General features: G+C 47.7%; 1 long non-coding RNA gene and 8 other non-coding genes across 9 annotated transcripts; 4 read left to right on the plus strand and 5 right to left on the minus strand.

Moving 5' to 3' along the window:
* Positions 1 to 10,781: 10,781 nt before the first annotated feature.
* On the plus strand, positions 10,782 to 10,853 carry TRNAC-GCA (transfer RNA cysteine (anticodon GCA)). The gene has a single exon. It is a non-coding gene; the product is annotated as a tRNA-Cys (tRNA).
* Positions 10,854 to 22,182: 11,329 nt separating this feature from the next.
* On the plus strand, positions 22,183 to 22,254 carry TRNAC-GCA (transfer RNA cysteine (anticodon GCA)). Its single transcript has one exon. It is a non-coding gene; the product is annotated as a tRNA-Cys (tRNA).
* A 1,229-nt stretch (positions 22,255 to 23,483) lies between these two features.
* On the plus strand, positions 23,484 to 23,555 carry TRNAC-GCA (transfer RNA cysteine (anticodon GCA)). Its single transcript has one exon. It is a non-coding gene; the product is annotated as a tRNA-Cys (tRNA).
* A 4,910-nt stretch (positions 23,556 to 28,465) lies between these two features.
* On the minus strand, positions 28,466 to 28,537 carry TRNAC-GCA (transfer RNA cysteine (anticodon GCA)). The gene has a single exon. It is a non-coding gene; the product is annotated as a tRNA-Cys (tRNA).
* A 1,603-nt stretch (positions 28,538 to 30,140) lies between these two features.
* On the minus strand, positions 30,141 to 30,212 carry TRNAC-GCA (transfer RNA cysteine (anticodon GCA)). The gene has a single exon. It is a non-coding gene; the product is annotated as a tRNA-Cys (tRNA).
* Positions 30,213 to 43,473: 13,261 nt separating this feature from the next.
* Positions 43,474 to 43,545, minus strand: TRNAC-GCA (transfer RNA cysteine (anticodon GCA)). The gene has a single exon. It is a non-coding gene; the product is annotated as a tRNA-Cys (tRNA).
* A 6,032-nt stretch (positions 43,546 to 49,577) lies between these two features.
* TRNAC-GCA (transfer RNA cysteine (anticodon GCA)) lies at positions 49,578 to 49,649 on the minus strand. Its single transcript has one exon. It is a non-coding gene; the product is annotated as a tRNA-Cys (tRNA).
* A 6,072-nt stretch (positions 49,650 to 55,721) lies between these two features.
* On the minus strand, positions 55,722 to 55,793 carry TRNAC-GCA (transfer RNA cysteine (anticodon GCA)). Its single transcript has one exon. It is a non-coding gene; the product is annotated as a tRNA-Cys (tRNA).
* Positions 55,794 to 62,998: 7,205 nt separating this feature from the next.
* LOC138987518 (uncharacterized) lies at positions 62,999 to 66,199 on the plus strand. The gene is made up of 3 exons (XR_011463879.1): positions 62,999 to 63,420; positions 64,324 to 64,484; positions 65,037 to 66,199. It is a non-coding gene; the product is annotated as an uncharacterized lncRNA (long non-coding RNA).
* The last annotated feature ends 3,425 nt before the right edge of the window (positions 66,200 to 69,624 follow it).

Consider the following 69,624-nt stretch of genomic DNA (forward strand, 5'->3'; position numbering starts at 1 on the left):
TTTGTAAGTATTATGTGTGGTTGTAAAGGGGACCAAGATCTCCTGAGGGATAGGAATTACCCTGCCGCCTCCTTGAGAGGGGATGGCAGAGGCACTGTCCAGACCAGCCTGGGGGTGCCTGTTGATAGTGGTGCCTTGGCTGCTTCCCTGGAAACCAGGTGTCTTCCTAGATGTGTATGCTTGGCCCAGAGTGATTCCCAGTATTTCCCGTTCTTTCCTCAGTGGGTGTTTGCATCCGTGATTAACTCTGGTAATCAGCTGAGACGGGGGAACTAAAGCCTGGAGTGGATGACATTTCCCCCAGGGTCTCAGTGTTCATGCATGCTCCATGGACCCCACCTGATACCTGGGGGGTTGTGTGGGGGGTCAGGTGCACCATGGGCCCAAGAAGCCCTTCCCCTAGGGAAAGGTCCTACTCAGAGTGAGGCTGGTGAGCCAGCGTGGACTGTGGGGTTGCCAGGTCTGACTTGTCATGTTAAAGGACAGAGTGTCTTCTAGAACTTGGGGCTCATGGCAGAGTTAGGCCAGGGGATCTAGGTGAATCTTTTAGCCACCACGAGCCTCACGTTCCTTATCGGTCGAAGGTGACCCACCTGCATCCTCCACCTTAGATTTGTCACGGTCATAATAGATTTGGAGTCAGCGGAACCATAGGAAGCCTAGTTTTTGACCTTTCTTTCACCTTCAGGGCCCCCTTCATCTCCACCCTTTTTCCACTCAGAATCACTCAAGAAGGACCTTTATTTTCTGGAGTGAGTGGAAGGTCCTTCGGGTGCAGAGTGAGATGAGACTTTCCCTTTGGGCTATATCCCACAGGTGCCCTCAGTACCTCAGTGGAACAAAACTCTTACCAAAGCAGAGGTTCAGACGGGTGGTTTGGACAATAGCATCAGGCCTCAAGGAGACGTCCTGATGGCAGCTAGCTTCTTGTGCCTCTTGAATCACACCACTTTGGGTGCTACCTAGAGACCAGCCCTTGGTTTGGCTGATTTTGAAGCTGCAGTCATGGGTCCTCAGCTGTTCTGATTGTTATCTTGTTTGTCTGGCACTGTGTGGAGTGTCCTGTGTTCAAGCCTGTTTCCAGATGCCTGGGTCCCTAGCTGTGCCACTTCCTGTTGCCCCCCTCTGACCTTTCCTACCTCTCCTAAAGTCCTGAGCAGAGTTGGGGGCGGGTGGAAACACTGCTTTCATTTCTGGGACAGAGTATACACGTCAATGACAGCTCAGCCAGGCCTGCCATAGATTCTGTTTGCATCCTCCAGCCCTTCCCAGAGGCCCCACAGTCCGGACTGGGCTGTCAGCAACTGTGCAGACAGGATGTGGTGCTAGTGTAGCTGATGAGAGCTTAACCCTCAGCTACAGAGTTAGTCTCAGGTGTTTCCTTGGGGATGCTTCAGGGCTCAGAGCTTCTAGGCCTTTCTAATGCTTAATGCCCTATGTAAATACAGAGACTCAGACCGAAGGAGTGATCGCTATGCACTGGTGCTCCCCCTTCTTCCAAAGCACTCAGTGTGCCAGGCTCCAGGCTAGGCCCTGCGAGTTTGCATGGCACTCAATAGGTGTTCAAAGGACCTTTCTTTACACTAAAATGAATCAATGGAGACTGCGTGACCTGGAAGGATGGAACCTGGTTTGACTCCAGCTCTGGGTCTCGGGTGCCTTGTTCGTAAAGGAGAAGTTGGGGTTCTGGTGTTAAAGGCCCTTAAGAACTGTGACGGTGGCGGAACCTTGGCTGCATCCTTGCTCAGTAAATATGCTGAACTCAAATGAGTGCACGTGATCTGGTTCCTGCTCTCTGGGAGTCAGCGGCGGTGTGGGGAAATCTCCGCCCCGCCACGAGAGTGGACCGCTCAGCAGGACCCTGGGAGCCGCGTTAGGGCTCACACCGCAGGGGCGGGGACTCCGGGCCGGCCAATTGGGGGGTGGGGGGGGCTCTGGGATTGCACGGGGGGCGGGATTTCCTGGTCCGGCCAATGGGGAGCTGCCTCTGGCCGGGGGGGCGGGACCCTGCACGCAGACCTGGGGCAGCCTTCGCGGCGCTCAGTTGATTGACTTGCTGTGTCCTTCCAGGAGGTTCTTGTGTTCCCACGTGCCTCGAGCAGCGCGCCAACCGGGGAGCCCAAGGGCTGGCCTGCGTGGGGCGTCCGCAGTGGTGGCGGCGACTCCTTGGCCTGGCCTCACAGTGTTGGGCCATGGTGGGTGGCCCAGCTCCCGTGAGGGCGGCCCTCACAGAGGATAACCCTGCCCTCCTGGAATTGGAGAGGTTCAGTCTGGGTAGTGTCAGTCGCTCAGTTGTGTCTGACTCTTCAGGACACCCATGGACTGTAGCCCACCAGGGTCCCCCGTCCATGGGATTCTCTAGGCAAGAATACTGGAGTGGGTTGCCATTTCCTTCTGCAGGGGATCTTCTCAACCCAGGGATCGAACCTGGGTCCCCCGCATTGCGTGCGGATTGTTTACCATCTGAGCCATAGCCTGGGTAGAGGAAGGGGAGGTAAACAGTACTTGAGGCTGAAGGGTGTCTCAGCTCACAGGATAAAAATCCCTTTTTTCTCGGCCCCAGTTTGCTCACCTGTAGACAACCACATTTCCGAGGTTCCCGCCAGCCTTGACATTCTGGGATCCTGCTCGGGATCGGGGTGTGGGGCGGATGAACTGACTGTCCTCACTCCAGAGATGCTCCAGGGCCCACTTCCTGGATCTTTTAGCTGTCACCCCTCTGAGGGCTTACCTGTGGCTCAGGCGGTAAAGAATCTGCTTGCCATGCGGGGAAACCCAGGTTTGACCCCTGGGTCTGGGAGATCCCCTGGAGAAGGAAATGGCAATCCACTCCAGTATTCTCGCCTAGAGAATCCCATGGACAGAGGATCCTAGTGGGCTACAGTTGGTGGGGTTGTGAAGAGTCCGACATGACTGACACTTTCACTTTTCCTCTGATGAGCTCAGGGAGATCATGACCCCATTCGCATCCCCTTCCTAAGCTAAGGTCAGTGACGTCGTCTGGGGAGGTGATTTCCACTCCAGTCCGGGCCCTTGGCTGCCTTCTGTCAGCAGTTTTGCCTCTAGCTGTGTGAGGGTCCCGTAAAGCTCTTCTAGGTCTCAGCTCTGATTCCTGTCAGGATGTATTTGGGTGCCTGCTCACGCTTTTATGCAAGTCACCAGGGTGTTCCTACTATTGCTGCAAGAGGGGGTCTGTGTCATAGAGGATTTGGGGCTAGTGTCTCAGCCTCTGGTTTTTTTTACCGAACTTGCAAGCCCATGTGCTGGACACACAGTGAGGCCCATCAATACCAAACATTAGAGTTTGGAACAGAGAAAGGCTTATTACAGATTTGTACAAGGAGATGGGTGGCTCCTGCCCTGAGAACCCCAAAGTTACTGAAAGCTTTCAGCAAGTCTCTTTAAAAGCAAAAAGTGAGGGATGGGTGTGGTTAGTTGCAGACTTAGTGTCAGATCTTTTGTTCTTGAGAGCTGGTCATGGTCAGGTAACATTCCTATAAATCTCTACCAGATGAATGCTATTCTCTGTTCTGACAAGAAAGGGCAAAACTCCAAGGTACAATTTTCACCCTCCCAGGTCCCAGACCTGACTAAGAGAAGGCAGATCTCAGTTGGCAGCTCCTTCAGGGCCAGGTTCCACACCCTGCCCAGCTGTCTGAGGGAGCCAGGCATTCAACCCAACTGGCCCCCAGTCTCCTCAGGCGGCCCAAAGGGGGAGACCAGGTCTCAAAGACTATGACCAGACAGGTGGTCACTGCTATTAGGTCACAGAGGGGAGAGGTTCACCGCTGCCTCAAGGCCTGGAACGAGGCTGATGGAGGGCCTTGGTAAGGGCTCTGGAGCCCCTCAGGACACAGCCCCCAGTCTGTTCCCTGAGCCCTCCTGCTCACCCTCTGGCCCAACAAGGATGGGTAAGCTGAAGGGCCTCCGGGAGAAGGCCTGAATCGCCCTCTTAGCTCACTCCCCACCTGATGGGCACCACAGCACTGACCCTTGACTGAATCACTTCCCCAGTGGTCCCTCACCGACAGTTACCAGTGGGCAGGTAACCAATAGCTGAGCAGGACAACTAATGGTGTGGCTCACTGCCGGTTGGATGCTTGTGGGCGGGGCCCACTGAGGCACCACGCAATGGCTGAGCAAGACCTGTTGCCTAGTAACAGGGTGCAGAGTAATGAGGCCCAGCAAGGGCTGCCTGCCAAGGGCCGTGCTCATCCTGCTCTGTTAGTTTGACTGAGCCCATCCCTGGCCAGTGCGACAAGGGCTATCAAGATTTTTGTAACAGAGCTTAGCCATTATTGTGTGTGCCCTTAACCTGTGCCCCGTTGCCAGGCAACGGTTATGGTGGGCGGGGCCATTAGTGGTCCTGCTCAGCCATTGGTGGGGAGTCCTGCTCCCCCATTGCTACAGTGGGCCCCTCCCACAAGCAACCAACAGCAAATGAACCACCGACCGTTAGTGGGCCGTTCAGCCAACTGTTGGTAGAGTGGTGGTGGTCAGGTAAAGAGTGAGGCGAGCGGGGGGCACCCCGGGAACAGGCTGGGGGCTGTGTCCAGCAGGGCTCCAGAGCCTTCACCAAGGCCACTGACAGGACCCAGGCCTTGAGGCAGTGCTGAACCTCACCCCCTTCCCCGCCTCTGTGATCTAAAGGCAGCAGCAGTCTTTATAGGATGCCCCCGCCATCTGGGCAGCCTGAGGACCAGCTGAGCCATGGGCACAGTCTCCCTCAGCGATAATGGCAGGCATGGTCTGGATACCCGGCCCTGAGGGAGCCAACTGGGATCGGCCTGTTCAGCCAGGACCTCGGACCTGAGAGGGTGAAAGCTGCCTCTGGGGACCGTGCCCTTTCTTGTCAGAACAGAGGATAACATTTGTTAGAGGTTTACAGAAATACGTTTACCTGAGTGTGACCTGACTTCGGAGCACAAAGGATCTGACACCAAGACGTTTGTAACAACTCACCTGGCCCCTCCCTCACCTTTCCTAGAAAAGGGCTTTGCTGAGGGCTTTCGGGGAGTTTGGGCTTTTTAAGGCATGAGCCACTTGTCTCCTTGTGGGACCCTCAATAAAATCTTTCTCTGTTCCAAACTCTAACATCTTGGTATTGTTTGGCTTCACTGCGTTGAACACATCAACTTGTGTTTCGGTAACAATTTTTCTGTTTCTGAAGGTAAAGGAGTCACCTCCTGGTAGACACAACTTCAAAGTGGTTTAGATCCATGCCTGGAGGCCAGACTTGTGAGGAGATCAGCTGTTGTTCCCTACCCTGTGAAGACAGAACCTGCCTCCTCCAGGCTACACCTTACACTGGGCAGAGACCAGACTCCGAGATGGAGCAGTTGTGCTGTGGGAGAACTCGGGAATGGACAAGGGTGTGGTGGCTGACCACATGGGCCTGCAGAGCTGACCGCACCTCCTCTCTTTCCTCCCTCATAGAGGGTGCCACCACCAACCCTTGCTGCCCACCCTTGCGGAGATGGTGTGGGAAGGCCCTGGAGCCTGGGTCTCAGGATGAGGGCGGGCCTGGCTCCCACCTTTGCCTGCAGAGGGCAGCCTGGCGTCAGGCGTCCATGTTTCTGGAGAAACAGAGACAGAGGAGGGTGGAATAAGCCGCTTGCAGTCACATAGCCAATTGTTAGGGCAAGATCCAGGGAGCGGCGTGCCAGTTACCACACAAACGTCACCGTGGCCTGAGATGGTCCTGGGAGCATGGGGGAGGGCAGACCAGACACCCCGTCCTGAGGTCTAGAAGGGTGTCACACAGCAGAGTCCTGATGGCAAGGCGATCGTGGGCTGGAGGGTGGCCTGCCTCTAAGACCTTCTCCGACCTGTGTCTGCCCCCACGTCTCTCCGCACCTGCTCTCAAGTCCTCACTCTGAGCTCCAGTTTCTGCTTTCTTCTGTCTTCTCCTCGGCTTCAGTCTCCTTGTGAGACGGCGCTGAGTTTTCCTGGAATGTCCCCAGCACTTAACACAGTGCCTGACATATGTGAGTAACAAATAACGAGTGCTTATTAAATGAAAGAAAGAAAGAAAGTGAAGTCGCTCAGTCATACCTGACTCTGCGACCCCATGGATAGTCTGACATTTTCTTTGGGGAGAAAAGTTTGCCTTTAAGCTGGTCCTTTGAATAGGTAAACTAAATCACCATGAGCTCAGACGTGGAAAGAAAGTGGTGTACTCAACCAGGGTATTGAGTAGGTCGCATATAAGTCTGATGGTAAAAGTAGCATTTCAGACTCCTCCTGGGGCAGGGTGGCCCCTGTGGTTTCTGACCTGTCTTTGAGTGCTGTTACTGCAGGAACCGGGGTGTCACTTCCTCCACAGCAGGGCGTGGAGTGAGCTGGGCCCCGCACTGCGGTCAGCCTGTAACCACCAAGGCTGGGTTCCTACAGCAATTGTGGAAGAACTGGGCTGTTTGGTGGTTCCCATGGAGATGCCAAGCAGCCAACGCCTGGTTGAGGTGCCCTGGGAGCAGAAGCCCCCAGCCCCGGCTCAGCTCTGCTGAGCTGTGGAGCCTGGGGGTTTGCTCCTGAGTGGGGGCTCAAGTGAGCACTGGGAGGTGGAGGCATGAGGTCCAAGGGGGACCTGGGGTCCACCATGGGATCTGGGAGGCCCCTGGGGTTTCAGCAATTACTTTCTTGCATTCCACCCACTCTGGAAGCTTTTCCAGATTCATCAGGAGATAACTCTGCTTTCTGCCTGCCCCTCCACCCCCTGACCCCCAGAACAGGCCCTGCTCTTGGGAGCTGCTTCCACACCCCCGGCTCAAATCTTGGGCTGACAGTGCGTGTGCAGATTGCTTTATTTACTCATGTTTCCAGGGGCCAGCTTCTCCTACTGGGACTCTAGGCAAGGTGCAGACTGCATTCTCCTTCAGGAGATCTGGATTTGCAAAGTTCCAGCATGTTCCTCAGGGGATTCAGAGGCAGGTCCACATTGGAGAACCAAGGCTGGAGAACCCTCTGAGCAGACACTAACCAGCCTCTAACCTTTGAAAGTGTGTTTTTTTTTTTTTGATTCTGCAAATGTGTTTTCACAAGAGTACATTCTCACCAAGAAAATGTGTGCAGATGAAGCTGAAGGGCTCTCTGTGCCTGCCACCCTCCATCCCCCACCCTCTCCCCCAGGCCCCCACTATTTTCCTTCTGGTGTGTAGCCTTTCAGGCTTCTTCCTCATGCATTGTCATACAGGTAGGTAGTGCAGAAAAACACAGGGTTTAAAAACCACACATACCATACTCTGTGTATCATTCTGCAGCTTACTGTCTTCACTGAGGAATATGTCTTAGGGACCTTTTCCTGTTGGCACCTTGTGATCAGCTGCACCCTTGGAGCTCCTGGATTTGGCTGCTTGGTAGGAACTTGGTTGTTAGAGTCCTGATCTAAGTGTGGCAGCCAGTAACAGTAAACGACTAGAATTCAATGAATTCAGTAAAGTTGCAGGATATAAAATTAATACACAGAAATCTGATGATATCTATACACTAGCAAAGATCAAAAGGAAATTAAGGAAACAATCCTATTTACCTTCACATCAAAAATAAAATATCTAGGAATATACTGACATAAGAAGACAAAGGACCTATATTCTGAAAACTTTAGGACACTGATAAAGGAAATTGAAGACAACACAAACAGATGGAAAGATATAGCCTGTTCTTAGATTGGAACAATCAAATTCTTAAAATGCCTGTACTAACCAAGGCAATCTACAGATTCAATGCAATCCCTATCAAATTGCCAATGGCATTTTTCACAGAACTAGAACAAAATGGCAACCCACTCCAGTGTTCTTGCCTGGAGAATCCCAGGGACGGGGGAGCCTGGTGGGCTGCCGTCTATGGGGTCGCACAGAGTTGGACGTGACTGAAGCAACTTAGCAGCAGCAGCAGCAGAACAAAATAGTTTAAAATTTGTATGGAAATGAAAAAGACCCTGAATAGCCAAAGCTATCTTGAGAAAGAAAAAGAAACTGGAAGAATCAGACCTCCTGATTTCAGACTATCCTACAAAGCTACAGTAATTGGAACAGTATAGTACCAGCACAGAAACAGACGTCTAGGTCAAAGGAGCAGGATAGGAAGCTCAGAAATAAACCCACGCACCTATGGTCAATTAATTTTTGACAAAGGAGGAAAGAAAATACAGCGGAGAAAAGACAGTCTCTTTAATAAGTGGTGCTTGGAAAACTGGACAGCTATATCTAAAAGAATGAAACTAGAACATTCTCTAACACCATATTAAAAAATAAACTCAAAATGGGTTAAGCACCTAAATGTAAGACCAGACACTATAAGACTCCCAGAGGAAAACATAGGCGGAACACTCTTTGACATAAATTGCAGCATATCTTCTGAATCTGTCTCCCAGAGTAATAGAAATAAGAACAAAAAATAAACGGGACCTAATTAAACTTAAAAGCTTTTTCACAGCAAAGAAATGATAAACAAAACAAAAACACAACCTACAGAAAAGGAGAAAATAGTTACAAATGATGTGACCAATGAAGGATTAATTTCCAAAATATACAAACAGCTCATGCAACTCAGCAGCAAAAAAAAAGAAAGAAAGAAAATAACTCAATCAAAAAATGGGCAGATGACCTACATAGCCCTTTCTCCAAATGCTCAAAACAGATCAAAACAACAATGAGGTATCACCACACAGAGACCAGAATGACCATCAAAAAAGTCTACAAACAATAAATGCTGGAGAGGGCATGGAGAAAATGGAATCCTCCTATACTGTTGGTGGGGATATAAATTGGTACAGTCACTATGGAAAAATGGTATGGAGGTTCCTTAGAAAGCTAAAAATAAAATTGTCATATGATCTTATAATCTCAGTCCTGAGCACTTATCCTGAGAAAATTATAATTCAAAAAACACACCAATGTTCATTGCAGCACTGTTTACAATAGGCAAGACATGGAAGCAACCTAAATGACCATTGACAGATGAGTGATGTGTGTGTGTGTGTATATATATTTAAAAAGAATGAAACAATGCCATCTGTGGCAACACAGATGGACCTAGCAGTTATACTAAATGAAGTAACCCAGACAAAGACAAATATCATAGTATCACATGATATTGCTTACATATAGAATCTAAAAAGATGCAAATAAACTTATTTACAAAACAGACATAGACCCACAGACACAGGAAAGAAGCTTACTGTTACCAAAGTGGAAAGGGGTGGGGGAGGGGTAAATCAGGAGTTTGGGATTAACATATACACACTCCTATATATAAAATAGATAACCAACAAGGACCTACTGTATAGTGCAGGGAACTATACCCATTATTTTGTAATAACCTATCAGTTGTGTTCGACTCTGCCACTCTATGGACTGTAGCCCGCCAGACTCCTCTGTCCAAGGGATTCTCCAGGCAAGAATACTGGAGTGGGTTGCCATGCCCTGCTCCAGGGGATCTTCCCAACCCAGGGATCAAACATGGGTCTCCTGCATTGGCAGGTGGGTTCTTTACCACAAATGCCATCTGGGAAGCCCATAAGGGAAAGAATCTGTAAAAGAAAATATATGTGTCTATACTGAATCAGATTGTTATACACCTGAAACTAACTCCACATTGTAAGTCAACTACAATTTTTTTTTTGAAGTGTGGCAGCCAGGAGCAAGTGGCTGGGCTAGCTGTGTCAAAATTTCCTCCATGAGCTACAGAAAGGGAAGAGCTGTACCCTGTAGTCCTGGGGACACGATCTGGCATAGTGTTTCAAGATCTGGGTGGCCATTAGATACTGGTGATCTGGAATGATCTCCATTCATTCATTTATTTAATAACAACAACAAAAAATGCCTACCCTGGGCAGGAAAAAGGAACAGTAATTAATCCCTGCTCTTAAGATGGGCCTTAGAAGTTGGCACAGGGCTTCCCTGATGGTCCAGTGGTTAAGAACCTGTCTGTCATTGCGGGAGACATGGGTTCAATCCCTGATCCAGAATGATCCCATATGCCCGCAGAGCAACTAATCTGGGTAGGGCGTCTGCTGACTGCTCTCCTCTTTCACGCGGTAGACTTGACCGGTGAGCCCAGAGCTGCAGAGTTGGCCCCCTGGGCTGTGTCTTGGCTCCCCTTGACTTCTTTCAGGGGAGTCACCCTCCCTCCCTGTACTGTAGACATGGATTCTGAGTGGGAACAGATACATTCTTACATGACATCACTCCTGAAATGGTTGTGTCACTCAACTCCCCTTGGTTGCGCTAGAACCCCAGCCAGGCCAATAAGGGTCCGGCTCTAGGATTTTTCAGAATTAAACACTTTTCTCCCTGGCATCCCAAGTGTGGAGACGTACACCTAGGAGTCTCAGCTGCCTGGAGAAGATTGTTTGAGAGATTAAAGCTGATTTGAGAAGGAAGCAAAGAAAAAAAGCTGAGAGTCCTGATAACTTTTGAATTTCTGGAAGTCAGTTTCTTCTCTGATCTAAATTTCTTAAAGATTTGTTTTCGTGTTCATCCTCAGTCCTGTCCAACTCTTTGTGACTCCATGGACTGTAGTCCACCAGTCCATGGGATTGTTTCATCCCTCTGTCCATGGGATTCTCCAGGCAAGAGTCCTGGGGTGGGTTGCCATTTCCTCCTCTAGGGGATCTTCCTGACCCAGGGATTGAACCTGAGTCTCCTGTGATCTCCTGCATTGCAGGCTGACTCTTTACCCACTGAGTTTCTTTAATCAGTTGATATTTAACTCTGCCACTGATTGTCAGTATTAGCATGATATGATTCTGGACATGAAATATTAGCTAGGCAGTTGTGACTGGGGGTATAGCTCAGTGGTAGAGCATTTGACTGCAGATCAAGAGGTCCCTGGTTCAAGTCCGGGTGCCCCCTTGTTTTCTTCACTCACAGAACCCACCTTAGGGCTCATCTTTCAGGAGAGAGTATTTGGGGGGAAAAGGTGAGAAACGGGAGATTAATAAAGAGTTGGAGAGATGGATGCTGGGTAAACAGACTCAACAGACGTCCACTAGAGGGAGTGAACAGATTGAGACTTGAGACAACAAAACCACGTCTGGCCCTGCACGCTCTGGGCTGGAGGAGACAAGACAGGAAGGAGAGACGCTAGACTGCTGCCTGATGGCAAGATGAGCTGACCCTAGCCCTGCTCCCTCTCCTGGGCCAAGGCTCTCTCGCTGCCTTCTCTTTCCCCTTCCTCTTGCTGTGCACAAGGGTATTTGCAAGAAAATCATTTCTCATCAGTCTGCACATCTCGGCTCAGTTCACAAAGGACTCTGGGCTTTAGGGGCAAAGGCTAACCCTGACGGCCTGAAATCACAATGATCACGCTGTCCCTTGGCAGTTATATCTGCAATGGGCACAGTTCTCTGAACCATGAACCTCCTTAATCAGCCAGGGGTCCTCAGCACCTGGCACAGAGGGGAACACGGTAGGGGCTCAAAGGATGTCTGTTGAGGGACTTCCCTGGTGATCCAGTGGTTAAGACTCCACTCTCCCAATGCAGGGGGCACGGGTTTGATCCCTGGTGGGGGAGCGAAGATCCCAAATGGCACAGCCCAAGATAAAAAGAAATATCTGTTGAAGACATGAACTGGCTACAGGCCCCTCCCCACTCTCCCCTTCTCCATGTTTGACCTCCAGAGTCCCTTCAGCATCCTTTCCCTTCTCACTACAGCCTTGCCCCCAGCCTTTCCCGGGTGCAAATCTGGAAAGGAAGTCCTTGCTGAAAAGGCTCAGAGAGAGGGTGGGCACCTGGAGAAGGTCCTGCAGGTCAGCACCAGGCTCTGGGGAATCCAAGCTGGTAGAAAAACATTGAGCTTGTACAGAGGTACCTGGAATTTTTCATGTGCGGTTCAGCCACCTGGCCCAAGTCCTGTCCTTCGTTCAGCCCTAAACTCAGAGGAGATCATTTCCCACCTTGAGGAGGTAGGGGCACTTTGCACAGCTGCTCATGTAGGATTTATTTCCCTACATTTATTTCTTTCATTCAACAAATATAAATTAAAATACTTACTATGTTCTAGATTTGGAGCTTCCCAGATGGTGCTGGTGGTAAAGAACCTGCCTGCCAAAGTAGGAGACACAAGAGATGTAGGTTTGATCCCTGTGTCAGGAAGATCCGGGAGGAGGGCATGGCAACCCACTCTAGTATTCTCATCTGGAGAATCCCATGGACAGAGGAGCCTGGCGGGCTACAGTCCATAGGGCCGAAAAGTTGGACACGACTGAAGTGACTTAGCACGCACGCATGACGTACCAGGGAGAAGGCGATGGCACCCCACTCCAGCACTCTTGCCTGGAAAATCCCATGGATGGAGGAGCCTGGTAGGCTTCAGTCCATGGGGTCGCAAAGAGTCGGTCACAACTGAGCGACTTCACTTTCACTTTTCACTTCCATGCATTGGAGAAGGAAATGGCAACCCACTCCAGTGTTCTTGCCCAGAGAATCCCAGGGACAGGGAAGCCTGGTAGGCTGCCGTCTATGGGTTGCACAGAGTTGGACACGACTAAAACGACTTAGCAGCAGCAGCATGATGTACCAGATTCAGGCTCAGGGTTGAGCATCCTTAAGAAAAGTGAGGCGGGATCCCTGTTCTCAAGGGGCTCATGGAGCAGCGGGCGGGTCCACTGTGGTACAGAAAGTAGGCACCTGAGATGTGTATCTTGTGCTCATCAGTGAGGCTGCTGCCTTCGAGGTCTTGATTTCAAACACAGTATTGGACCATCACCGCTGTCTGCTGACCTTGCCAGGTCTTCTTTCAAGGCACCATATGGCTTTTCATCACCTGCCTCCCCGCCCTGTGTTCTTTCCTCTTGCCCACACAGCTTGGATCCGGTGACCCAGAGAATCAACAGCTCTCTTTCAAATCTCTTACGTATCTGGCCCTCTCTCCCTGTATGGAATCTGCCTGGCAAAATCACAGTGCAGGTATTCGCTTATTCCATGCCCACATCCAAGCAGCCGGACGTTGCTGGGGACAATCACACAGCCATCTTGACAAACTTCACCTGTAACCAAAATCTCGTCTGTATTGGATGTAGCTCGGGTGGCAGTAGTGATAAAGAATCCGCCTGCCAATGCAGGAGACACGAGAGAGGCAGCTTCAGTCCCTGGGTCGGGAAGATCCCCTGGAGGAGAAAATGGCAACCCATTCTCGCCTGGGAAATCCCGCAGACAGAGCCTGGTGGGCTACAGTCCATGGGGTCACAGCGTCAGACGTGAGTGAGCACACAGCACGCGCGCGCACACACACATACACACACACACACACGGAGGAGTCTTGTATATGCTTGCTTTCTCACTTTCTGAGACGGCTTCTTCACCTCTTCTATGCTCTTTTCAAATTCTCAACACTCCCTCCCTCTCCCCTACTGTAGCTGAATATCTTAACTGTTCAGACAATGGATGCAATTAGATGAAAACTATTTCCACCTTTCTCCATTAATTCCAAGCAACCAGTCTGTCTGCATTCATAGCAGCTGCCTTCGCCTCTGTTAAGAAGAAATGTTTTCATTCTCATCTGTCAAGGTCAATCTATCACTTGTGAATTAAACTCGCTTCTTGCCTCCTCAAGGACCCCACTGCGTTTTCTCTCTCCTGCATCAACGTTTAATTCCTCTCTACAGGATTGTTGTCTTAGGCACACCACGTGCCTTAATATCACCCGCGTTTTTAACCACTGGACCACCAGGGAAGTCCCTGATTGAGGCTTTGGGTTGTTTTTTCTTTTTAATATTTATTTTTGGCAGTGCTGGGTCATTGCTGCCCTCGGGCTTTCCCTAGTTGTGTCGAGCAGGGGCTACTCTCTCGTCGTGGTGCTCAGGCTTCTCACTGCGGTGGCCTCTCTCGTTGCAGAGCACAGTCTCTAGGGTGCGTGGGCTGCAGCAGTTGCCGCGTGTGGGCTCAGCATAGCCAGCCCCCAGGCTCTAGAGTTCAGGTGCAGTAGTTGTGGCGCATGTACCTAGTTGCTCCGTGGCAAGTGGGTCCTTCCCGGGCCAGGGATCGAACCCGTGTCTCTTGTATTGGCAGATGGACTCTCTACCACTGAGCCACCGGGGAAGCCCTAGCACTTACTTTTGGAAAAACCTCTCTTGATCCATGACCCCTCTAGTTCCTGCCCAGTTTCTCTGCTCCCATTTCCCAGAAAACGACTCAGAAGAATTGTCTGTACCTGCCGACTCCACTTTCTTATATCCCAGTCCAGTCCAGTTTTCATTTTATTAATACCTGGTCCATTGAAATGGCCTTCATCAAGGTCATCAGTGACCTGTATTTGAGTAATATTTTGCTGACAGCAGAGACCAGCTCTTTCTGCTCTCTACTTAGCCTCTTGCACTTTTACAAGGATGACCACTCCATCCTCAAAACTTGTGAAGGCTAAGTTTTCCAGACACCTCACTTTGCTTCCATCCTGCCCCACGGGATGCTATTTCTCTGCCTTCCTGTCTAGCTCTCCTCTTCCACAAGCCTGGAAATATTGGGACACCCAGGGCGGTATCCTGGCCTGACTTCTCACCTCTTAGTCCTGTGGCTTCAAATTCCTGTGACATGTCAGTGACTTACGTCCCCAGCCTGGACCACTCCTTACCCTCCAGACTTGAATACCTACCTTCCCTGGGTTACCTAATGGGAATCTCTAGCTTAATTTATCCCATCCTCACCCCAGTCTGCTCCTTCCTAACCCTACTGCAGTGGAGCACAGGGGCCCAAACCCGCCCACCTGCCCCACAAAGAGCCTAGCGGGCCCCTGACTCTCCTCCTCCGGGTTCACACCCAGCAGCTGACTCCCAGCAGCTCCTTCTTCAGAACACTCCCCACCCCACCAACTGTCTCCAGCCTCATCTCCTGGGTTGCACTGTCCTCTTCTTGAGTCCATTCTCCCCACAGTGGCCGGAGCGAGATTCCAAAACCATGGGTCTGATCTCGTTCCCCTGCCACTCCAAACCTCCGATGGCTTCCCCTTGCCCAGACTGAAATAGGAATTAAACCCAGGAGCTTGACAGTAACCCTGGCATCCTGCAGGGAGAGCAGCCATCTGGGGGGCCCCCTGGAAGGCTCTCCAGGTGGAGGCAAGCACACCCCACCTCAATGAAACTGCGTTGTCACCCACCCCTTCCCACCCAGATACCCTGGGAACATCCCTCTTTTCCTAGAACAGGACTGCAAACGCCCAGGACACTTCACCACCCGCCTCTCTCCTCCTCGGGCTCCATCAGTCACCGCACAGAGAGGACCACAAGCTCTGATGCTCCTCCTCGAATCGCCAAGACCTCCAAGGTGAAGGCGCAAGTGTGGCTGCGCCGACGGTGTCTGCCATGATTCATGCTAGCGGTCCTGGCCCCAGCCTTGCTTCCCAGTGCGGGTCCAGCCATCAGGAATATAGAGACGTGTGTGACGGTGGAGGTGTGCATGAGGCCCTGAGGGAGTCAGGGCAGGAGGCAGTGGGGGAATGGGGGGTCTCTACAGACACAGTGACACGTCACCTTGGCTTAACCAACAGTCGTTTGAGACCAGAAGGGTCTGGTTGGTGGATTCTGGGGGTGGAGAGTGTGGAACAGTCCCACCAGGCCAGCAAAAGAGCTTGGTCATGGAGCCAGGCTGGAAAGACAGGGAGGGGTTTTCCATGTCATCCTCTGATACACCTGACTTGTGTGGTTACCTAAAGCTTGAATATTTAGGTCATTTCAAATTCTTTTCCATTTTAAGGAGCCTTGTGATGGATAGGGAGTTTGTTAAGGAATCTTCCCTGGTGGCTCAGCTGATAGAATCCTCCTACAATGCAGGAGACCTGGGTTTGATCCCTGGGTTGGGAAGATCCCCTGGAGAAGGGAAAGGCTACCCTCTCCAGTATTCTGGCCTGGAGAATTCCATGGACTGTATAGCCCGTGGGGTCACAAAGAGTCGGACACGACTGAGTGACTTACACTTTCACTTTCACTTGGCCACAGATGCTGCGTTTGTTTTTAAAATTTTATAACCTTTTAGCAATAGTCCTGAGAGCTAATGTTTGTTGAATGTTTACTCTGTTCCAGGGACTTCTAAGTGACCTGTTTCATTTAACACCCACATGAGCACCAGCACAGGTACTATTGGTTTTCCCATTTTGTTGTTGTTGTTCAGTCACTCAGTCGTGTCTGACTCCTTCAACCCCACGGACTGCAGCATGCCAGACCTCCCTGTCCCTCATCATCTCCCAGAGTTTGCCCAAGTTCAGGTCCGTTGAATCTGTGATGCCATCCAGCCATCTCATCCTCTGCTGCCCACTTTAAAGATAGGGAATTAGAAGCTCATAGAAGTGAAATGACTTATACATGATCCCACTGCTAGTAAGTGGTTAAAACCAGGATTGAAACTCAGGACTGGAGTCAACCCCAGTTCTCTCTGATTCCAGGGCCCTAGGATTCCTGCTGCTGTTCTGTTGTTGTTGTTATTATTATTACTGTATGCTCATATGCTCACTGGAGAAGGCAATGGCACCCCACTCCAGTACTCTTGCCTGGAAAATCCCATGGACGGAGAAGCCTGGTAGGCTCCAGTCCATGGTGTTGCTAAGAGTCGGGAATGACAGAGCGACTTCACTTTCACTTTTCACTTTCATGCACTGGAGAAGGAAATGGCAACCCATTCCAGTATTCTTGCCTGGAGAATCCCAGGGACAGAAGAGCCTGGTGGGCTGCCGTCTATGGGGTCGCACAGAGTCAGACACGACTGAAGCGACTTAGCAGCAGCAGCAGCAGCAGATGCTCACTTGGTTCTCTTGCTCCAATCCTTTGTGACCCCCATGGAATGTAGCCCACCAGGCTCTTCTATCCATGGACTTTCCAAGCAAGAATACTGACGTGGGTTGCCAGTTCCTACTCCAGGGGATCTTCCCAACCCAGGTCTTGGGTCTCCTACATTGGCAGGCAGATTCTTTACCACTGGCGCCCCCTGGGAAGCCCATGTTCCCTTGCTAGGTGTCCCTTTTGTTTTCCCACAATAACTCAGGTCCTCCAGAGGCCAGGACTCACAACAGCTTCATCCCCTCCATCCCCACTACTGTCCTGGGTGTCCTTCCCCAAATGGGATAATCGAGGTAGCTTGAGAAGGCATAGAGCTGACCCAAGGTCAGCAGAGGGAGGTTTGGGGAAGGGTGTTGGCCAGAGGGTGAAGTTCCTGTAGGATACTTCCCGAGAGCAAAGGCACCTCATGACATCTAAACATTGGGGTGCAGATCTCAGCACAGGGAGAGGTCCCTGGTTCTAAAGCTCATGTGAAGCTGGGCCCTAGAAAGCTCATGACTGCCCTGGGGTGCCTCACCCCTAGAAGGAAGGCAGGGAGCCTGATGAATTGTGGGCTGAGGTCCCACCGGGGTGAGGGGGTAACCCAAAAGGTATGTATTGGGCTCTGTAAGGAGAGGGCTCAGTTTTGCACCGAGGGGACTTATTGCAGAGATTCAGAAATACATAAGGAAGACAGGAGTCCTGGGTTTGACTGATGTAATGAGCAGATGATTAGACTGAGGGCACAGTTGGTGGAGGTGGGTGACCCACCTTGGCGTCAGTATGGGTGGGAAGGTGGGCGGAAGCCAGGAAGAGGTGAGCAGCTGGGAGAACAGAAGACAGAGGGCGGAGCAAGGGGATGGTGGGGGGAGGAGAGGAGGCTGTAGTGGCGTAGAGACCAGCAGAGGCCACGACTGGGGGGCAGTTTCTAGGGATGACCAGTCCCAGCTGTGTCCTCTGGCCAACGAGGAGCTGAGGTCAAGGCGCTGGGGAACCAGGGATGGGGGGCCCACCAGCCCGGTTGCAGAGGCCACCCGGCACTGCCAGAGAGGTGGAGAGGGGGGAGCAGAGGCTGCTGCATCCAGGCTGGAGATGGAGACTCTGGGGGCCGCCCAGCCTTCGTCCAGCGAAGGGGTGCAAAGTGGGCTGTGCCAGTAGCAAGTGGGAACTTTTGAAAAGAAGTTCTTGAAAGACAGTGTGGCAGCCAAAAGGAGATGAGCAGGTGGGGACCGTGTCCTGGGAGTGAGAGGTAGCAAAGACTGGCGAATAGCTTGAGAGATGGTCAGAAGAGAGGGAGGCTGATATCCACCGCTCACCTGGCCTCGGGGAGCTGGGATGACCTCCCTGAGAGGCTCATAAGCACCCAAAAATGCCATCAGCATCATTAGTAGTTAGAGAAATGTACATTAAAACCATAATGAGAGGCTCAGGGACATGGGAAGCGGGGAGGCACCCAGAGGCTGTGGACCCCATAAGCACAGATGACTCCAAGGGTTGACCTAAATCCCTTCTGCTTTCTTCTGTTTTCCCCATAAGATGGGTGGACAGGAGCAGCCAGTGCCCCTTCTAGGCGTGAAAACAAATGCTCTGCCTGCTGCTGACAGTGCTGATGGGGGGTAAGGGGAGGGGGAGGCTGCAGAGATTAGGGGAAGGTGGGTCGGGGGGAGATGAACCGGCATGTGTGTCCAAAGTGGAGCCCAGAACCTGCCTTTCCTCTGCTTTTTCTCTCCATGCTATTCAGTTCAGTTCAGTCGCTTAGTCCTGTCTGACTCTTTGCAACCCCATGGACTGCAGCACGCCAGGCCTCCCTGTCCATCACCAACTCCTGGAGTTTACTCAAACTCATGTCCATCGAGTCGGTGATGCCATCTAGCCATCTCATCCTCTGTCATCCCCTTCTCCTCCCATCTTCAATCTTTCCCAGCATCAGGGTCTTTTCCAATGAGTCAGTTCTTCGCATCAGGTGGCCAAAGTATTGGAATTTCAGCTTCAACATCAGTCCTTCCAGTGAATATTCAAGACTGATTTCCTTTAGGATGGACTGGTTGGATCTCCTTGCAGTCCAAGGGACTCTCAAGAGTCTTCTCCAACACCACAGTTCAAAAGCATCAATTGTTTGGCACTAAGCTTTCTTTATAGTCCAACTCTCACATCCATACATGACCACTGGAAAAACCATAGCTTTGACCAGATGGATGCTATTAAAATACTATTAATAGTCCCTTAGACTATTGTCAACACCCCAGGCAACGACTGATCTTGCCACAGATTCATTTGAGTTTTGAAAATTAATTTTCTAGAATTTCATATAAACGGAATCAAGCCATCTGTACTCTTTCTCTCTCTGTGCATACACTCTCTCTCTTCTGGTCTGGTTTCTTTTACTCAAGGTAATTATTTGAGATGCAAGCCTATTGTAGTGTGTATTGATCATTCATTGTTATTGAGGAGAAATGTTCCATTTCATGCATACACCACAATTTGTTTATTCCCTCACCTGTGGATAAACGTTTGAGTTGTTTCAATTTTGGGCTTTACCGAAAACATTACTGTGACTTTTGTGCACAAGCACATGGATAAATGCTTTCAATTCTCTCAGCTAAGTACTTAGGAGTGGAACAGCTAGATCCTATGCTAGGAGTATGTTTCATTTTTTAAGAAACTGCCGAACTGTTTTCCAAAGTGGTTATACCATTTTGTGCTTGCACAGTAGCGTATGAATCTTCTGGTCTCCCCACATCCTCACCAACACTTGTTATGGTCAATCTTTCTCATTTATGTTCTAATGTAACGTAGTATTGGGTTGGCCAAAAAGTTCAGTCAGTTATCTCCATGCAATATTATGGGAAAACCTGAATGAACTTTTCAGCCCAACTCATGTAGTAACTCATGTGGTTTTAATGTGCATTTCTCTAACTACTAATGACGCTGATGGCATTTTTGGGTGCTTATTGCCATCATATATCTTCTGTAGTGAAGTATCTGCTCACATCTTTCATCCATTTCTTCATTTGGGTGGTTTGTCTTCTTATGACGAGTTGTGAACATATTATGGTGCTGGGCTTGTATCAGCTATGGCTTGCTAATACTTTCTCCCGGACTGTGACTTGTCTTTTCATTCTCCTAACGGTGTCTTACAAAGAGCAGATGTTCTTAATTTTGAAGACAAATCAATTGAGCTTCTGGCATCATATCTGAGAAATTTTTGTCTAACTAAAAGCCACACCACCAACCTAAAGACGACAGTTTTCCTTAATGGTTGAAAATATGATATAATAATGAAACATTTCATGAAATTTGTTAAGTAAAAGTCAAAATATTTCTGTTTTATGGTGTAGCAATGTAAAAACTGTCAGGTTCTTTTCCAACATAAAGCATCCTTTGAACATTTTGTGCAACAAATGGGTAGAGGGCCCTCTGGCTGCTCATCTCTGTCCTCTCTCCCATCAGAGGAGTGGTTCTTGTGACTGCGGCTCAGCAAGAACCCTCTCTCTCTCTTTTTAAACATTTATTTATTTATTTGGCTGCATTGGGTCTTAGTTGCAGCATGTGGGATCTAATTCCCTGACTGTGGATCAAACCTGGGCCCCCTGCATTGGAGTGCGGAATCTCGGCCACTGGATCACCAGGGAAGTCCTAAGAACTCTCTTCACTCGCACAGAGCTTAGAACCCATGTTTTGCTTTCCTGAGTAACTGAACATACTGAACATTTCAACTCTGCTTTATTAACTAGAACAATCTGGGAGAACTACCCCTTTGTATCGCAGTGTCTCTGTGGCTTGGTCTTTCTCACAGACTGTCCTCAGGGTGTCTCCTCTTGGTGGCCCTACCTCCCAAGGGCCGAGTCCACGGAGCGCTGTCTCCCCTGGGCCTGTCCCTCCAAGCCCGGGATGCATGCTCTTTGCTACTTCAGTCCTTCAGGCCCGTTTCCTAGCAGAGCTTGTCAAAGAAGTCCCCTTCCTGGGGGGTCTGGAGTGGCAGGCAGCGTCATGGGGTGGAGACTGCAGGCTGAGGGTCTGACGTGGAGCAGGAGCTGGCCAGTGACCTCCTGCCAGGTCTCTGCCAGGCTGTGCTGCCAGGGAAAGTGCCCCCCAGGCTGGGCTGACCTGGGCTCACCTGGCCAGGGAGAGGGCTCATATAAGGGGTTGGGCCCCAGGACACCTGGTCAGGGACCAGTTCCAGCTCCGTCAGCTGTGCTGGAGCTGGTGCCACCTCCCACCCCTCCCCCCGCTCACCCCACTCTTCCCACCCTCTCCCCCTTCCCACATGGAAGCTTAATCTGAAAATATCAATGGAGGAAGGTGGGTCCCAGTGGCCTTAAGAGATGCAGAGGGCACAGTAGGTGTGCAGTCACTTCAGGTGCCAGGAAAACTTGCCACAAAACAGTCCATGGGGACTAGGTCCCTCTTCAGTATTTCTGGACAAAATAGCTACTTCCCCAACTGCCTGAAATGCAGGAGACCCGGGTTTGATCCCTGGGTCAGGAAGATCCCCTGGAGGAGGGCATGGCAACCCACTCCAGTGTTCTTGCCTGGAGAATCCCATGGACAGAGGAGCCTGGTGGGCTACAGTCCATGGGGTAGCAAGAGTTGGACACGACTTAGAGACTAAACCACCACAACCACCAAAGCCCATGAGCCTTGTAGACTCTCCTGCAGACACTTCCATGTGGAGAGGATGGGGCCCTGGGAGGAGTTGATGGGGGACTCAAAGCCTGCTTGGGCTTCTCCGTCAGTGGTGGGGATGGGGAGTCCAGCTCTCTGCCACACCGACACCCAGCCTTTCGGATGAGAGGACCCCCCTCCCCAGCTGCCTCCCCGTTCCCACTGCTCATGCAGAGCCGCCTGCCCTCTGCTATGAAGCTTGTTGCCCACTGTCTTCCATGCCCTGGGAATTTACCAGCAAGTTCTCATGGTGTTCCACCCCCTCCGCAAATCAATTTCCTCCTGGAGAGGGAACCCAGAGCTGGCTCACCTTATTTCTCCACCATATTTGCAGGTTGAGCGGATGAAGGGGGCTGAGAGAATGAAGCGCATGGTAAAGGGAGAAGGAGGGGGTCAGCTGTCCTCGGGGGTGGAGTTCTGGCCAAGTTCTTGTCCCTGCTCCCCTGCCTGGGCAGGGGCCCCTCTGCTCCTCAGCACCCTAGTGCAGGAGAGGACGAGGGACCACAGTTCTGTTAGGTGGGGAAAGCCACTGACCGCCCACTGCAAGGCAGATGGCACTGGGGTGGCCCAGGTAGACAGAGCCAGAGAAATGGAAGGAGAGGGGTGTATCTGGCACACAGAAGCTGGCGAGTAGGTGTTTAGGGGTGGATGAGTGAATGAGCGATGGCAGGGAGAGCCAGGCTGTCATGGGGCAAGCTGCCTGCTTTCGGGAGCAAGGCTGTAAGAAAGTCAGGTGCCCAGATCAAGAGGTGCAATTAACACTAAGCACAGATCTGGGGGTATAGCTCAGTGGTAGAGCATTTGACTGCAGATCAAGAGGTCCCTGGTTCAAGTCCAGGTGCCCCCTTGTTAACACTTTTTCTGTGACAAGTAGTAAATATAAAAAAATACAAAACCAATTAGGAAGCCCTGGGGTACTCCATAACGCACTGTTCAGTTGTGTCAGCTCGTTGTCACTCCATGGACTGTAGCCCACAGGCTCTTCTGTCCATGGAATTTCCCAGGCAAGGATACTGGAGGGGGGTGCCTTTTCCATTTCCAGGGGATCTTCCTGACCCAGGGATTGAACCCATGTCTCTTGTGTCTCCTGCACTGGCAGCTGGATTCTTTACCACTGTGCCACCTGGTTTCCTGGGGTACACCATAATGGTGTTCTAGTACACACGAAAGGGGTTCTTCGCATTACCTGGGCAAACCTGTGCACCTCCTCGTGTCTAGAATTAGACATTAGGGTTTTAATTAACTGGGGTTATGACTGGTTGCGCTGTGTCACAAGCCTTCCTCCACTGACAGTCGTGATGGCTGAGTCCCTCTCATTAGCAGTCCCCCTCACTGACTTCCGTAGTGTCTCCTGGGCTGATGAGCATAGTCTCCATGTGACGTCAGCCTCGAGCCTGTCTGAGCTCCAGACACACCTGACCCAGTTATGTGTCTGTGTTTTCACTCCTCCTTTGTCTGGAAAGCCTCTCCAGCTGCTTCTTCCAGCAAATTCCTCGCCCATTGCCTCTGGAAGCCCCTCCTGACTTCCCAGCTCTCACTTCCGGCTCCTACAGCTCTCTGCTTGGGCTTCCGCCACTCTTTGCAAATACTTCAGTTCATAGGCTCATCTTCTATTTGAATTAAGACTCTGAAGAACGGGAGCAATGTATTCATCTCTGTGGCCTCAACATGGACGATAGAGCCTGGCACCTAACACCTTCATGAGTGTCTGTTGAGTGAATGAACGAGTGAGTGAAACCATGAGCACCCTTCTTGAGTCCTCAGAGTATAGCAGAGGCACCGAGTCTGAGGTTCACTAAAGACCCAGAACCAACCAGTCTTGTCTTGATGCGAATGTGCTGGCTGAGGTAGAAACACTAGTATAGACTCAAATGACCTTTCCAGGTGTAAAGGGTGGTGCCATGACCATGGCCTGAGGAAGAGGAGGGCTGGAGGGGGGGAAATGGGAAAGTAGACTACAGCGGAGAAGACTTGCCACCTCCTGGGACGTGTGGAAACAGCAAAGTGAAGGCTAGGCACAGAGCCTGGCTGCAGTGCCAAGGGTGAAAAGGTGCTAATGCAAGGTCAGTCACAAGAGGGGGTATAGCTCAGGGGTAGAGCATTTGACTGCAGATCAAGAGGTCCCTGGTTCAAATCCAGGTGCCCCCTGCTTTGCTGACATTTTTCAGTTACTGAAGCAGAGGCTATAATTTCAGCCCCTTCCCTTCCTTCCCACATTGGAACATTAAATTGACATGCTATGTCTTGTTACAAAAATTCAGGGTTCACACTAGGACCAGCTCCAAGTATTCTCCCCTGACCATCATACAGACAGTAGATTAGGGGGTCATATTTCTCAGAAGAGGCTGAAGAAGTACTCTTCTTCAGGCGGCTGAAGCCCACCCCCAACTCCCCCAGGGGCTCTTGTCCTTCCTGGCAGGTGTGCAGACTGCACATTCTCATCTCCTCAGCCTCGCCGTAGCCTCCAGGCAGAAGGTTAGCTGTTTGCTCTTGCTGCTACCCCTTGAGAAGTATGGAGGGTGCTTATACATCTTCTAGTTTCCAGAGGTGACTGTAAAGATTGGAAAATCATGGTAAAAGCAAAACCTCTTTCCTCTCCCTGGGAATTTCTCGAGGTGTTGCTCCCACAACAGATTTGACCACTTCACCCTCCTTTTTCTCCTACCGCATTTTCTTTCTTTCTTTCTTTTTTTTCCTTTGATGAGGACTAATTTTAAAGTCTTTATTGAATTTGTCACAATACTATTTTTGTTTCATGTTTTGTTTTCTTGGCCATGAGGCATGTGGGATCTTAGTTCTCCTGATGGGATGGAACCCATGCCCCTGCATTGGAAGGCAAAGTCTTAACCACTGGACTCCCAGGGAAGTACCCCACACTTTATAGTTTTTTACTCTCAATCTGTATTTCCTTAGTGAGAATGCCTAGAAGTAGCTGTTCAGTTGCTAAGTCGTGTCCAACTCTTTGCAACCCCAAGGACTGCAGCACGCCAGGCTTTCCTGTCCTTCACCATCTCCTAAAGCTTGCTCAAACTCGTGTCCACTGAGTCAATGATGCCATCCAACCATCTCATCCTCTGTTGCTCCCTTCTCCTCTTGCCCTCATCATCAATCTTTTCCAGCATCAGGGTTTTTTCCAAAGAGTTGGCTCTTTGCATCAGGTGGCCAAAACAATGTATCTAAAAGTCCAGATGAAATTTTTAAGACATATAAATGGTATAAGGACCCATGTTAAAATTATATTTTCTTTTTTTACTACTAGCATGGAGAAATAGAATGGATTTTTGTTTACTCACCATGCTTCTGGCAAACTTGGTATTAATTTATTAGTTCTAATAGCATATCAGATTCTACGTCTATATTCACAATCATGTCTTTGGCAAATAATGATAGTATTAAAAAAATTCCAGTTGAACTTTTTGCTCCTTTATTGAACTGACTAGGAACTCTAGTTCTGTTATGCTGTGCCTCTCCTACTACTCCCTTAACTCGATTTCGGAAGGCTACATATGCTTATTGTTAAATGCATCATATTTCTCAGCACTGTCTCTTCACATCACTTGGTATGACTATGTGACGTCATTTCTCCTCTAATAGATTGACTATAAGCTCCAAGAAGGCAGGGATGGTGTGTTCTTTGTTTTCCATTTTACGTTTTTCATTGTATCTAGACAAAGTAGATGCTCAATGAATACTTATATGTTCAGGCAATGAATAAATGAGAAAAATGTTAGTAATGAAAAAAAAATCTTAGTAAAACAAAACAAAAGAATAAATGGTATAAAAGATTCCCTCGTAGCTCAGTCAGTAAAGAATCAGCCTGCAAAGCAGGAGACCTGGGTTCAGTTCCTGGGTCAGGAAGATCCCCTGGAGAAGGGAATGGTAACCCACTCCAGTGTTCTTCCCTGGGAAATCCCATGGACAGAGGAGCCTGGTGGGCCACAGTCCATGGGGTCACAAGGAGTCAGACATGACTGAGCGACTAAGCACAGCACAGCATTCCTTAATGCACAAGGTAATTTGAAGCACTCTTTCCTATGAAGACAAATTAAAAGGCTGGAAAACTATTAAAAGCAGCTCATTAAAAGAATCAAAGAGCTAACTTTAGACAGACAATGCGAGGTGGAGATTTGAAAATGATGGGAAAACAGGAAGGTAAAGCTCCAAACTACAGGCTGCTTTGGCCCTGAGTGTGAATTTTTCAGTCCAAAAGAGGCAACTGGGATGCTCATGGAACTTGTGGAAGCCTCTCAGGACCAGCGGGGTGAACGTCAGGATTCTGCCCCACCTGGAGTAGAGACACTGGGAGAAGCGTCTCTGTCTTTGGGCTGGGATCCTGAGTCAGGTGAACTGGAAGAAAACAGTCACTGCAAGAACTCACAGCTGGGAACTTCCCTGATGGTCTAGTGGTTAAGACTCTGACTCCAATGCAGGGGGCACAGGTTTGATCCCTGGTCAGGGAAACACAATCCCTTATGCTGTGTGACACCACCAAAAGTTTTTTTAAAATGAAGTTGAATTGTTTTGTTTCTTCAAGAAAAAAAGTCCTCAAGTTTTTATTTTAGATTCCACATATGATACCATACAGTATTTGTCTTTTCCTGCCTGGCTTATTTCACTTAGCACAAAGCCCTCCAGTTCCATCCATGTTATTGTGGACAGCAGGATTTCCTTCTTTCTAATGGCTGAATAATAATCCACTGTGTATATAGACATACCACATTTTCATTATCTGTTTATCCACTGACAGATACTAAATCACCATTTAGAGAAATACAGCTTTGAGGAATATACTAGAAAAGAAGAATAAACATAAATCAAGAATCCATCTAAAAAGTTAGGGGAAAAACTGGATTAAAGAATACTATGAGAAACAGAGGAAATACAGGAAAAGAAATCAATGAAATGGAAAACAAACACACAGCAGAGATGACTGCCAAAACCAAAAGTTTGCCTTTGAAGAGTAAAATTAACTTTTGATGAAACTGATAAGAAAAATAAGACAGCAGACAAAATTAACCAAAAGCAGGAATTAGAAAGAAAAGCTGCACAGTCTTTAGACTTCAAAATAATAATCATAGAACATTATGAAAACTAATGTACAGATTTTAAGTCTAACAAACCTGTACAAAGAACTTACCATGTGAAAGATACTATTTCATAGACTTAAAAAATACTAAATTTATTTATTCTCACAAAACTCCACAAACTAGGCTCTATTATTTTGCTCATTTGTATTATCATGCCCATTTTAAATATGACAAAGCTAAGACTGAAAGAGTTAAACATGTTTGCCAAGGTCACTCCGTTACAATCTAGAGTCTGAATCCATCCGTCATGTTTTAAGAATACAAGGACTTTATGATTACGTTATGTGGAAATTTAGCAAGTACTTTAAAAACACTACAACTTACCAAAGCTGACACAGGAAGAAACAGAAAAGATGACTAGTCCTCTAAGTCTTAAATAGTTATTTTATTAAAACAGTTATTTGAAATTCCCCCTCCCCCAAATTCAGATAAGGGTTTTACTGGTGAGTTTTATGACATACTTAATGAGAAATAACTTTATTTTTACATAAAAATCTTTCTAAGAATAGAAAAAATGTATATATTCTAAAATTTCTTTTGAGACTAGCACAAACTTGATACCAAAACCCAACAAGAACAGTATAAAAATATATGTCAATATCACACATAAACACAGGTGCTGTGCAAAAAAGTTTAATTATTGTCTAACTGAATCCACAAATATATCAAAATGAGTAGGTTAATATCTGGAATGAAAATTTGTGTTTAATTTTATAAAATACAATAAGTGTAATTCACCATGTTACTAGACTAAAGGAGAAAAATTATACGAGTATCTCAATAGATACAAAAAAGGTGTGGTTTTGAGAAAATTCTACATTGATCCATGATAAAAGAAGTTTTTTTGCAAACTAGAAATTGAAGTAAAATTCCTTAATGTGATAAAGACCATTTACAAAAAGTATAGTCCACAACATGTACTTAATGGTGCAATGTTGAAAACTTTTCATTTGAAATCAGAATAAAATAAGATATCCACCATCAACACATTAATTCAACATGATATTTGTGGTCCTAGTCATTATAATAAGGAAAGAAAAAGAGGAGAAATAAAGATTGGAAAGAAGAAATAGAAATTTCAAATTTCTTAGATGACATGATCATCTGCATAGGAAATCTAAAAGAATCAACAAAATATTAGAATTAATGAGTGCTTAGCAAGACTACCAATATATACCCTCCATTTCCATACCCCCTTTTGCTTGGCAAAATTACAACTTTTAGAATGATACACTAGAAATTTCTGCATGTAAACTTTAAAACTCTAAAGTTAGTATCTTCATCTTCTTCCCAGATGACATAAAGACATCTTAATTCTTGTCAGCGCTTTCCTAAAATATTATTGTTAGCCAGTATTTTCATTCTATCTTTTAAAAAAAAAGTGTATAAATTAAACATTAACATTCTTTGGGCAATGACTTTTAGATCTACTAGCATATCTACCAGTTTCATTGTTCAACATCCCTTTTGCATCTCAGAGCTCCCATATGGAATCATTTTTCTTTTCTCCAAAGCATGTATTTTAGAATTTTCTTTAGTGAGCGTCTGTTGGCCGTACGCTCTCCAACAGCTTGCGTCTGTTCGCAAAGAATGGTTTGGCTGCGAATAGAATTCTAAGCTGGCTGTTGTCTCCTCTCAACATATTGCTTGTGTTACTGCAGTAGCTTCTGGCTTCTTTTGCAATTGTTGAGAAGTCAGCCAGCAGTTCAGCTATTCTTCCTCTGTCGGTGATCTCAGATTTCTCTCTTGCTACCTTCAAAGGACAAAGTCCTCATCTTCAGCTAGGAGATCAGCGTACACACTGGATCTTGTGGAAGACCTGGGGAGGATCAGAGGAGGAGGACAAATGCATCATCTGAGCAGAGCTGCCTTGCAAGGGTCAGAGGGGTCTCCTCTGCACCTGCTACAGAAGCAAGAACCAGCAAGAGGAGAGAAAATTGGAACTCTCCCACTTTAAGTGACTAAAAGAGTAGGGGGCACCCAGATTTGAACTGGGGACCTCTTGATCTGCAGTCAAATGCTCTGCCCCTGAGCTATACCCCCTGCCCTGCTAGCCAGGTCCAATTAGCACCTTTGCCTGTGCTGCCACACCCCGAGCTGCCCGAGGTGCCCGTCAGGATGGGTTTGCTGGGTGGCCTGACCTGCTCTACTGCTAACTCACCTCCCTGCCCCAGTAGAACCAACAGGTTCCTTTCTCCCAGAGCTCATAACCTCTGCACTGTCAGTCCTGGAGGAGGGCGTAACCTGGGGAGCATTGCCCTGAGGCTGGAAGGACCAATAGAGGTTTTCATGCTGAGAGCCTGAAACCCAAAGTCCCCAGTGGCCTGGCCAAGCATACAACACCTTGGAGACAGGACACACACGGACCGGATATAGGTCAGAGGTCTCTGCACAATGCCACACCCTAGGACGCAGGCTGGCTTCTCTCTCGTTGCCCCAAATCTCCATAGCGTCAACCCTTTCACTGTTGGGTGAGATGAACTGTCGGAAGCAGTGACTGTCTCTAAGCTCTCAGTCCGCATTCCCATGTCCTGCTTTGGGATCTGGTCTCTGTAAACCTCTCTTGTCCTTTGCCAGCTGGCTGCCTGGTTGGTCCTGCCCCAGGGCTCTGGGGGACGCTGCTGGGCAAGAGTAGCTGTCCTTCCTGCCCGCTGGGTTCCTGTCTGTCTCACCTGGCAGTGACAGTCCATCCCAGAAGATTGCCGCCTGCAGATTGGTGCTCACAGGCCAGCTTTGTCTGGTCTCCCCAGGGACACTAGCACCTCCCTAGGGGTAGGAGTCCTGGATCTACAGAGATTCTCCCTGGACTTGTAAGACCAGACTTCATCCTCCTCTTACTGTGTCCACAGCCCGGGAGTGGGAGAGGCTTCTTGCAGATCCTCCCTCCCTGATACTTAGGCTTCCCCTCGCCCTGTCTGTTCTCTGATTTCTGATTCAATTTTGTCCCCCTCCCCAAAAAGATGTGTTGAATCCTAGCCTCCCAAACCTCAGAATGTGTCCTTACTCACAGAAGGGCATCAAAGATGTGGTTAGTTAAGACGAGATCACGGCGGATTCAAGTGGGCCCTTAATCGAGTCAGATGGAGTCCTTATAAGAAGAGGAGAGACACACGGGGAGAATGCAGCCATGTGAACACTGAGGCTGAGATTGGTGTGATGTGTCTACAAGCCAAGGGATGCTGAGGATTGCCAGCCACCACCAGATGCTAGGAGGAAGCCAGTTAGGTGCCTCCCTGAGAGTCTGCAGAGGGACCCCAGTCCTGGATTTCAGTCTTGTAGCCTCCATAACTGTGAGACAGTAAATGCTTATTGTTTAAAGCCATCTATTTTGTGGCACTTTGTTACAGCAGCCCTAGGAAACTGACACACAGAGTAGCAACTATTTATATTAAATTCTGTTAAAATGACCAGTGCAGTTTTTGTCTCTGGACTGGACCCTAGATAATACAGAATCTGAAACCACTAGGGCCCCAGGAAACAGGGGATGGGTTTGGTCTTGTCCTTGATCAAGGTAGTGCTGAGTGTCTGACTGGAGCCTGAATCATAAGGGTGGCCATCTGGGTATTCCAGCCGGGCTCTCCTTTGAGAGTGATCTCTAAGACTCCATAGTGTCAATTCAGCACAAGGAGGAAAAGGGAACTCTCAAAGGGGGCACCCGGACTTGAACCAGGGACCTCTTGATCTGCAGTCAAATGCTCTACCACTGAGCTATACCCCCAGGTAACAAAAGGAGTGTGTAATTACCAAAGTTCTTTACAATTCCACTCAGACAGGCTGCCATTCAGACTCAGGAGAGTCATCAGTCCTGCTCAACTGTACACGTCCCCCTTTATACCATAACCATCCTCTTTTTCCGAAAAGGACCATCATTTCTTGCCTCCGACTTGGAAGGTCCCTGAAGTCTCTACCTTAAGATGAAGCCCAGATGTTCAGCAGCAGCTTTTCAGTTGCAATCACTTTCAAATAACTTGTAATGTAGCTGAAGGTAGCTACATTCTGTAGGTCAGAAAGCTGACCCTCTCTCCCAGCTCACCTCCAGATTCCGTGTCTGTATAAGGCCCTTGAATTTTTGAACCGTTACTTCAGCCTTCAGTCTCATGTATCCTTCCCACCACCGCTCACTTCTCCTCCCTGTCTTTCCTTTAGCAATCCCCTGCCATCCACGCTGATGTCAATTTTCAGAACTTTTTGTGTCTTTGGGTTTCTCTCTCATTGCCCAGTCATCGTCTTTTGTGTCATTCCCCAAAGTGTTCCAGGGGCTTCGTTGATGCTAGGGCAGTGTGGGGTTGAAGGTAGAAGGACTCGATATTAACTCGATATTGGTGCCTAACAACACACCCTCAAACTTAGCGCCTTAGAGCAGTAAGTCTTCATCATATCATGCAAATTTCAGACTCTGGAATCTGGGTGTGGCTGAATTGGGCAATTCTGGTTCAGAGTCTCTCATGAGGCTGTGGATAAGATGTCAGCTGGGGCTGCAACAATCTGATGGTTCAATTGGGGTGGGAGGAGCCACTCTAACCTGCTCACTCACGACTGTTAGAAAAAAGGACTATTCCTCATGAGCTGTTGGCAGGAGGCCTGATTCCAACACAACAGGGCATCCTCATGACACAGCAACTGCCTTCCCCTGGCATCAATCTCATCCAAAAACACCCTCACAGACCCACCAAATTTGACCAGGTATCTGGGCACCCCGTGGCCCAGTCAAGTTGACACACAAAATTAACCGTCACATAGATAAGCATACATTTAGTTTTGTAAGAACTTACCAAACGGTTTTCCGGAGTGCTTGTCCCACTTTACATTCCTGCAGTACACAAGTGGCCCAGTTTGTCTGAATCCTCACCAGCGTTTGGTGCCATCACCTTTTTAATTTTGGTCATGCTCTAGGTGTGCAGCGACACTCCACTGTGGTTCCAGTTTGCGTTTCCCTGATGGGTAATGATGATGATGCTTCTTCAAGTGCTTCTTTGCCATCTGTATATCCTTTTCTCTGAAATGCCTGCCCATATGTTTTTGCCCATTTTCTAATTGGATTTTTTTGGTTGAATTTTGACCACTTCATGTATTTGAGGTACAAGTCCCATTTTTATTACTTCTATATTCAGTAACAGGATTTAGCGTTGTTCTCTGTATCTTTACTAAATCCAAATGGGGTAACACAGAATCTATTGTTCTGCGGGGCTCTTAGCTCCCCCAACATGGATCAAACCCAGGCCCCCTGCAGTGGAAGTGCAGAGTCCAACCCCTGGGAATTCCAGTAGCTTGAATTCTTTTGCACATGACATCATATTTTTGAGAGCTATCTTTGTTGCTCTTTTATCTGGTACATTGAACTTGTAGAACGAAAGTGTAATAGTAAAAGCAACTTCATTTTTGCTTTCACTATCCCTTTAAACTTTCTCAACGAGCTGTTTCTATTGCCCAAGTGACTTTTTAAACTTTAGTTGTGCCATGTGGCATGCAGAAACTTCCCTGACCAGCAGTGGAACCCCTGCCCCCTGCAGTGGAAGCGTGGGGTCCTCACCACTGGACTGCCAGGGAATTCCCCTGCCCAAGTGATTTAAAGATCATGCATAGGTAGCAGAAAGTCCTGCGGTTGCCTCCTGAATTCGTAATTAAAACGGCCAATCTCGAGAGTTCCCTGGTGGCCTAGTGGTTGGGGTGCTTTCAGTGCATGGCCAGTTCAATGAGATCCCACAAGCTGCGCGGTGCTGCTAAAAAAAGCTCCGCCTCCTGTAATAATCAATAACCTGAAGCCTTCTTCCTTCCGTTTTTTCCTTGGTCATTAACTCCACACCCAGGGATGAAACCTGGGCCTCTGCCCTGACTGCGCAGGGTCACTACCACTACACCACCAGGGGATTCCTGCAGGACTGCCTTCAACTTCTCTCCACCCCTAGAAGTGGGAGGAGCTGAGACATAGCCCTTCCTCTTTCTCCTCCTCCAGACTTCTTTCCTGGCCCAAGGAGTGGGGAGGAGGGAAGGGACAGAGGTGAGGAGAATGAGAAGGTTCTCCCTTGATCAGAACTGTAGTAAGATAATATTTGCTTTCCCTGGGCCTGGCAAGTATTTGAAATGACTCCTCCGGCGTTTCCATGAAATTCCTCCCAGGCCTCCATCGGGACCATTCCACTGCTCCCGTGACCTGGCAAAGCATTCTTCTCCTGGCGTTCCACGACCTGTGTTGCTCAGACTCTCTCTGCTGGGGCCTGTGATCATCCTTGCACAGAATTTGATTTGCTGCAAAAAGGCTGTCTCCTGCATGGCCTGGGGGAAAATACTCTGGTGCCTTCTATTTCCACCCATTCCAGTCAAACAAGCGCATTCCCAAGAGCAGTCGGCTCCTCTCCACCTGCAGAGCTTTGTGCTGGACACACCTCACTGCAAACCCCAACTCTGGGATACGTGGACCAAGGCATTGAGCGGACCTTGTGAAGCCCCTTAGCTAGACTTAAGGATGATCTTCAGGACTCAACTCTTCAGAAAAGTGTTCCTCACCAATGCTCTGACCTACTGCAACCTGACCCTCTCACACCCACAGGGTGGAGACTCACCTGGTTATCAGTCCTGACGTTCAGGACCGGTTTCACTCCTGCCCTTGGGACCTAATACCTATTGTCTCTTGGTCACTCAGTTTAAACTTCCTTTTAAGTGTTTTATTTTCTACATTATTAGAATTCAGGAAGTTTTATTTATCTATTCTACTATTAAAGGACACTGAGGAAGGCTTTCTTATCTCTCCTTGCTATTCTTTGGAACTCTGCATTCAAATGGGAGAGTTCCAAAGAATAGCAAGGAGAGATAAAAAAGCCTTCCTCAGCGATCAATGCAAAGAAATAGAGGAAAACAACAGAATGGGAAAGACTAGAGATTTCTTCAAGAAAATTAGAGATACCAAGGGAACATTTCATGCAAAGATGGGCTCGATAAAGGACAGAAATGGTATGGACCTAATAGAAGCAGAAGATATTAAGAAGAGGTGGCAAGAATACACAGAAGAACTGTACAAAAGAGATCTTCATGACCCAGATAATCACGATGGTGTGATCACTCACCTAGAGCCAGACATCCTGGAATGTGAAGTCAAGTAGGCCTTAGAAAGCATCACTATGAACAAAGCTAGTGGATGGTGATGGAATTCCAGTTGAGCTATTTCAATCCTGAAAGATGATGCTGTGAAAGTGCTGCACTCAACATGCCAGCAAATATGGAAAACTCAGCAGTGGCCACAGGACTGGAAAAGGTCAGTTTTCATTCCAATCCCAAAGAAAGGCAATGCCAAAGAATGCTCAAACTACCACACAATTGCACTCATCTCACACGTTAGTAAAGTCATGTCAAAATTCTCCAAGCCAGGTTTCAGCAATATGTGAACTGTGAACTTCCATCTGGTTTTAGAAAAGGCAGAGGAACCAGAGATCAAATAGCCAACACCTGCTGGATCATCAAAAAAGCAAGAGAGTTCCAGAAAAACATCTATTTCTGCTTTATTGACTATGCCAAAGCCTTTGACTGTGTGGATCACAATAAACTGGAAAATTCTGAAAGAGATGGGAATACCAGACCACCTGACCTGCCTCTTGAGAAACCTATATGCAGGTCAGGAAGCAACAGTTAGAACTGGACATGGACCAACAGACTGGTTCCAAATAGGAAAAGGAGTACGTCAAGGCTGTATATTGTCACCCTGCTTATTTAACTTATATGCAGAGTACCTCATGAGAAACGCTGGGCTGGAAAAAGCACAAGTTGGAGTCAAGATTGCCAGGAGAAATATCAATAACCTCAGATATGCAGATGACACCACCCTTATGGCAGAAAGTGAAGAGGAACTAAAAAGCCTCTTGATGAAAGTGAAAGAGGAGAGTGAAAAAGTTGGCTTAAAGCTCAACATTCAGAAAACGAAGATCATAGCATCTGGTCCCATCACTTCATGGGAAATAGATGGGTAAACAGTGGAAACAGTGTCAGACTTTATTTTTTTGGGCTGCAGATGGTGATTGCAGCCATGAAATTAAAAGACGCTTACTTCTTGGAAGGAAAGTTATGACCAACCTAGATAGCATATTCATTCAAAGCAGAGACATTACTTTGCCAACAAAGGTCCATCTAGTCAAGGCTATGGTTTTTCCAGTGGTCATGTATGGATGTGAGAGTTGGACTGTGAAGAAGGCTGAGCGCCGAAGAATTGATGCTTTTGAACTGTGGTGTTGGAGAAGACTCTTGAGAGTCCCTTGGACTGCAAGGAGATCCAACCAGTCCATCCTAAAGGAGACCAGTCCTGGGTGTTCATTGGAAGGACTGATGCTGAGGCTGAAACTCCAGGACTTTGGCCACTTCATGAGAAGAGTTGACTCATTGGAAAAGACCCTGATGCTGGGAGGGATTGGGGACAGGAAGAGAATGGGATGACAGAGGATGAGATGGCTGGATGGCATCACCGACTCGATGCACATGAGTTTGGGTGAACTTGGGAGTTGGTGATGGACAGGGAGGCCTGGCGTGCTGCGATTCATGGGGTCTCAAAGAGTCTGACATGACTGAGCAACTGAACTGAACTGAACTGAACTGAACTGATTTAAGGACACACTAAGAATGTTTCTTTTTTTTTGCACATTAATGATAGTGCTGCAATGAACATCTTTGTACATATCTCCTGATGCATTTATGTAGAACTTCTCAAGGGAAAATACCCACAAATGAAATATCTGAATTTTACACACACTTATAATTTTATGATTACAGTTTTATGTAGTTTAATATTTATTTTACTATTTTTATTGCCAAGACTTTCTCCATGAGTGTAGCAATTATATTCACATTGTTAGCGAATGAAAATACCATTGTCCTCCTCACCAGTTTTTGATCTAGTTAGACTTCAACTTATCCTAAATTATGAAAGAGGGTAAAAATGGTGCTTCTTTATCATTTTAACCACTTTCCATTTCTTTGATGTCTAGCAATGTTGAGCATCTTTTCCTGTGTTTATTTGTCATAAAGATACCTCTTCTGTGGGGACTTCCCTGGCGGTCCAGTACGTAAGACTCCTCATTCGCAACGCAGGAGACCTAGGTTCTATCCCTGATCCTGCATGCTGCAACCAAGACCCATCCCAGCCAAAATAAATAAATAAACAAATAAAACATTTTAAAAAATCCCTGTTCTGTGAACTACTTATTCTGTCTTTGTCCATTTTTCTATTGGGCTAACTTTTTTTTTTTTTCCCTGATGGCTCTATAGGAATTCTTATCTTTTAAAATAATTACAAAAATTTAAATGGTGGTAAAAAGCACATGAAAGTTACCATCTTAACCATTTTAAAGTGTACAGTTCAAGAGTGTTAAGCATATTCATAATATTTTGCAAACGATCTCCACAAACTCTTCATCTTGCTTATATTCTAGTGCATATCTATTCTCTAATCATGTGTGTTACAAAATTCAGAGTCTCTTGTTTAAGGAATGTTTTGTCATATAAAAATGTAAATTTTGATACAGCCAAATTTATCTTTTACAGTTTGTGATTTTGAAGTTGTGTTTAAGAAAGCCTTCCCTGAGTTATACATATATTATAAACAATGTTTGTGGGCCTCCCTTACAAAATTTGTACATTGAAATCTAATCCCTATGTGTTGATATTTGGAGGTGGGGCCTTAGAGAGGTGATTAGGTCGTGACGGTGGAGCCCTCCTGAAAGGGATTAGTGCCCTTAGGAAAGAGACCCAGGAGAGCTCTTTTGTTCCCTCTGCCACTTGAGAACACAGCAAGAACACAGCCACCTACGAACCAGAAGGAGGGTTATCACCGGATGCCAAACATGAGGGCACCTTGGTCTTGGACCTCCCGACCTCCAGACCTGTGAGAAACAAATTTCTATTGTTTATAAGCCACCCCTGCTGCTGCTGCTGCTAAGTCGCTTCAGTAGTGTCTGACTCTGTGCGACCCCATAGACAGCAGCCCACCAGGCTCCCCCGTCCCTGGGATTCTCCAGGCAAGAACACTGGAGTGGGTTGCCATTTCCTTCTCCATTGCGTGAAAGTGAAAAGTGAAAGTGAAGTCGCTCAGTGCGTCCGACTCTTGGAGACCCAATGGACTGAAGCCCACCAGGCTCCTCCATCCATGGAATTTTCCAGGCAAGAGTACTGGAGTGGCTTGCCATTGCCTTCTCCATATAAGCCACCCAGTCTCTGGTATTTGGATATAGCACCCCAACAAACTAAGACAATTGTGTTCTTTATGTTCTTCTAAAAGTCTGAGTTTATATTTAGATCTTTGAAAGTTAGTTGCTCAGTCACGTCCAGCTCTTTTCAATCCCGTGCACTATAGCCCGCCAGCCTCCTCTGTCCATGGAATTCTCCAGGCAAGAATACTGGAGTGGGTTGCCATTCCCTTTTCCAGATGATCTTCCTGACCCAACTTGGGTTTCTGGAAGTGCAGGCAGATTCTTTACCCTCTGAGCCACCAGGAGAGCCCTATTTAGGTCTTTCATCCATCTGAAATTTTTTTTGTAATGGAGTGAAGTAGGGATTTTATGAGACTTTTTAAGAAGCCAGTTATCCCACCACCCCTAATTATACAGTCCATCCTTCCACACTGGTGACACTATCTAGGTGTTATATTCTGAGGTCATACTTCATCTGGAGCTACACTGTCCAGCAGAAATATAATGCAAGCCCCAAGTACAATTATATATTTTCTAGTAGCTACATTATAAAACAAAAATAGTTGTTGAAATTAATTTGAATCATCTATTTATTTAACACAAGATATCTAAAATATTATCACTGCTACATGTAATTAATATGCAAAATCAATAATGAAATCATTTGCATTCTTATTCTTGGTATTAAGTATTCAAAAATCTGATGTAATTGCAAAGGACATTTCTATGTTTTCTGATTGTGCTGCTGCTGCTGCTGCTAAGTCGATTCAGTCGTGTCCAACTCTGTGCAACCCCATGGACTGCAGCCCACCAGGCTCCCCCATCCCTGGGATTCTCCAGGCAAGAACACTGGAGTGGGTTGCCATTTCCTTCTCCAATGCATGAGAGTGAAAAGTCAAAGTGAGGCCGCTCAGTCGTGTCCGACTCTTAGCAACCCCATGGACTGCAGCCTACCAGGCTCCTCCATCCATGGGAGTTTCCAGGCAACAGTACTGGAGTGGGATGCCATTGCCTTCTCCCCTTGTTGTGTATGGAGAATTTCTTTCCTTGCAAGACCTGTACTCTCAAAAAAGAAGTTATAGAACTCTGTTCTCAGGCTCCTTTGAGTTTCTGGAATAAGTCCAGGCTTCCACCACTTCATGGCAAATATAAGGGGAAAAAAATGGAAGCAGTGACATACTTTATTTTCTTGGGCTCCAAAGTCACTGTGGATGGTGACTGTAGGAACAAATTAAAAGATGCTTGGTCCTTGGAAGGAAAGCTATGACAAACCTAGACAGTGTATTAAAAAGCAGAGACATCACTTCGCCAATAAACGTCTGTACTATCAAAGCTATGGTTTTTCCAGTAGTCATGTACAGATGCAAGAGTTGGACCATAAACAAGGCTGAGTGCTGAAGAATTGATGCTTTCGAACTGTGATGCTGGAGAAGATGCTTGACAGTTCCTTGGACAGCAAGGCGATCACACCAAAGGAAATCAACCCTGAATATTCATTGGAAGGACTGATGGTGAAGCTGAAGCTCTAACACTTTGACCACCTGATGTTAAAAGTCAATTCATCAGAAAAGACCATGATGCTCAGGAAGATTGAAGGCCAAAAGAGAAGGGGGAACAGAGGATGAGATGGCTAGATAGCATCACTGACTCAATGGAAATGAGTTTGAGCAAACTTTGGGAGATAACGAAGGGTAAGGGAGCCTGGCATGCTGCATTCCATGGGGTCACAAAGAGTTGGACACGACTTAGTGACTGAACAGCAACAAGCAATAATAAGATATGCTTGTGTAAGGGTTGAAGAGGGGAGAGGGAGGTATAGAGTCCAGTTTGCTTGCAAGGATGGGGTCATTGTCCAGCATTCAGGGCTTGAGTGTTTGGTGAAGGTGTGGTGCAGAGGCCGGTTTCTGGTGAGAATAGAAACTGCTGGGTGACGCCAGCCCAGTGCTGGTGGTTCTCCATCAGGCCAGTTCTGCAGCTTAGCTCAGGGCGCTGTTCCTGGAAGGTTAGTCTAGAGACTCATTTTCCACCACTCCTACCTAGGGAGATATATATGCTTAAAATGTTTACAGCTTAATCTAGCTTCTGTGCACTTACTGGCACCCAAGTGGCCCGAGGGCCACAGCAAGTGAAAGCCTGTCGTGCTGTACTGCAGCAGCCCTAGGATGCTGAGAGAAGGGCCTTGAAGGACATCAATGAAAGCAGTGTTTCCCACTACCTTTGGTGAAGGACCAGCTTTATTTTTATTATCTTAAAAAGCTATCACAGCTCAGTACGAGTACATCAGACCTGTGGACTTTGAGACCCATTGCAACCAAAGCTGGCCAGTGTCAGATGGTAGAATTTCTGAACATAAATGAAGGTGGTGGGCTCGTTCTTGGACCCCACTTTGAGCAGCACTGGTCAGAGGGCTGTGCTGACCACGCATTCCTCTGGAATCTGGGGATGACGTTCACTCTGCTAAGTTGTCCTTTCATACTATTCATGGGGTTCTCAAAGCAAGCATACTGGAGTAGTTTGCAATTCCCTCCTCCAGTGGACCACGTTTTGTCAGAAGTCTCCACTATGACCCTTCCATCCTGCGTGGCCCTGCATGGCACGGCTCATAGCTTCATTGAGTCACACAAGACCCTCCAACACAACAAGGCTGTGATGCATGAAGGAGAAAGTTTGAAGGCAAAAGGAGACGGGGTGGCAGAGGATGAGATGGTTGGATGGCATCACCGACTCAGTGGATGTGAATGTGAGCAACCTCCAGGAGAGAGTGAAAGACGGAGGAGCCTGGTGTGCTGCAGTCCCTGGGGTTGCAGAGTCAGACACCACTTAGCAACTGAATAACAACAACAACTGCTCAGTTATTGTGCCTGACCTCTGTAGAACTCTCTTTTCCAACTGCTGGAAGAACTACATTCAGCTGCTGGTAATCAATTAGAAATGAGAGTGGCTATTGCACTCCTGCGCTCTCTCACCATAAGACCACGCATTTTTTTAAAAAATTTTATTGAAATATAGTTGATTTACAATGTTATGTTAATTTCTGCTGTACAGAGAAGTGACTAAGTTATACATATGTATTCTTTTTCATATTCTTTTCAATTATGGTTTATCAGAAGATACTGAATATGGTTCCCCATGCTATACAGTAGGACCTTGCTTATCCATCCTGTGTAGTTTGTATCTGCTAGTCCCAAACTCTCAATCTTTCCTCCCTCCCTGACCCCAGCCACCACAAGTCTGATCTCTGTGCGTCTGTTTCATAGATACGTTCATTTGTGTCACATTTTAATTTTATTTACTTTATTTCCTTTTTGGCTGTGCTGGGTCTTCCTTACTGTGTGGGCTTGGCTCTACTTGTGGTGTGCAGGCTTCTCATTGCGGGGGTTTCTCTTGGTGTGGAGCACAGGCTCTGTAGAGTGTGCGGTTTCAGTAGCTGCGGCACGTGGGCTCAGTAGCCACAGCTCCTGGGCTCTAGAGCACACGCTCAGTAACTGCAGTGCACGGGCTTAGTTGCTCTGAGGCAGGTAGGATCTTCCCGGATCCGAGACTGAACTCCTGTCTCCGGCATTGGCAGGCGGATTCTTTACCACTGAGCCACCAGGGAAGCCCTGTGTCATATTTTAGATTCCACATATAAGTGATATCATGTGGCACTTATCTTTCTCTTTCTGACTGACTTTGCTTAGTGTGATAATCTCTAGAGCCACTGATGCTGCTGCATTATCCATTCTTTTTAATGACCTAGTAATATACTCTACCAGAGAAGGCAATGGCACCCCCCTCCAGTACTGTTGCCTAGAAAATCCCATGGATGGAGGAACCTGGTAGGCTGCAGTCCATGGGGTCACCAAGAGTCGGACACAACTGAGCGACTTCACTTTCACTTTTCACTTTCATGCATTGGAGAAGGAAATGGCAACCCACTCCAGTGTTCTTGCCTGGAGAATCCCAGGGACGGGGGAGCCTGGTGGGCTGCCGTCTATGGGGTCGCACAGAGCTGGACACGACTGAGTGACTTAGCAGCAGTAGCAGCAGCAGTATACTCCACATTATATCACATCTTCTTCATCCATTCATCTGTCAATGGACATTTAGCTTGCTTCCGTGTCTATTGTGGATAGTGCTGCTGTGAATATAAGGGTACATGTATCTTTTTGAAATAGAGTTTTATATGGCTCTATGCCCAGGGGTGGGATTGCTGGCTCATGTGGCAACTCTCTTTAGTTTTTTGAGAAACCTCCATACTGTTTTCCACAATGGCTGCACCAATTTACATTCCTACCAATAGAGTGAGAGGGGTCCCTTTTCTTCACACCCTCTCTAGCATTTAGTATTTGTAGAATTTTTAATGATGATGTGAGGTGGTACCTCCCTGTAGTTTTGATTTGCATTTCTCTAATAATTAGTGATGCTGAGCATCTTCTCATGTGCCTTTTGGACATCTGTATGTTTTCTTTGGAGAAATGTCTATTTAGGTCTTTTGCCCATTTTTTGATTGGGTTGTTCTTTTTAAAAATTGAATTCTATGAGCTTTTTGTATATTTTGGAATTAAGCCCCTGTTGGTTGCACCACTTACAAATATTTTCTCCCAGCCCAAATGCATGGTTGTCCTGTCCCATACATTTCTATTGTGCAAGAAAGGAATTTCTTGGGGTGCGGGGACTTACAGGCAAGGAGGGCTTCCCAGGTGGCACTACTGATAAAGAACCCGCCTGCCAATGCAGGAGACATATGAAACTCGGGTTTGACCCCTGGGTTGGGAAGATCCCCTGGAGAGGGGAACAGCAACCCACTCCAGTATTCTTGCCTAGAGAATCCCATGGACAGAGGAGCCTGGTGGGCTACAGTCCACAGGGTCACAAAGAGTCGGACACGACTGAAGGGACCTAGCACACAGGCACAGGCAAGGAAGCAGCCAAGTACACACGGTCCCCTGGGCTCTTTATCCTGCCATAGCAATGGGAGGTTCCTGGTGTAAGAAATGGCCCTGTTAGAAAAACATTTTTATTGGCTATCTCAGATCTACTGAGCTAGGTCATTGATGATGAGCTTGAAAAGTCATTGATGGGGAAAGGGCATGAGCCTCAGAATCATCTGGATTTGTGTCTTCTCTGAGGGATGAACAAACTAGAAATGTCTGTTTTTCTTTTGAAAAAGAGTGTGTGGAGGAGAGCAGACCAGGGCTGTCTGGTGACCTGGCCACTCCAGGTGCCTTTAGGGACACCTGCTCTTTTCATCTTTTTGATCAGTCTTCTTTTAAATGTGGGTTCCGTTCTCAAGCTTGACTCATGGTCCAAGTTGGCAGCTGGCATTCCAGCCATCACATCTATGCTCCAGGTAGGAAGCGTGAGTTAAGGTCCCAAAGGGGACATGTTTGTTCTTTAAAGCTTTCTCAGAAACCTTGTCTGATGACTGCTTCTTATTCTTCATTTGCCTGTCCTAGCCAAAGAGAGGCCAGAAAATGTGATCTTTCAGCTGGAAACATAACTGCTTAGTATAAAATAAGAGTTCTATTACTAAGAGGAAATAATGTATTTTGGGTACTTAACTAGTAAGTCTGCCACGTATACACAACACATATATTTATACACACACGTGTGTGTGGAACACAGTTTATGCTTTTTTTTTTTTGTAAAGGGGATAAACTATGGCCAATACCTAGGGTCTGTATGTTGCATAACTCCAGGGATTATGCTACTGGGGAAGTTGTGCAATACACAACCTATGTGACTGTACTTGGCTGCCCTGGAAATAACCATTATCTCACCAACCTTCTGTCTATAAAGACCTATCATATGGATGCCTGGTGTTTTTAGGAGCTAATAAAATATTATGCTCTGCTGACGAATTGGTGTGTTCTCACTTCTGTTTAATTCCCCAAAACTCAGAGATGCTTCCTGTATTCAGCAGCAGTGCCTTCTCCTGATCTGGGCTCTTGGGAATAATTATTTGCATCCTCTTCAAATGTTTAGTTCTTGCCTTATTTATTCCCTTCAACTTTTAAAAATTGTGGCAAAATACATGTAGCATGAACCTTATCATCTTAACCAAATGTTTAAGTAAGGATTTCCCAGGTGGCACAGTGGTAAGGAATCTGCCTGTAATGTAGGAGATCCAGGTTCAACCCTGGGTTGGGGAGATCCCCTGGAGAAGTGAGTGGCACCCCACTCCAGTATTCTTGCCAGGAAAATCCCACGGACAGAGGAACTTGGCGGGCTACAGTCCATGGGATCGCAAAGAGTTGGACACAGCTGAGCAACTGAGTATTATAGAGTCAGTGGTATTAAGTGCGTTTATGTTGTACAGCCATCACCACTGTCCAGAACTTTTTCATTTGCCAAACTATACCTCTGTCCCCACGAATCGATAGCTGGTCATCCCCACCTCCGCCAGCCCCTGGTACCCACCAGTCTCCTTTCTGTCTCTATGATTTTGATGACCTCATATAAGTCAGCCCTTGCCTTTTTATACTTGTCCTGTTGGTGGACTTTTATTATATCTTTTATTGCAAGCTGCCTCAGATCCTATTTTTTGAAGCTAGCTTGGTATAAACAAATAAAATCAGGATGGTAGTAATTAGACACAAGGGAAACACAGAGAAAGCTTCAGGCAGACTTCCTCTACCCCTCCAGGAAATCAGTGTGGCTGAGGAGGCGAAAACACAGCACACGAGAAATGTCACAGGAGGAACTGAAGACTTTACGACTTGTTAGAAATTTAGATTTCATGAGGCTAAATGCATAAGAAGGAGGGCCTCTGTATAAGTTGGAGGTATAACTTCTACTGGGGTTAAAAAAAAAAAAAGGAAAGCAAGGCACAGGGGGCACCTGGATTTGAACCAGGGACCTCTTGATCTGCAGTCAAATGCTCTACCCCTGAGCTATACCCCCAGCCACCCACAGGGATATCATAGAACAATTCCATAATTGCAGTCTTTCGCAAGCTGTGCTCTCACTATTGTGTGTCTCCCTAGGGAGTTACCTGAGCTGCTTCTCTAGGTGGCCACCTCCACACCTGTCAGAACTGCTCCCCTTCCTCAAAGTCTCCACTCCTATGCCCACCAAACATCCCTCCTCCCAGAGACCTTCTCACCCACTCCCTCACTATTATCATTATACTGAGGGCAAGAGGAACTACCCAGCCCCTTAATGTCTAAGATGCTTTGTTTCTTTTTCCTTTTTCTCCATCTCCCACTCTCTGGTTCGGTTTCCTTTTCCAGGGATCAAGGCCTGGGACCTATAGGAGGCTGTCACGGTCTTGGTTTACTTTAGGAGAGGCGCCTGGCCAAGAAAGCTGCAGCCCCAACTTTCTAGCAGGTGAAGAGTGGGCAGGGATGAGCCAAGAGGTCAGCACAGGTCCAGGGTCTGGGACACGGCTCCAGCCTGCTTCTTCTAGAACTCAGACAGCCCCTGCTGTACAGCCACGCAGTCTCTAGGATTAAGACATCATTGCATTTCTGTTTGCGTCTTTCTTGGTTATATTGTGCCATCCAATTGGGTAAGATTTTCTACTCTTTCTTTGAGATTATTCTGAAGTGAAATTACCCTTCAAGGGCTTCCCAGGTGGCTCAGTGGTAAAGAACCCATCTACCAGTTCAGGAGACATAAGAGACCTGGGTTCGATCCCTGGATCAGGAAGATCCTCTGGAGAAGGAAATGGCAACCCACTCCAGTATTCTTGCCTGGAGAATCCCCATGGACAGAGAAGCCTGGTGGGCTACAGTCCATGGGATCGTAAAGAGTCAGACAGGACTGAAGTGACCTAGCACGCACATAAAGGAGGGTGGTTCTCTGGCTAAGAGTATGGGAGTAGCTATGCTCCTGCTAGAACCTCCAAACAGACTCTTGAGATCCATTTGTAGGAGAATGTGGGCTTGTCAAGACTCCAAGACTCCACACACATCCAATGAGGCGCTGCAAAGCAGTCTGCCCTTCTTGGGGGGATTAAAAAAAAAAGGCTAAGAGTTTGGTAAGAGGGTGATTTTTTCCAGATTTATAAAACACTGGATGAACACGCACATACATCTTGGCGCACTTCTCAAATGATTTCCCCAGAGTGGACTCCTAAGAGTGCGGATGCAGGGCCCGGAGGAGCTGGCTGGTGCTGTGTCCTGCAGCCCATCAGCAGGCACCAATCCCAGGGGTTCCCCTGAGCCCTGCCCTTCACCTCCCAACCCCCACCGTCCTGCCCGGTTAGGACGTGCGCTCTGCCCAGGGCTGGAGTCTGAACCTGGCGGCATCTCGGTGTGGTCATCAGGTCTGGAGCTCAGCTCACAGACCTGCAGCGTCAGACCCCTTGGGCCGGCTCACACAATCTCCCTAATCAGGCTCTGAAGGCCCGATGCACAATAAGCCAGAATGCCCTGGAGGTTACCCCGGAAACCAAATTAGCTATCTAAGGGTTGCTTCCTGAGGCTGCAATCAGAGCAAAAGGGAATTGAATGCTCTTGAGGGTTTCTCAGGCCACAGAAAATGATTATGCATTATTCCTGTTCCAAAGTACCGTTCCTTCTTTAGAGGCCAGAATGCTCCGTCACTAAACTGGGAACGTCAGTGTGTGCACAGGCATCTTTCCGGGATCCCTGCATCCTGCCATCCCGCCTCGACCACGCGCCTCCCTCTCCCCCACCTAGTGTCTCAGCTCTATGATCTGCTCATTGTTGATATACGGTAATCCACGGATTGAGGGATGGAGATAACTGTTTTTCTACAAAAACAACTCAATCTCTATTTTGTGCCCCATTATACCCAGCAGCAGAAATTTAGTTAGTCACCTCAGGACTCCCCCAACCATCACCACCCCATCCCATGTCACACCGGAGTTATGAAAGGGCTTTCCCAGTGCCACAGTGCTGGGGTGAGTAGGATCTGGTCCTGCGTGCTGTCTGGACCACGCTGTGACCTTCTGATCCCACCCTGGTCCTCGCCACGTCTCCTCCCAGGTTCCCTGGCTCTCCCGGCCACACCCAGGCAACCTCCCCCAGCTTCCGCAGGCACAGAGTGGGCGCCAATCTTTATTCCCCTAATGCCCTAGCACCCACACTTTTGGCATTTGAAAATGGAGCACTGACAACTTAACTTGCCTTCCACACGGTCATCCCTCCCTGTGTTGTTAAAGACATAAGATTTACCCAGTTGGGTGGGGGCGGGACAGGGTTCGGCTGGGGGTGGGGTGGGGAGAGCAGCCTTCAAAGACAGGAAACCTGGCTTATGAGCTCTGTTAAGATCCAGCTTCCTAACTGAGCTCTTTGTCTCCCCTCCATGACCCCATTACTCTCCATTCTTCCCAGATGGCTCTGGGTCTTCCTAGGAGGACATGTTACTAAACGTTTGCCATGAGTCATCACCTTTTGTCTTCAAGCCAAGCCCATGACATAGGTACTCAGCAAGTCCTCTACTTGAGAACCTTCAAGTTGCAAGCTTTCAGAGATGTGAGCCTGCTCTATCATGGCCTATCACATCAGCTGCGGACGACACTGCAGCTCGCCATCCGTCTCCTATTGCAGAGGATCCTTCAGCTCTACCATCTCCCACGTCTTCTCCCTCCTCCAGTCAGTCAGTCTTCTTGCCTGTTCACTCAGTGCCAGTCCCTGTATGCCAGCTGTTCCTCCTGGACTACTGTACTTTTCAAAGAACTGTACTATCAGATTAAAAATGTTTTTTTGTGTTTGTTTGCTTGTTATGTATTACTTATGTGAAAAGTATATTATAAACCTATTAGAGTATAGTACTACATAGCCAATTGTGTTAGTTGGGTACCTAGGCTAGATTTATTGGACTTATGAACCAATTGAACTTACGAATGCACTCTCAGAATAGAACTCATTCAAATCATATGCAGGGGACTTACTGTAATTATTATCCCCGATTTACAGATAAAGAAATGAAAGTTTAGAGGAATTCAGTAATCCAGATAGTCTAACTCCAGAACTAAAGCTGGTGACCATATTGAAAGAATTCTCTCTAAAACACAGACTGAATTGGGTATCTGCCTGGCAGTGCTAGGTAAAACATCAGCCAATTCCTTACTGTTTGATTTCCTTCTAGAATATTTGGGAGATAACGGCTCATCACCCACTGCGTTGGGCCATTAGGTTGTGATCCCCACTGATCAAGACAGAGGTCACTGTTCACGACAAACCCAGTCTCCAAAAGTCACTCTGGGCCCCCTTCTCATAGACAGACCTCTGGGGCAGCCCTGCTGATGGCCAGTCCCACCACTGCCTGCTGACTCTAGTTTCTCTTTCCTCTTCAAGTGTTGGGGGTATCATCATCCTGAATAGTGGGGCATTCTAGAACTAGAGGTAAGCACTTCCCCCAATCTCTGGGTGAGATGAGCTGTGGGGGGAACCCTTGAGAACAGGGCCCACCTGGCCTACAGCAGCAGTACTGATGCTCTCCCAGGTGTCACACATCTGTCACCTCACCTGTGCTGCTGGTGATGGCACTGAGGCCACTCAGGAGCCAGAAACCACAGTGACCTGTTCAAGAGGAACTAAGATCCTGCAGGGAATCTTAGGGGAATAAAGCCCCCCCAAAACCAAAAGCTCTTTAAAAAAGAAAAAGATTAACTGGTGTGTTGAGGTGTTGTTAACCTCATTTTAAATTCCCCCATCAAACATTCATCTCATCATTTTGGTAGGCTTTGGGGATGCTGGCTTATGACCATTGCCTCCTTAGGAGTCGTGAGTGGTTCTATTCCAATCCTCTACCTTTATTAGCTTAAATTCTTTTATAAAGAAGACTTTTTTTTTTTTACTTGTTAGTTCTGTTGGAATATAGTTCACATAGAAGCGGTAGAACAAATGCTTGATTCTTCCCTTTAGGAGCTTTCAGGATACTGAATTGACGCCTTCACCGTCTCCAAATTTGACAGAGGGCTCCAGGAGTCTTTGAGCATTCCCTTGTTTTATTGTGAGTGTGAACCTATGTGTGTGTGTGTTCGTGTGTGAGCAGACCAAATGAAATTGCCAGACTGGGTGGGCTGCCCTGGAAAAGCCTTTAAATCCTTTTACCAAAAAAGATTTTTTTCTTACATTTTTTTAGCCATGCCACATATGGGATCTTAGTCTCCCCACCAGGGATTGAACCCCCTGCCCCTGCATTGGAAGAGTAGAGTCTTAACCACTGGACCACAGGGGAAATCCCAAAGAGAAGACTTTAAATAGAAATCAAGTCCAGTCGTGGAGAGTGATTTGTGTGCAAGGTGGAAAGGCTCAAAAGCTTGATGCACGGTGCAGGGAGACGGGACTCACTGGAGAACGGCTGGTTGGAGCCTCCCAAGATGGGAAGGGACCATTGGAGGAGGCTGACTTCTAACAGCACACAGAGTCTTTAGGAAGAATTCCTGCAGAACCAGGAAGGGCCCTGCAAAGGTTCTGGGCTCGGCTCTGAGGGGGTGTGGCCCTGGAGGTGCTGCTTGCCTCAAAATGAGCATGCCTGGTCTCGGAGTGGACCTCTGCACAGACTCTGGATTCTGGCAAAATGCATCAGAAAGGGGAAGGATGTTCAAAGTACCCATGCTGGATTCCCCACCAGTCTTAGTGGGTGAGACCTCATTTAATTTGATTATTTTAAAATATTAAATTGTTATCTTAAAAAGATAAATATGAACTCACAGAATTCATATGCTACAATGTTCAAAAGATATGAAAACGTATGCAGCTGGAAGCAACCAAAAGTCCTTCAGTAGTTAAAGAGTCCGTATCGAATGGATAGATGAACCATGGTACATAGGACAATGGAACAGCATTCAACACTAAAAAAGAAATGAGTTCTCAAGCCTAGGAAAGACCTGGAGGGAACTTTCATGCATATTACTGAGTAAAGGAAGTCCATCTGAAAGGCCACAGTAATACTGTACAACATTCAGGAAAAGGCAAAACTATCGAGACAGTAAAAAGATCAGCGGTTGCCAGGGATTTGAAGGGATAGAGGGAGATATACAGGTAGAGCACAGAGGATTTTCAGGGCAGTGAAAACACTCTGCATTATACTGTAATGAGGCATGTGTGTGTGTTCTCAGAGTGCTCAGGCCTGTCTGACTCTTTGAGACCCCATGGACTGTAGCCCCCAGGCTCCTCTGTCCATGGGATTCTCCAGGCAAGAATACTGGAGTGGGCTGCCGTTTCCTTCTCCAGGAGCTCTTCTCAACTCAGGGATCGAACCCGCATCTCTTGAATCGCCTGCATTGGGCACCACTGTGCCACCTGGGAAGCCCATAATGATGGATACGTTTGTCCAAACCCATAGAATGTACGACACCAGGAGTGAACACGGTGGACTTGCTGACTATGATGTGTCACCGTATGTTCGTCCCCTGTAACAAATGTCCTGTTCTGGTGGGGGATGTTGATAATGCGAGAGGTTATCCCTATGTAGGGGCAGGGGATATGTGGGAAATCTCTGTACATTCCTCTCAATTTTGCTGAGAACGTGAAACTGAAAAAAAAAAAATCTTAAGAATACATTTAAAGATTAAAATGAAGAAAAAAGTACGCAGTGAAAATTCTCCCTCTCTCATCTAACAAGACTCTCTACAAGCATCCCCGGGGAACCTGTGTTAAGATTTTTTTATGTTCTCTTCCAGATAGTCTGCACGTCAGTAAGGAATGCACAGTGTCTCCTTGGCTGTATTTATAAACACAAATGGCAGCATAACAGTCCTATGCTATTGCATCTTGCTTTTCTTATCTAATTTAATTTTGTGTAAATCATGGTATTGCTTACCTGGGAACATTTCTCTTTCTAGGACTCAAACCAGCCCCCAGTGCTATGGGGAATATAGTCCCAAGTAAGGATGAAGGGTGGGAGGCTGGGGGTAGGGGCGGTGGATAATTCCAGGCAATAATGAAGGAAAGCTTCCATACCCTCAGCCTTGCTGGTTACACAAGGTCCAGCAAAGGGAAATTTGGGATAATTATAGGGGGCATCCGGATTTGAACCAGGGACCTCTTGATCTGCAGTCAAATGCTCTACCCCTGAGCTATACCCCCTACTGAGAAAGTTAACCTCTCTCCTCACAACTTCTCACTTTGGTGAGACACCTGTGACACCACTTAATAATGTTAAGACCTGATGTTTATTGAGCATTTATAATGTGCTAGATAAACTGTTCTAAATTTTTATACACTGTATGTAATTTTTTACTTTTTTACCATATATAGTTTTAAAAATTATTGTGGTAGTGAGTGCTATCTCCACCACCACCCTCTTTATAGGTAACAATGACCCAAAGAATTGAAGCAACTTGTCTGGAGAGTCCCATGGACAGAGGAGCCTGGCGGGCTACAGTCCATAGGGTCACGAAGAGTGGGACATGAATGAAGCAACTACACACACACCCCCAAATCACAAAGCTTAAGCTCAGTTGGTAAAGAATCCGCCCGCAATGTGGGAAACCTGGGTTCGATCCCTGGGTTGGGAAGATCCCCTGGAGAAGGGAAAGGCTACCCAGTCCATTATTCTGGCCTGGAGAATTCCAGGGACTATATAGTCCATGGGGTTGCAAACAGGTGGACACATCTGAGTATGTCTCACTTTTTCTAAGTAACAGAATTAAGAGGTAAAGGACCACCACTATGTCCTGCCTCAGCTCAGCTGCCCTGGAGGGTGAATTTCAGGGCCTTGGTGCTTCAGGGCCAAGCCGCCTCCCTGCCCTGTGAACCCAGCAAATGCTCCCCATTTTATAACGGAGTTTTAGGGAACAGACCTAACCAGTGCCTTGAGACGACCCACCTGGAGCTTCTGGAAGTCAGATTGCTTGAAGTTTCCTAAATTTCTGAATGAATTAACTTTTTTACAAGTAACACTTTCACATGGCACAGGATTGAAAATGTATGAAATAGGAGCTTCCCTGGCAGTCCAGTGGGTAAGACTCCATGCTTCCACTACAGAGGGCACAGGTTTGATCCCTAGATGGGGAACTAAGATCCTGCATGCCACACAGCCAAATAACAATAATAAATTAAAAATAAAACGTACAAAATAGCATCCAGACAAAACTCAAGACTCCATTCCATCCCAGTCTTCCAGCCACCACATAACCATTTTACTGGTTTCTTGTTGCACGTGCACCTTGGAAAGGGAACATTTTCTCTTAGTACCCCAGGGTTAGCTTAATTTTCATTTATGGTACTGCTTGTATCTGTACATACATGTGTATACACAGCTAGATATAAATGCTTCACACTCACAGTTTTATACACTTTTAAGACAAAACAATTTTAGAAGATCAATACAAACAAAATCACAAACCCAGGAACATTCAAGTTAACAGCAATTTGAATAGCAGATGAAATCATTTTGCTAGAAGAGGCTCTTTGCAATGTGCTTGTGAAGCTGCTCACGCCCAGAGACGCAGGGGTCCCCCAGCTCCTCTGCTAACTGCCTCTATTAACACGCCCTCTGACTCTCAAGGCTCATTTCTCATAGGCTAAAGCTGTTACCAAACTCAGGGGTGGCTGCTCACTGCTCAAAAGCCAATTATCGAGAGGCAAGTGTCAGTAGAAAGGAAATATGTTTTAATCAGAAAAGCTGGAAGTCTGGTGGATTCATGAGAGGGTGGACTCATGTCCCGAGACCGGCTCCGAACTGTCTGCTCATCCCTGACAGTTTGTAAAGGGGAAAAAAGCGGAAAGAATCTCAGTGAATCGTGGAGGCAGGAGGCAGGAGGCAGGAGGTGCTCCGTTGTGTGTAACTCTCTCTCCAGGTGTTATCCTGCCCGTCTGATCTGCCTGCAGGATTGCTAAGGGGGTTGTGGGGGTAGAGGACTAGTCATCTTTTAATTCTTCTTTTAATCTAGGAAAAGAATCAACAGGTTAGGCAAGGCATGGAGAGCACAAGTCAGGAGCTAGGTTCAACTGCCTAGTGATCTCATTCCGACGAGGAGGTTTTTTTCAAGGTTAAGCAGTCAGGGATTTCCCTCGTGGTCCAGTGGTTAAGAATCACATGCCCACTGCAGGGGACATAGGTTCAATTCCTGGTCAGGAACCAAGATTCTGCATGCTGTGGGCAAAAAAATAAATAATTCTTAAAAAAAAAAGTTAGAGGGGGACAGAAATGGGCAAAGAGGGAAGGGGCACAAGAGCTGCTTTCAAAGTCGGCCTCTGATCTTTGGTCATCAGTGTTACAGTGAGGCATGGTGACAGGGCATGGCAACCCACTCCGGTATTCTTTCCTGGAGACTCTCGTGAACAGAGGAGCCTGGGGGCTACAGGCCATGGGGTCACAAAGAGTCACGACTGAGCGACTGAGCACATGACAACATGATTAGAAACTTGAGTACATGCATCACACTGGGCTCTGATTATAAAATGGCCCTGCAAACCAGCCACCGTGTACCTATATCAAGACAGTTAAGACTGTTATTAAAATGTGAATAGAAACTTTGAAAGAATCGTAGGGGAACTCAAACCACTGAGAAGCACTAGTCTGCGGTCCCCTTCATGCCTGGGCACATCCAGGCTGCCCACAGAGTCAGGACCAGGCCCAGAGGTTTTGACTTCTGCTCCAGAATCTTGTCAAGCCTCCTCTCTTTCATGAATCCCACCCCTCTTCCAACCTCTCCACCAGCCAGCGAGAGGAGCCCTTCTGAGGAGCACCCACATCCCAGGGAACACGAGCTGATAAGCTGAGGAACTACATCAGTCTGGTTAGACGGGGCCACTTAAGTCTGTCTCTGGGGACGGTCCTGCTTTTGGGTCTGTTGTCTCAGCATCCAGTTCATGGAATCAAAATGAAGCTTTGGAAGTTCATTTTGTCCAAGGTGAAATACCTGACATTGTCAAGGCTGTTATAAACTCCATTTAAGAGTTCAGTAGGACTTCCCTGGTGGCCCAGTGGTTAAGACTCTGCCCCCCACCAATGCTGGGGGCCCAGGTTCAATCCCTGGTCCATCAGGAAAAAGCAAAAAAAAGGGAGCGGGGAGTGAATTCAATAGAAGATAGAACTTTGTTTTTGCTATAATAATACAAGAACGCAAGTTTTGAAGCCCAAGATTTTAATGTAAACAATGTTCTTAGCAGGGATGCTGTCAGTAAGTTCTAAACAAATGAAGCAGAAATGTTGTGGGCACGGTGGTGCACACATAATTCACAAGTGTATCTAAACAGGCTGTGATATTCGACCAATTTATATAAAAGCTGAATTGTTTTTAAGTTTTTAAAAAACTAAATTGATTTTGTGACACGGCTGATTTAATACAAGAAAAGATTTCATGATGGCTGCATGTGGGTGTGCGTGGTAAGTCGCTTCAGTGGTGTCTGACTCTTTGCGACCCCATGAACTGTAGTCCAATAGGCTCCTCTGTCCATGGGATTCTCCAGGCGAAGATACTGGAGTGGGTTGCCATTTCCTCCTCCACGGGATCTTCCTAACTCAGGGATCAAACTCAAACCTGAAGCTCTTATGTCTCCTACATCGGCAGGTGGGTTCTTTACCATTAGTGCCGCCTGAGAAACCTAGCAGTGTGTGTAAGAAAGTACAAATAGTTACTGAACAGACCTGTATTGTAGGTCTACCAGTATAGTCACTGTCTTAGACACATCTGTCCCCAGTAGCACTAAGATTTTAGAAATGTTTGAGCCTTTGAAGAACTGCTTTGTGAAATTAACCCAAGTATTCTGCAATGGTATTGGTATTAAACCTTTTTTTTTTTGTAAAAATATGCACCCAGAATTGTGTTTTGCACAAACCTCCACTGGTGGCTCAGATGGTAAAGAATCTGCCTGTAATGCAGGAGACCCAGGTTCGATTCCTGGGTCAGGAAGATCCCCTGGAGAAGGGAATGGCCACCCACTCTAGTATTCTTGTCTGGAGAATCCCATGGACAGAGGAGCCTGGTGGGCTACAGTCCATGGGGTCGAAAAGAGTCAGACATGACTGAACGACTAACACACTACACTTACACAGACCTGTTGGAAATCCTTAATCAAAGTTTTCAACAAATGGTGTGCCCCAGAACTTCAGCTTTTGAAACCTTTAGAGAGTTGCAATAAATGAAAATAAAATTTGCAAACAGAAAGACATTGAGACGTCTTGCAAAAGCAAGAGAGAAACTGAGCACATTAAACAATGAAAGTTCACATGGTGTGCAAGAGTTAGTTCTGAATTTCTAAAATTGTGCTTACAAAGTCTCAAAAGAATCTTTGGCTGAAGTTCTTCGTTTCAATTGAATAAATTTACATTCTGTACCTGAAGGGAATGAAATTTTCAAAGCTTGGGACTTTACAACATCTAAATTTGGTGAAATATTCAGGAGAATCATACTCATCTCAAGAGCTTTGTCTAACAAATATTTTTGTAGAAGAAATGTACTTTGAGGGACTTGCCTGGCTGTTCAGTGGTTAAGACTCTCTGTGCTCCCAATGCAGGGGACAAAGTTTCAATCCCTGGTTTGGGAAATAAGATCCCACAGGCCACATGATGTGGCCATTAATTTAAAAAATTAAAGAAATGGACTTTGAAGGGAAGCAAAAAGACAAGAAAGACCTGTGAAATTATGTGGCTAAAATGTTTATATACTGCAATATAAGAAAATTGCAACTGGGTACTTTTAAAAGTGCTTCTTAATATTTTTTAAATTTTTCTTTGGTGTTTTGGCTATACACCATGTAGCACGTCTGGTTGTGACTCCCCAACCAAGGATTGAACCTGTGACCCAGGCATTGGGAGCATAGCATCTTAACCATGGGACTACCAGGGAAGTCTCTGAGAATACTTTTCAATTAGCCTACTTTGCTCTGAGCTTACCGGTTACTCCAGCACCTGAATCAGAAGTATTTTCATTACACATACTTGGTCTGCAGAAAAAAGACAATTGAAAGAGGCTGTCCAGGGACCTGGAAACCTGTGGGTCTCCTATGTCTCCCCAGAGCCACCTTGGATTCCAGTCTTACGTCTGTCCTGTGGGGAGCAGCCCTCCCTGCTCCTGGCTAACTTCCCTTGTGATAATGAGGAAGGTGGGGCAATGGCTCCTCCCTGGGGCTCTTTCCATCCATCACACCCTGGGGAGCAAGAGGAGCCTCCTGGGACCCTGACCAGCACCTGGCTCCCCATTTCCTTGAAAACGGCAAGAAGCCAGTGAGGTTTCCCGTGCTGCAGAGTGTCCCCAGTCCACAGGTGGCTGGTCCAGATAAGCAGGTGCCTTAAGAGGACACTGCAGCCAGATTTCAAAGATTTACCTCATTTATAAAGTTTTATATTGGTCATATGCTGAAATGAGTATGTTTTGGATATACTGGATTTTAAAATGTGGAGGGTTGGGGCATTCCTTGGTGGCCCAGTGGTTAGGACTTGGCACTTTCAGAGTGCGGGGTTTGCTCCCTGATTGGGGAACGAAGATCCCACAAGCTGCAGAGCATGCCCCCTCCACAATAGGAGATTCGTTTTGCTGATGTCGTTTTACTTTATTTTTATGAAAACATTTCCCAGTTTTAATGAGATATAATTGATATACAATGTAATATCAAAGGTGTACAACATGATTTGATACATGTATATATTGACAAATGATCACCACAATAAGTCTAGTTAACATCAGGCACCTCACATAGTTACACTTCCCCCCTTGTTATGAGAACTTTCAAGATCTACTCTCTTAGCAACTTTCAAATATACAATAAAATATTGTTAATATAGTGACTATAGTCACCATGCTGTACATTGCACCCCAAGACTTATTTATGTAATTCTGTACCTTTTGACCCCCCTTCACCCATCTTCCCTTTTTTACTTTAAATATTTAAGGTGGCTACTAGTGAATGTAAATTCAGATATGTAGCTTGCATTCCGTTTCTGGAGGGAGCACTGGTGGAGACCTTGGCCTTGGGAAAACCAACCTGGCTGGTGGGCTGAAAGGACTGGATTGCCGGTCATCCCCAAATCCTGATCTTGTGGGTCTCCTGTGGGGATGAAACGACAGTGCAAAGACAGGAAGGAATCTCTCTTCTGATGGGAAAGAGTCGGTGAGTGTTGTTTTCAGGGTGCAGGGGTTGCTTGAACTACAGGGAGAGTTACAGGGACGCAAGGAAGGTCGACTATGCCAAACTCCAAAATGGAACATAAGAAGGGGGCACCCGGATTTGAACCGGGGACCTCTTGATCTGCAGTCAAATGCTCTACCCCTGAGCTATACCCCCTAATGTTATATAACACTCTCAACTCACACCTTTATGCTGCTGTAGCTACATCTGGACCCTGCCAAACTCCACAGCCCCTGCCATGGGCTCCAACACCCATGGTCATTCCAGACTGGTCCTCCTGCTCTGAAACCCAACCGGTCTTCCTCTTCAGGTTGGTGGGAAGATTGATTTGGTCACGGTCTTCAGCCCACACCCGGAAGTGCAGAGGTTGAGGCCCTCTGACCCGGAAGTGCAGAGGTTGAGGCACTCTCGGGTTACCAGGAGAAAACGCAGGTGGCTCGGAACTCTCCCACGCTGCCAAACTCGGGTCCGAGCCCGGCCCGCCTTGTTCGTCCTGCTCTATCTGCCCTTTGCCCTACGGTCTCGTCCTCCGTCTCCTCTTCTTCACTGCCTATCCTTCCTCTTCCCACCGCCCTCCAAGCCCCTCAGGGCTCTGCTCTCCTAACCGCCAGACCTCGACTATTCCTCCTTCCTCCAGCCCAATCAAGCAGTGCCCTTCTTTCAAACTCATTCCTTGAGAAGTAATCGGAAGACCAGGCCTAATATATACAAGGCAGACCATTTATTTCCAAAAATGAAATAGGAAGCTAAGAAAATTGTGAGTATAACAGGAGCGATACGGGAGGACATTTCCATTGTAATTGTTGCTGCTGCTGCTGCTAAGTCGCTTCAGTCGTGTCCGACTCTGTGCGACCCCATAGACGGCAGCCCACAAGGCTCCCCCGTCCCTGGGATTCTCCAGGCAAGAACACTGGAGTGGGTTGCCATTTCCTTCTCCAATGCAGGAAAGTGAAAAGTGAAAGTGAAGTCGCTCAGTCGTGTCCGACTCTTAACGACCCCATGGACTGCAGCCTACCAGGCTCCTCCGTCCATGGGATTTTCCAGGCAAGGGTACTGGAGTGGGGTGCCACTGCCTTCTCCGTTGTAATTGTTAGAACATCTAAAACAGCAGAAGGACAGAACACCTGACACCTGGACCCGGGAAAACATTACAAACGTGATGAAAGATCGTCACAAGTGCCTGAGCTGTGTCACAACAACCCTCTGACGCAGAGCTGTGATCAGTACCCCGGCGGCAGAGCGGAGGAACCAAAGGCGCAGGGATGTGCAGTAAGCTGTCCAAGGAGACGTGATTACTCAGCCGGATGCAAACTCAGGCCGCCTGGCGCTGGAGCCCACACACTTAACCCCGTGCTTTACTGCCCAGAGTTAGAGCAGTCGTGAATTCAGACGGGAAAGGAAAGGTTATTTACATAAATGAAACTGGGAGAGTTTAATTAGCTATTTGGGAAAAAATAATTAAAGTAGCAACGCACCTTCTTTTTGTACATCAAAACACAGCCCAAGAGGATTAAAGCATTGTGTATAACAAAACCAAACATATAGGAGAAGAGAATATAACTGAATACCTAACTAATGTCTGAACAGCAGGGAGGGTATGGAAGAAATTCCAACAGAAAATATCAGTAGTTTTGGCTACATAAACATGAAGAGTTTAGGAATATGAACAAAACTGGGAGATTAATGGCAAGTTGGGAGAATATTTTTGTAATTTACTACAAACTATTGCAAATAAATTAACGTGTAAAGGGCCCACTTAGGCCATCAATGCATTGATGGTGCATACTCAGTTGCGTCTGACTCTTTGGGACTCCATGGGCTGTAGCCTGCCAGGCTCTTCTGTCCATGGAAGTTTTCCAGGCAATAATACTAGAGCAGATTGCCATCTCCTACTCCAAGGGATCTTCCTGACTGAGGGATTGAACTTGTGACTTGTGGAAGTGTCCTGTAAGTCTGCTGCACTGCAGGCAGTTTACCACTGTGCCACCTGGGCTTCCTTTCAGTGAATCAGGGTAGATCTCAGACCAAAGAAATGCAAATTAAAATATAACATTTACCACCTATCAAATGAGGAAAAAATTAAAATAATATTATCATAGTAGTATACATTGGGACTGTAAATTGGTACACAATCTTTCTTGAGGGGAAGGGCAGTGTCAAACCAGAGATTAGTTAAAATAATTAATTCCCTTTGACTTGGTAGTAATTTCCTTTGTTGGAATCCATCCTTAGAAAAACCTGAAATGTGAACAAACGTTGGCTCAAGGATATATAAGACCCTGTGTTATTTAAAATATTTAAGCAAACAAAATAGAAACTGCTATGCCCAATACTAAAGAGATAGTTAAGTGAGGTATGCTATATCTCCATGATCAAAAACTATTGGGACTTCCCTGGCAGTCCAGTGGTGAGGACTTCACACTGCAGGGGGCACCGGTTCACTCCCTAGTTGGGGAACTAAGATCCCACGAGCTATTTAAATTTCATATAGTTCACAACAATGCATAAATTACATGCTGTCGTTTCTCAGTCCTCACCATATTAGAATCTGTGGGTGTGTGTGCACATGCTCAGTCACTCAGTCATGTCCAACTCTTTTCTATGCCATGGACTGTAGTCTGCCAGGCTCTTTTGTACATGGAATTTTCCAGGCAAGAACACTGGAGTAAGTTGCCATTTCCTATGCAAGGGGATCTTCCTGACCCAGGTGTCGAACCTGTGACTCTTGCATCTCCTGCATTGGCAGGTGGATTCTTTACCACCAGCCACCTGGGAAGCACCATTAGAATCTCCAAGGGAGGTTTAAAAAACCCCAATGCAGGGAAGAAGGGAACAGCTCAGTTGAATGAATGACAAGGTCACTGATATTTTTAAAGCCAGGGGATTGTGTTTAAATGACAGAGAGCATTATCTCAAATGTAAAAATATTTTCAGTAATGTTTTATTTTCATAAACTACCTAGAAATGTAAAAAAAAAAATTGTTTTTAAGGACGTGCAAATATTTCTGAATCTGAATCAGGCCTCTTAATCTATACTCAAATGCCCTTCTCAGGCCACAGCCTCAAAAGACCAGTCCCTCCTCCTGACCTCTTCTCCCGCCTAGTCATTCCTGAGACTCCATCACGCAGGTACTTTCCACGGCTTTTCGGGAAGTGAACCTACCTGCTGGGATGCCCAAGTCCATGGACCTGCTGGCGTCACTGTTCCTCTTGCCGATGCATTTACATTTGCATCGTTCATTCCGGGGCATAAAGATAAGGACTAAAAGCAGGGGGGATTATGGCTGATTTTAAAACTTTCGTCTTCATACTTTCTACATCCTCCAAATTTTCTGCAATATAATGTATTACTTTCAAAATCAGGAAAAAAAAAACAAATTTAAGCGTATTCCCTTCTAGTAATTGCAAGCAATACCATTTGCTATGATATAATTAATCAATAATTGCTTTAAGACAAAAAATCTGGATACTAATTTGGGAAATATGCATTATAATTTACATATAACCCATGTAAGCTTTGATAAGGAATAATTATGTCCATTTTGCAGATGAGGACACAGTCTCAGAAAATTTCCAAGACACTCAATTTCAAGACCTCTTGGTCCAAGTTCTGGGCTGTTACTATACTTCTTCCATCCTTTTGTAGTAAAGGTTGGGTAACTGAAGCAACAGGAGGGTTGAATCAGCCTCTGTAATCACCCCCAGGGATCTGAAATAGTTACTGACACATCTGCCCTATGGTCCCCCTCCATATTAGGCTGGATGTCAATCTAAAATATTGATAAAGGCTCCAATATGTTGAGTGTTTACTACTTTGGCGGTACTGCACGTACCTCTTCCAATCCTCCCTTTGAGGTAGGTACAATTATTATTTCCTATGAAGTAGCTCAGATTATACCCATTTTGTAGACTGAAAAACAGATACTGGAGGGGTTAACTGTCATTTAGTCATTCAACAAACACTTGGGAAGCACCCACGGTGTTCTGGGTTCTAGTCTGGCACTGAGGGTTCAGCAGCGAACAGGCAAACAAGGACTTCATAGAGCTTATATCCCGAGAGGTTAGAATGACAAACAGGAAAACAAACAAATGAACAAAATCATTTCGGATACTGAAAATGTCGTAGGAAAATAAAGCAGGTGGATGTGATGGAAGATGACAGGGTGGGGCGGTAGTGAGATGGGGTCATCAGGAAGTGATGATTGGAGCTGAAGTCTGAATGGTAAGAAGCCAGAGTGTAGAAATTTGGATGCAGAGCACTCTGGGCTGTGGGTAGAGACCACCAAGGCCCTAAGAGGGAGCTGGCTTGGCAGGATGGATGGAGGAATGTAAACAGTATAAAGGGACAAGACAGAGATACGAGCAGAGGGCACTGAGATGGGGTAGGGGCAGCCTACAGAAGTCTTGTAAGTTTTGACGGGGTAGGAGTGGAGCCTGCACTGACTGCAGGTCTGTTTCCCTTTGGGTCCAGGGGCCACTGCTTTGGAGACCTTCCTGATGGGCTCTTCAGTGGGCCCAACACAGGGTCTGTCCGATTGAGACAGACTCCCCAGCTCAGTCTGTAAGCGCCTATGGCCACGCGTTTCGGTTTGTTCGTGTTCACCCAGGCGGCCTGGCTCCTGCTGTCACGGGGGCGACTTTCCAGAGGAGCAGGCCCATGGGAGAGCGACACGCTGTGACTCATGCACTTCCTCAGATGTCCTCGTGATGAGTGCCGGGAGCCCGAAAAAAAGAACAGGGCGACCCTCGTCTGTGCAGCTGGAGAGAGCTTCCCCGAGGCAGTGACATCTCCAGAACACCCTGCAGGAGGGGACATGAGGTGGACACCAGTGGTCCAGGATGGGCGAGGGGGTTGGGGCTGAGCCAGGGGAATGGAGAGAAGGCAGGACGCTGGAGTGCGGGGAGAGGGGATGGGCTCTTGTGGGTTGGGCAGTGTCCCCTCAAACCCTTGTCCTTTCAGGAACCTGGGATGTGGCACTCCTTGGCAGTAGGGTCCTTGCAGATAGTTAAGTAGGATGAAGTCGTACAGGATCCGGGTGAGTCCTTTATCTAACATGACGATTGTCCTTATACAAAAAAAAAAGAGACACAGAACTAGAGACACATGAGAACGCCGGGTGAGGACAGACGCAGGAGTGATGTGTCCACAGGCCTGGGGACACGTGGGGTTGCTCGCAGTGAAGGGAGGACTGAGGCGTGGAACAGTCTCCCTCAGAGCCTCCAGGAAGAACCAACCGTCCTACCACCTAACCTTGATTTGGGACTTTTTTAGCCAATAAATTTCTGTCGTGTGAAGCCACTCAGTTTCTGGTACTTTGTTACATAGCCCTAGGGAACTAATACGATTCCCAGCCTAGGGCTCGAGAGGCAGGGAGGGTCCTGATGGAATTTTGGATTTCACTCACAGAGCCAAGAGAGGACCTGCACTTGTAAAGGCTCCCTCTGGCTGCCCAGTGTTCCAGAAGCGCCGACATCTACTTAGAGTCCGCCCCTCAGTATGACCCAGGGCACGGTCTCCAAGACACTGCCTGACCTGGTCATCACATGTGGCCTTTAAATGCCGGGTGATTCTCAACCCCCATCCTGCCCAAGGGACCACCTTCCCGGTTTCCCAGCTTGGCCAGCCGGTACCCTACCTAACCTTCCCTCCACCCCACAAGAAGCTGAGCCGGTGTCCCTCCTGGAGAACGGTTTGGTAACAAACATCAAAAGCCTTTAAAAAAAAAAAAAGCCAATACCCTTTGACAGGGCAATGCCAACTCTTGGAAATAACTACACATATTGGAAAATACATCAAGAAGCAAACAAATAACCAGTCGGGGCCCATCGTCAGCTTCTCTAGGTCCGCCTCCGCCTGGTGTAAATACATCTGCCACTAGCTTAACCGACTCGAGTCGGAGAAAAGTGGGCGAAACAGAGCGCAGTGCGGGACAGGGTCCGCGTCTCTAATTCCCGGGTCCATTGCGGGGGCCACCCCTTCCTCCTTCGTTCCCCGCGACTCGCGGGGATTTCCTTTCCGCGCTTCTCCTCGGAGCGGCTTGGAGCCCTCGGGGTGGGGCACGTCTCGGCGCGCCGCTCTCCTCAGAGCCGAGGCCTCCCCTCCGCACCCGCGGGCTCCTAGCACCCGGATCTGCGCAAAGAACGCGCCCCGCGACGCTCGGGGGCCGGCCGGAGCGTGGCGGGGGCGGGGGGCAGAAACACAAGAAAACCAGAGCGGCTTCGGCCCCAGAGGGCTGGTCCCCGGGCGCGCCAGGACGGCGCCGGGCCGCCAGCTCGGTAGGGGGGGCCGCCAGCTCGGTAGGGGGGGCCGCCAGCTCGGTAGGGGGCCGCCAGCTCGGTAGGGGGGGCCGCCAGCTCGGTAGGGGAGGCCGGGCGCGCCTACGAGAAGATCCCGCGCAGTGGACCCCGGGCTCCCGGCACAACCTCTTCCTGGGCGCGCGACGGCGGCCCCGCGCCACCACCGAGAGGCCCCCGCGTTCCTAGAGCGGCCGCGGGCGGCCAGGTGCGGCGCGGCGGCCTCCGGGCTCCGGGCTCTGGCCGGCAGGGGGCAGCACGCGCCGGCCGCCGTCCCACGTGGCGCCCGCGCCCCAGCGAGGCCCAGGGCCTGGCGGTGGCCTGCGCGCGCTCAGGGAGTTCGGGCCGGCTGGTGAGCGGGGAGGGGTCGGGTCGACTGAGGAATCTGAAAAATGCAGGTCCCTAGAAATTAGGTTTACAAAATAATACACATTTATTTAGAACATAACTATATAAAGCTATAAAAATCCAATCTGTAACTTAAAAATATATAGATTAAAATTAAGGCCTGGCTCCATCATCCTGCGGCGTCGCTCACAGAGCCCTGGGGAGACAGACGCTGTTCCCATTTCACAGGGGCTGACTCTCGGGGCCCAGATTGATGGACCTGGGAGGCCGGAGAGAGAGGCTGAGGACAGGTGCGGCTGTACCCCCAGGGAGCCCAGGCGGGCTTGGAGGGTCCCCAGGGAAGTCTTCAAGGGGCTGGGGGCCTGGGATTGGGAGAGGACTCTACACAGGGGGTCCCAGTGTGTGTGTGCATGTTACGTGTTGCCCCTGGAATCGCTGCTGTCCTGTGCAAACACAGGAGTGACAGTCTAACAGCTTAGCCAGCCCCGGAAAGGGGGGAGGCCTCCCTGAATGCCAGGGAGATGGCACTCCTCCGTGCCCCTGCAGTCCAGCTCTGCTGCCTGCCTGCCCTTGGACTCCTTATCGGGTCGCTGGGTGACCTTCCTTGGACAGGCAGGGCAGCCCAGAGGGATTTCTGTCATCACCCTAAGCCACCCTGCGACTGGTTAAGAGGATCAGGCAGTGACCTGGGGACTCTACCTGATATTTGGGCTGAGATATCAGAGGGAAGGATAAATTTTCTGTGCCATCTTTTACAGGCTTGGATTAGCTTGAATGAGGAAATCATCTGCATCCCAACTGGACAGAAGTTCTGGGTTTTATTTGTGTATTTTACTTGTTTCTTTCCTGCACATTTTCACCTGTGTCTTATTCCCTGGTTAATTTAACAGTAGAGTGCCTTGCTTGGACCAGATGCTGGAGCCAGCATGGGGATGACCTGAAGCCTGCCCTTGAGAAGGTCGAGTACATGTAGGCTGCCCAGGGCCCATGCCAGGGATGGGACGCCCTGGAGCCCAGTACAGCCCAGAGGAGAGAGACCCTCAAAGCTCCCTCCCAACCCCCTGCCCTCCGCAGTCAGGTTGTGTGTTCGAGGTCCTTGGGCTGCAACTTGGCCTGATCCTCCCTTGCCTCTGCAGTGGAAGTAAGTGATGGCTGTAAAAATAACTTCTGGGATCCTTACAGCTTCTGACAGGGCTTTTCTGGACATCTGTGCTGCTATTTCCTTCAGCCTTCCAGGAATTCGTGGTGGGTGTTAGCCCGCCAGACTTCTCTGGTGAGATTTATAGGGACTCACTGCAGAACCTGATACGGACATCTGCCTGGTAATGTAGAAGTTATAAAGACTAGAGAGGTGCTGTTGAGTTGCTCAGACACGTCCAAAACTCTTGTGACCCCATGGACTGTAGCCGGCCAGGCTTCTCTGCCCATGGGATTTCCCAGGCAAGAATACTGGAGTGGCTTGCCATCTCTGCCCATGGGATTTCCCAGGCAAGAATACTGGAGTGGCTTGCCATTTCCTTCTCCAGTAGACGTGTAGGTGTATCCTAAAAGGAAGAAATCAGCTTAAACCCTGTGCCCTATCAAAGGAGTAAGCACAGAATGTGTCAATGGATACATTAAACACACAGTTTGGATTGAGGCTGGGAAATACTGAAGCAAGGGAGGGGGTTGACAGAACTTGTGGTGGGGGGGGCATGGGGTGGGGTTTAAAGCAGCTTCCTTCTCAGAGACCCCCTCAGTGCAGCCCCCAAGGCTGGGAGGGCTGAACAGGTGGGTTTAGCAGCCCACCCCGCCCCCAACCCCAGCCCCTCTGCCTCCAACTATTTTACATATTTAGCTTCTGAAAATGGTTTTATTTAAACAGGGAATTCTGGGGCTAAAACCAAAAGCTTGAAAACAGACAGATGACGTGCAGAAAACTTGGCTGATCGTTACAAATTTGATGAAGATTTTGTGTCCTGACTCTGAAAGAGTTTCTAAAATATAGATTTAGTTTTTACAGAGAGAGAGGGAACACTTCCAAGCAAGCCGTTTAATTTCACAGGTGCGGAGACGGCTTCAAGTCTTCCTACTGGGTGGTAAATAAAATGAACCTCTTCTGGTACGTTTACGGATGAGACTTAATACTTTCTCTTGGAGAAATAACGGGCTCATTCAATTCAGAGATAAGTTTTTATTCTCTGGGACTCAGACGTTTCCTTTACAGTAAGTAAAAAAAACAACAATGCTATTTTCATTTGGGGGGGGGAAGTGTTGTAAATTAAATTCTGAAATTCAGTTATATGACAATAACATGCTAAGGCAAGTTAATCCTTTTGGTAAAATGAACACCCAAGCATGTTTGTATGCAGTTTAGTTTATGCTTATTGCTAGACTCTGAAGAGCTGGCACAGATCTGGGCAAGAAAAATGTGTCTATTTCTTCTCAATATGTCTACCCTTTGAATTAAATATACTAGAGGTTGATGTTACTTGGATGTCGACTTTTTTAGTAGTACTATGAGACATGAGGTTTAATTTTTTTCCAAACTTATTTCAAAATGTGTCACAAACCTTTGGCTTGGTAAGGCATTGATAAATTCAAGATAGAGTGGGAAATGAGTAATAACTTTAATTGGACATTTGTTATTAAATTGTTTAGGGTGTCGCTTTGCAAACCAACTTGCTGCTTTTGCTTTTGGACAAAATCAATGAGGCGATTTTCAGTGATGATACTCAATCCATGTAAGATAATACACACCCCAATTTTTTATCTTAGGTTTTAGAATTTGTATACTTGATGTGCAGAAAATTTGGCCATGGAACCATGGTTCTTGGATCATACCTTCAGTGGAAGAAAAGCAAATGTCATGCTTCATAACCTGTTTAATTTTCTTAATTGAATTTAGCTCAATTGAAATCCAGTGAATTTCAGTCCTTTGAGGGCGTAACTTTAGTATTTGTGTATTCTGTAAACAAAGAATTGATTGAATGTAGTTCTTAAAAAGCTTTTATGCTTATTAGACTATAGTGATTCTAGAAGGAAACAATTTGTTGTCCCACTATTCATTATTTAAATAAAATTGCTAGTGAGGATAGAAATTTTCATTGGCACATTTTGTCACTAAAATTCAACTTTTCAGGAATTTCCTGGCGGTCCAGTGGTTAGGATTCGGTGCTTCCACTGCAGGGGGCCCGGGTTCAATCCCTGGCTGGGGAACTAAGATCCAGCAAGCCGTGTAGCACCTCTAAAAAAAAAAAAAATAAGCTTTTCCTTATCCTAGATAACGAACGGTCAATAGTGATGCTCCTGTCTTATCGTCTTCAAGTTATTTTGAGAACTGGTTTGATAATTTCACAAAGAGAAGCAGTGAGTTTCATTTATCGGTTGTAGCGGAAGGAATGGTGTGGACCCAAGAGGTAGCCCAAGCCCGAAACAAGTGAGTTAGGGCAGGAATTCGGTTTGATTGTGGAGCAGATGCATGGTCCTGGTGCTCATCTCCGTCGCCCAACTCCTTCTCTGACTGTCGAATGGCTTCGTAGGTCCCAACATAGAAACACACACAGAAAGGGAGCCCCTTGCCTGAGCAGTTAAGCCTCTTCCCAAAGTCCCCACAGAAGAGGGGAACTTGGTCCAGAACGAGGGGGGCTGGCTTGGCGCTCAGCATCTCTGTCTTCGTGTTTGGTGGGCCTGGTGCTGTCCCGAGGTTGCTGGGCTGGCCTGGCCTGTCTGCCGTGTCCACGGGAGAGTCAGAGCTGCAATTCGAGAAAAAGGACTGTTTTGCCTTCTGTATTGAGGTTCCACGAAGAAGAAACTGGGAGGCGGGCTACAACAGCAGTTAGCAGCACCCACTCAACGTTTAAATTCTGACCACATGACTGACCTGGGGCTAATCGCTTCACCTCTGTGAACTTTATCTGTAAGAGGGACTATGCATCCAAGAGAAAATGAAAGTATTTACTTAGCACAGTGTCGGGAACATGGTAGGACCCAGTGAATCATACTGATAATCACTATTAATGCCTAATAAACTCAAGGCTAGGGTCTGATTTCTGACTGGAAGTTTTCACAGTAGGTCCCTTACTATCTTAGCCCTTGATTTAACTCAGTGTTTTTTCTTCTGCCCTCCTGCCTTCCCTCTCTTTCCTTCCTTCCTTGTCTCCGTTCTTTCTTCCTTCCTGTCTTTTCTTGCTTGAAAAATTATTTTAGCCTGGAGTTACCTTTGGCAGAAAGCAGAAATAGAAGGGTTAGTTGGTGTTTTAACTAAAAACACCCATTTCAAGGAACCCAACGAGAAGTGGTCAGTGCAGAATTGATTGCAAATCTACATCTAGAAGTCCCCACGATGCCGGGCGAAAACAGTAAGAGGCTTCAGCAGCTGAAAATGCTTTCCAGAAAGCCCGAGGAGAGGCCTCGGCCTGACTCACTGTTGCCCTGGCAACAGGAGGGCCTGGAGGCCTCCGTCCTTGATCCCTTAATCTGAGGAGCCGCCACAACACCGCCCCCGGAGAGGTCCCCACAGACACCTGGCTCGTTACAGCTACCCTGCCTGAAAGGAGCGTCAGGGGAGAGACGGCAGTGTGGCCCTTCCTGCCCCTGACAGCGGCCTAAAGGTCTCCGTCAGCCTGCACAGGCCTCAAAGGAGAATCAGGCTGCAGTCTGCGGTAGCTTCTGAGTGCTGTCAAGGCAGCGTAGGGTCTCCTAATCCTTTTGTGTTTCTCCATGGAGCCCAGCACAATGCTCTGCACACAAGGGGTGTCATAAGTACGGCGTCTGCGTGGTGCCGAGCGCCTGCTCCAGTGCCAGTCCCGCGGCCGGCTCGTTCACTGCCCTCTCCTGGGTGAGCCAGCCGGCGGGCAGCGACCACCCGCTCCTCCCCGTCTCCGTTTCTGCAGCTGCAGACAGGGGCTCCCTGACCCTAAGGCCTTTCTGGCCCCTAAGATTCTTTTTTTTACTCTCTTGCTACGTGTGTGATTTTGGCAAACGTTCGGCACAGGCCAAAATTCTGCTAGGTATACGGATTCCCCTGATTGTACCTTAAATTTTAAAATCTGATGGTAAAATGGAGTAATTTTGAAAAGAGGGGCTCCGACTTCTCTCTTGTCAATAACCATAAAGGTTATTTGGTTATGAGGCCAAACACTTGGGCTTTGGTGCCAAGATGGCTTGAGTTCACGTCTTAGCTCTGCCACATGATGGCTGTGTGACTCTGAGCAAACCAAACCTCTCTGGGCCTCAAACATTTCACTTATAAAATGAGCATGTGGTGTACATATCCGAGCTACAAGGCCTTAGAAGGTACGTAAAACCTTAAAAAGTGAAAGGACTTCAATACATGGCAGTTGTTCTCTTGGCACACAACCCCGTGGGGACCAATGCCAACTGCCAACTGAGGAATTTGAGTCTGGCTTCTAATAAGTTAAAGGTCCTGGGGAAGTGCCACGAGGGTCCTGCTACCCAGGAAGGTGGGTCCTACCCGCCGCAGGTGCTGGCGTGTGGCTGAGACGTGAGTTTAAATCCCTGTCCACTCCCACTTCAAGACTAAGTGCAGTTGTCTGTGTGATTTAACTTGAACGTCTTTCCACCAAAGTAATTTTCTGGCTGGTGGGGAAATTGCCTTTCTCAGAGATTCATTCTTTTAGGACACAACACCAGTTCACTACCTGCCCAAACTTTTGCTTTTACTAAAATTAAGCTATCATTGGCTTCCCGGGTGGCTCAGACGCTAAAGAGTTGGCCTGTGATGAGGGAGACCTGGGTTCAATCCCTGGGTTGGGAAGATCCCCTGGAGAATGGAACGGCTACCCACTCCAGTATTCTGGCCTGGAGGAGTCCATGGACAGAGGAGCCTGGCAGGTTACAGTCTTTGGGGTCACAAAGAGTTGGACATGACTGAGTGACTTTCACAGCCATAAACTAATCTGAAATTAGCAAACTTTCATTCAGACCTTGGGATGTGTCAGCATCTTTGCTACATATTTACTTTATTGTTATTAAGCCTCAAAACAATGGTTTAGTGTCCGCAGTTCACAGGTGAGGACAGGGTCAGTTAATTAGCTTGTTCAAGGTGACACAGCTATCATGTTTAAATCCACATCTGTTCGACTCCAGGGTCCGTCTATACTTATAGTGACCCCTCTGTTTGATGCTGGTCTGTGGCTGCTGTTGGGCAGATGGAGAGTGGGGATCACACAGGTGTCCAGGAGTCAGGAAAAGGGAGGAGTGACCTGGAGTCCAGGGTGCTGGGCTGCAAGGAGGAATGAGCATGAGGAGGGGGTTAGAGCCAAGGAAGGGGGGGGGGTCTCCCGATCAGGTCTGAACAGCCCAGGTACCCTCAAGGTCTCAAATTCCAAGACTTGTAAAGAATTTGAGCAGCAGTGAACTTCCACCAAACCTCTCCAGAACACCTCTGCTCACATCTCTTCAAGGTGTCAAACATCCCTGTTTCCTCTGTCACACTCCTCACCCCCAGCAGCAGATAGTCCACAGACCCATCCTCTGACCACTGCCGGTTCCCCGTCAAGTCTGACTCCGGACCGTTCCCATCGCAGCAGCCCCCTGATACCCACTTGCCCCCATCTCTCTCCTGTTCAGCAGTCGGCAATGGCATCTCCTACAAGATCAAGTTCAAACTCCACACTCTCCAGTCTCAGATCCCAGACTCCCTCCACAACACTGTCTACCCCCAGCCAGCCTGTCTGGCTCCGTTTTCTCTCCACAAGCCCTTTCTCCAGTTCACAGATTACATCAGGCACTGATCCCGGATTCAGCTGGGCCCACTTTCCACGCTTCAGCCATCGAGAATACCCACAGCTGGAAGGCCTTCCTCCTGCCTCAAATCTGTGAAAGCCTCCAGCCCAGATCCCACCTCTGCAAGCAGAACTGTGCTGTGTCTAGGCCGTCTCCTTCCGAGATTGCCCATGCATTTATGACGGGCTTGGCGCTTAAGTGTTTCCCGCACACACACCTAACGACTTGTTCCTGGATCTGAATCTGCTCTCCAGCCAGTTCTGCAGGTCAGGGCCTGACTGGCTGCCTCTCCAGCCCTTCACGCCAGCCCAGGGGCCTCTGCCCCGCCTCTGGCCGCTGGCCCTAATGTCCTTCCATCCTTTTAGAACATTTCAGTGGAAACGAACATATCATATCCTTTCCAGTCTGCGCTCTTGGGCCGTCACGTCCCCTCTCTCATGCCTTACTTCATGCATCTTTATAAAGGAGGGTGTTGATGACCCCCAGTGGTAAAGAACCTGCCTGCCAATGCAGGAGACACAAGAGATGTGGGTTTGATCTCTGGGTCGGGAAGATCCCCTGGAGTAGGAAATAGCAACCCCTTCCAGTATTCTGGCTGAGAGAATTCCACAGACAG

The sequence above is a fragment of the Bos mutus genome, chromosome 4 (genome assembly GCF_027580195.1).
Source record: "Bos mutus isolate GX-2022 chromosome 4, NWIPB_WYAK_1.1, whole genome shotgun sequence".
NCBI lineage: Eukaryota > Metazoa > Chordata > Mammalia > Artiodactyla > Bovidae > Bos > Bos mutus.